Raw genomic sequence first — 72089 nt, forward strand, 5'->3', positions numbered from 1 at the left:
ATATTTAGCAGCTGAAGAAATTTTTCTAATTTTGTATATAAAAAAAATTCTTTCCATGAATGAAACAGATTTATTTTGGCTTTAAATCTCTTTTAGGGTGGTGTGTTGTCCTTGGGCTGTCACAGGCATCTGGAGGAGAGGGAGCTGTGTTGTAGTTATGCGTTTAATGGTACTACGGCCAAGTTATGAGAAGTAGAAAATTGGAAAACTGTCAATTTTATAGAGATCAGTATTTTATGGTGTACGTTGTACAGCAAAATTACATTAATGTGATGTAGCAATGAGAAAATCAGTAAGACCCACGAGGAGGATTCGAACCTGCTCACTTGGTACTCCCAAAAATTCGCCTTTGACCACTACACCACGACATGGTCAGAAGCAATACAACATGGGATTCCTCTGAATCCTCTATGATTCCTAAGGCTTACAACTAGAGTCCAATTAGGGCTTTAAGGTTGGTCCACATAGACCATTAAGCAGAGTGCATGGGGTCATTGCTTAAAATCCTGATTGGGCTTCAGTTGTAAGCCTCAGGAATCCTAGAGGTTTCGGTGGAATCCCATGTTGAGGTGTGGTGGTTTAGGGCCCCACCTTGGGAGTACCAAGTGAGCAAGTTTGAATTCTTCTCGTGGGGTCCAACTGGTTTGCTCATGGTGTATATTAATCTAATATTTACTATTTTTGCAACATATTTAGCAGGGTGCAGTAAGCGGGCAGGGCCAAAAATCATCGCGGTAGGTCAAAAAATATCCCTGGAACGCTATTCCCTCTTGAACTTGGCAACCCCGACAAGCCTTTGCCGTCCCGTACCCTAGACCATTCCCGTTGCAAAGTTGGGCGAAGGAAGCCCAGAAGCATTTGGCCTTCAACCTCAGACAGCAGACATACAAACAGAGAGACAGACAGACAGACAGACAGACAGACAGACAGACACAAACAAACAGGCATTCTCTCCTTCAGATATACATTATAAAGTAAATTCCATTTCTTGACTACCAGCTCCATCTTTCTTCATACAGGGAAGACAACAGCTGTTATGACAATGAACAAAAAACTAGGCTCTCTCAGAGATCACATAATTTCTGCACACAAACAGACCACCAACATATATGACTATACCCACAGCCAACATGGAACCAATAAAAAAAATGCTTCAATGTTTAGACATAGCTAAAGCAACACATATTTAACACACTCATCAATATATAAACAGCCAGATTACTCCTAGGGATTACTCCTTTCTGTCACTTGTGACATATATTGCCAAAGACCATCAGTAATAATGTAGAACACGAGCGCCCCGGCCCCTAGACTTGTTAACACTTCACCTCATCCATCATGGAATATACTGCAAAGCCTAACTTCCATTCACTTTTCCTAAGCTTCTCATAAATATTGACAAAAGCTTCATCGGTCCACATTTTCTAGACACACATACAAGGCCGAACCTCTTCTTCAGAGAATAATATCAATATCTATTAGAACGTACAACTGTTTTTTGAAACCCGTCCACAGACCCAGTCCATTCCACCCAGCTGTTGAACCAAAAACGCCTCCAAATATTATAACATGCTGTTTATTCAAAATAAGAATTTTCTCAAATATATATTAATACTACTTATTATTAGCATACTTTGCTCATTTAGGCATTGTCAACGGATTTGGACACACTCCAGAAGTGGTCTGAAAAATGTCTGCTAGAGTTTAAACCAGCCAAATGCAATGTTATGAGGTCTGGAACAGGAGGGCTAAGACCGATACAGCAGTAGAATATGAAGGAAAGACAAATTCTTCAATCAGAAAACGAGAAAGACCTGTGAGTGGACATAATCCCACATCTAATGCCAGAAGCCCACATTAGCAGAATAACAACAGCTGCATATGGCATATTTGCCAACATCCGTGTATTCTTCAGAAACTTGGACAGAAGAGCTTTCCGAGCTGATAACAGCGAAGGTACGATCCACTCCTGAATATGTCCCCATCATGGATCTTTTACGTAAAAAAGAACAATGAGAAACTAGGAAAGGTCCAAAGATATGCAACGAAACTCGTTACGGAGCTAAGGGGAATGAGCTTTGAGGAAAGACAGAGAGAACTGAACTTTAGGAAAGAGTCATCAGGTTTCTTCAGGACATCAGGACACGAGGGAGTTATAGAGACATCAGGAGGAATATTTTCTTTGTTAGAGCTGTCAGTAATTAGAACAGGTTAGACGCAGAAGTCCTTGAAGCTATATCTGTTCAAAATTTTAAATGTAAATATGATAAAAGTAAAGATCTAAAACGATCTAAGAACGTTCGGCAAGCAGGGCTAGGTGCCTAGCTTGACCCTGCAAGCAAATCCTGGTGAAAACATTTAAATCCCCCCCCCCCCTCACAAATGGCTATTTTTGGCACTGCCCGCCAGCAACACAGCAAAATATTTTAAAAACAAAAATTTCAAATATAATTTTTTCCTTGTAGAAATTTACACCAATATACACTGATCATGGAAAATGTACACAAAATTTCTGCTTTCATTTATTTGCCCATAATCGTTTAGAACAGACGCTCCACCCTCAGCTGTAAGGTTTCTGAAGCCTCAGCCCTGTGGCAAAGTAAATGGGGTAACTCTTTTATTTTTAAGTATTTAACACTGATGCGCTCCAGTTACCGGCGAACACCAACACGCCCGTGGTAGACAATTTTATTTATTATTAGAAGTGGACCCGGCCTTGTCCAGGTCTCTCTCTCTCTTTCTGTCTCTCAACTGTCAATCTCTCTCTCTCTCTCTCTATCTATCCAGCTATCCACACATCCATATATCTATCCAGCTATCCACACATCCATATATCTATCACTACATGCAATTCTGTATATCCATCCATCTATCTATCCATCATTCTTAACACCCATTTATCCATCTATACCTCCCCTATCTGTCAATGCATATATCTGTCAATCTACCTATCAATTTATCCACCTATCCATCAATCAATCTATCAAAATATCCAACCATCACATTTGTCTACCTATCTTTCCATGGATGTATCTATCCCTCTATCCGTCATTCCATCCATCCAATTGTCTATCCATCTACTCATCTATCCATCTATCCATCCGTCTAAGCATCCATCTACTACTGTCTGAATCTGTCTCTGTCTCTGTGTCAGTTTCTCTCTCGGACTTTGTCCTTGTTTTGTGTTTGTCCCTCTGTCTCTGTTAGGTCGTCAGCTGAGCGGTGTGTAATACTAACAAAATTAGTAGATATCCTATTTACTTTGAAATGGGTCCTTATCTTTAAAAAAACTTTGAAGCTGTGGGAGGATAGTCAATTTTATGCCAATATGGTCACTATAATAGCAGGATTACCGAGATCAGTGAATTATGGTGTACTTTAATACAAGAAAAAAATATGATTTTGAAATGTTTGTTTTCAAAATATTTAGCTGTATGGTTGGCAGGCTGTACTGGTGGGGTTCATAATGTGGCCCCGGCACGCTATTCCCTTTTGAATTCTGGGGACCTCGACCAGCCTATGTTCATCCCTCACCCCAGATCATTCCTTCTATCAACTGGTTGAGGCTAGCCTCGAGCGTCTGGCCTCCAACTCTGAACAGACGGACGCTCAAACAGACCTTTCCTCTGATAGTTATTGATAAAAGAGAGACAGAGACAGAAAAACAGATAGAAGCCGCGACAGACAGACAGACAGACAGACAGACAGTAGATTGATGGATGGATAGATGGAGAAACAGACAAATAAATGGAGTAATGTACAGAAGGATGGAAAGATTTATAGATATTTAGATAGATTGAAAGATAATTGATTAGATGATTCGATAAATGATTGAATAGATGGGTAATCGGATGGAAAATAAGATACTTAACCTCATTTTAATTTCAAGAATAGGTTAATTAACAGTCATTGTTTAACATGCATCAAGAGGGCAAAAAGCATACCATTAGGCACAAATAAATTAACTTACTTTCGTAACTATTTGTTCAATGATCAGTTTCAGAATTACACTTTTTTTTACAATACAATGTCAGTGAACTTAACCCAATAGGGAAAATTTGTAGTTGTATGTGAACTTTTACCAGAGGTGGTAAAGTTTCAAGATAACCTGTGCCTCTATGGCCTTTCAGATAGTGTTGAAGAAAGTAGAGAGGTTGACTTTACCTGTACCTCCATGGCCCTCCAGATGGTAGAGAGGTTGAGGATGACTTTACCTGTACCTCCATGGCCCTCCTGATGGTAGAGAGGTTGAGGATGACTTTACCTGTACCTCCATGGCCCTCCAGATGGTAGAGAGGTTGAGGATGACTTTACCTTTTCAAGAGGAAACTAGATTTATTCCTCCAAGGAGTGCCGGACCAACCGGGCTGTGGTGGGTATGTGGGCCTGCGGGCCGCTCCAAGCAACAGCCTGGTGGACCAAACTCTCACAAGTCGAGCCTGGCCTCGGGCTGGGCTTGGGGAGTAGAAGAACTCCCAGAACCCCATCAACCAGGTATCAACCAGGTATCAACCTGTGCTTCCATGGCCCCTCCAGATGGTAGAGAAGTAGGTAGAGAAGTTGAGGATTTCTTTACTTGTGCCACCATAGCCCTTTAGATAGTAGAGAAGTAGGTACAGAAGTTGAGGATGACTTTACCTGTACCTCCATGGCCCTAGGATGACTTTACCTGTGCCTCCATGCCTCTCCAGATACCGAGAATGTCGGTCGTTGGATCGAATATAATTTCATGTGGGAACGAAGTATCATCAGCCGTTCCTGCAACAGACATTTTGTTAAGTTGTGAATACAGTAACAGTTCATTGTAGGTAAGAACACAATACACCAAACCACCGCCGTTCTTCACCACTGCCCGAGCGTCAAGGTGAACCCAGTTATCCGTAGTTGCCTTTCTATTTGGATTTTTTGTTTTGTTTTTTACCTCTTCAAACTCTTTTTGTTTATTAATTCCTCATTACTCTCTGGATCAGTCCACTTTTCTTCTCTAACAATGAATTACTAAGACTCAAACAGTTCTTCATGTGAGAGATGTGTCAAGCTTCTGCCTAGTCTGTTCTCAGCTCCGTTTGTGAGTTTGGTGAAGGTGTTGGCATTTGTGAGTTTGACGAAGGTGTTGGTGTTTGTGAGTTTGTCGAAGGTGTTGGTGTTTGTGAGTTTGACGAGAGTGTAGGCATTTGTAACTTCGATAAAGGTGTTGGTGAGTAGGGAAATTCATAGCTACAACCGTGCGCAAGCACGTGGGCAGGTGAGCGTAAGGCAATCCATCTCAGCTCTGGTGAGTGGTGCTCTGCTCGTGCGGACGTAGTCCTAGTGAGGTTAAGAAGTGGTAGGATAGCGTAGGGTGAGCACCTGTGGTGCACCTGTCAGGATGTGTGTGTATGTGTTGCTCCTGCTCGCACGGTCGTAGTCCCAGTAGTGGTAAGTTGAGTGTAGAAAGTTTAAGTTTGCAAGCGTTAATTTTCAACTCGCACATTTATGCTTAGAGTGAGTTTAAGCATATGTATAGAAGACCTAAGCTTGGCTCAGGTGTAGAGCATGTGGCGTTGCTGTGAGTGAATGGGTTGGGTGCGAGAAAGACATCTTAGCGGGAGGTGAGGCACTCGCTGATTGTCCTTTCTTGCTTGAAGCATGTGAGTGTGTGTGTGTGTGTGTGTGTGTGTGTGTGTGTGTGTGTGTTGTACTTACCTAGTTGTGCTTGCGGGGGTTGAGCTCGGGCTCTTTGGTCCCGCTCCTCAACTATCAATCAAATGGTGTACAGGTTTGTTTCGGACTCCACTGGGCTCTATCATATCTTCACTTGAAACTGTGAATGGAGTCTCCCACCACCTCATCACTTCCAAATGCATTCCATTTATTTACTACTCTGTCACTGAAAAAAATCTTTCTAATGTCTCTGTGGCTCATTTGGGTACTAGGTTTCCACCTATGTCCCCTTGTTTGTGTTCTGCCCGTGGTAAAGACTTTGTCTTTGTCCACCCTGTTAATTCCCCTGAGAATTTTGTAGGTGGTTATTATGTCTCCCTTTAATCTTCTGTTTTCGAGGGACGTGAGATTCAGCTCCTTTAGCCTTTCCTCGTAGCTCATGCCTCTCAGGTTCCGGGACGAGTCTGGTTGCATACAGCTGAATCTTCTCTAACATTGTTTTGTATTTAACTAGATAAGGACTCCAGGCTGCAGCCGCATATTCCAGGATTGGTCTGACATAATGGTATACAGGGTCCAGAACGATTCCTAATACAAGTTTCTAAAGGCAGCTCTTATGTTGGCCAACCTAGCATATGCTGCTGATGATATCCTTTTGATGTGGGCCTCTGGGGACAGGTTCGTGGGATATCAACCCCAAGATTTTTCTCTCTATGTGACGCTTGCAGGATTTCACATCTCAGATGGTACTTTGTGTTCACAATTCTGCTTCCTTTGCCTAATTTCATTACATTACACTTTCCTGAGTTAAACTTTAGGAGTCATTTTCTAGACCATTCCACCAGTTCGTCCAGGTCATCCTGTAGTCTCTGTCTATCTTCATCTGCCTTCACTCTTCTCATAACTTTTGCATCATCAGCAAACATTGAAAGGAATGTGTCTATACCCTCCGGAAGATCGTTTAAATACATTAGAAACAAGATGGGTCCAAGTACAGAGCCCTGTAGGACTCTGCTGGTGACATCTTGGCATTCTGATGTCTCTCCCCTCACAGTTACTCGCCGGTTCCTGTTGGTTAGATACTCTCTTATCGACTGGAACACTTTACCTTTTACTCCTGGCTGTTGTTCCAAATTTTGTAACAGCCTTTCATTGGGTTCTGTGTCAAAGGCTTTCTGACAGTTCAAGAAAATGCAGTCTGCCCACCCTTTTCTTTCTTGCCTAATTTTTGTTTCTTGGTCGTAGAATTTTATTAAACCTGTGAGGCACGATTTACTATTTCTGAACCCATGCTGGTGATGTGTTACAAAGCTATTTCCCTCCAGATGCTCTACGAGCCTTTTCCTCACGATCTTCTCCATCATCTTGCATGGTATGCAAGTTAGGGAAACTGGCCTGTAGTTCAGTGCCTCTTGCCTGTCACCCTTTTTATATAATGGGACTACATTAGCTGCCTTTCCAGCTTTCCTGTAGGTCTCCTGTCTCCAGTGACCTGTTATACACCATAGAGAGTGGCACACTTAGTGCCTCTGCACCTTCCTTTAATATCCACGGTGAGATTCTATCAGGCCCAACAGCCTTTGTTACATTCAGCTCAAACAGATTCCTTTTGACCTCATCACTGGTGAGGTCAAATTCCTACAAGGTTGCTTGGTTTGCCTCCTTCTTATAAGTGTAGGGGCTTCTCGTTGTTCTTTTGTGAAGACCTCCTGGAATATCTTGTTAAGTTCTTAACACACATCCTTGTCGTTCTCTGTGTATCTGTTCTCCCCTTTTCTCAGTTTCATCACTTGTTCATTTACAGCTGTTTTCCTCCTGATGTGGCTGTGGAGCAGTTTTGGTTGGATCTTAGTTTTACTCACAATGTTATTTTCATACTGTCTCTCTGCTTCTCTCCTCACTCTGAGGTACTCATTTCTTGCCCTCTGGTATCTCTCTCTGCTCTCTCGTGTTCTGTTATTCCTTTAGTTTCTACTTGTTATTTTACTCAATTACTTCACTACCTTACATTCCAGGCTGAACCATGGATTCTTCTCTTGCTTTTCGTTTTTCTCCTTTTGATCCGGGATAAACCTATTTTCTGCTTCCTGGCACTTCTGGGTGACACAGTCCATCATATCCTGTACAGTATTTTCTCTGAGTTCTGTTTCCTATGGTGTTCTCCCTAGGATGTTCCTCATCTTGTCGTATTTTCCTCTTCGGTAATTTAGTCTTTTCCCTTCCGATCCCATCCTTGGATAGGTTATCCCTATCTCCATCAGATACTCAAATGTCAGTACTCTGTGGTCACTATGGGGGCTTGAAATTTGACTTCCCTTATTTCTGACTCATTTAAGCATTCAAGTTGAATATTAGATGGAGTGTGGCAGGTTCGTCATCACCGCTCATTCTTGTGGGTTCCCTGATGTGTTGGCTCAGAAAATTCCTTGTTGCCACTTCCAAGAGTTTAGCTCTCCATGTATCTGCACCACCATGTGGGTCCCCATTTTCCCAGACTATCTCTCCATGGTTGAAATCGCCCATGTTTAAATGTCTGGAGCCATTCCTGCAGGCAACTGAAGCTGCTCTCTCTGTTATATTACTAGAGGTACCCGGCCACGCGTTGCTGTGGCTTAGCAACGCATGTGAATTGCTGAGTAACAGCAACCCTCCCCCTGTCTCCCAGTCCTCCCCACCATTCCCTCCTCCATGTCCCCTCGTCCTTCCAACCATTCCTCACTTCTCTGTTCCTTTGTCCTCCCAATCATTCCCCACTACCCCATCCCCTCGTCTTCCCCCAACATTTACTCCCTTCCCCATCCCTATGTCCTTCCCACCATCCACCACTCCACCATCCTCTCGTCCTCCTAACCATTCCCCACTCCACCATCCCCTTGTTCTCTCCACCATCTCCCACTCCCCCTTCCATGACAGGTGCCTGACAGCTGGGTGGACAGCGCTTCAGATTCAGACCCACCCGGCGGAGGTGGAGACATATGGGCAAAATGTTTTCACCATGATGAACCTGTTACCTAGCAGTAAATAGGTACCTGGGAGTTAGACAGGTGCTACGGGCTGCTTCCTGGGGGGTGTGTAACAAAAAGGAGGCCAGGTATCAAGATAACTCAAGTCAAGATATCCCTCTCAAGATAACTCAAGATATTCCCCTCGTCCTCCCAACCATTACCCCCTCCCCAGTCCCCTCATCCTCCCCACCATCCCCAGCTTCCTGTAATAAATAAATAAACTATACTCACGAAATGAACGGTATGGTAAACAAGAATGCTCAATTCCAATTCAATATCACACAAAATAATTAAATGAAAATGAAATAATTCGAAATCTATGAAAATTTAATTTGTCAATGAAATCGGACACATTGAAATGGAATCGGAACATATTTAGTACAGTGTGAGTTGCTCTTACGTGAAGCAGATTGTGCTGGCTTTTTTTAAATCATGTTTTTACCTGTCACAGGTGTGGCATCTATACTTATACTCATGAAATGAATGGCATGGTAAACAACACAGCTAAGTTTCAATGCAATATCACACCAAATAATTAAATCAAAATGAAAATTAATCGAAATGTATGAAAATTTATTTTGTCAATGCAATCAAAGAAACTGAAATGGAATCGTAACATAATTGATAGTAGTGTTTGTGGCTCTTACGTGCAACAGATGGCACTATTTCTTTAAAAAAAAAAAAAAAAATTACCTGTGACAGGTGTGCCATTTTTACGTATACTTATGAAATGAATGGTTTGGTAAACAACACAGCTCAATTCCAATACTATATCATCGGAATTCCAACATCAATGCCATCGGAAACATTGAAATGGAATTCGTACCATATTTAGTATTGTGTTTGAGTGTTGCAATTACGTACAATAGATGGCGCTGTTTTAAAAAAAACATGTTTTTATCTGTCACAGGTGTGGCATCTATATAGTAGGTATATAACAACATGTGCATATTCGAATGGAATGAATTTCAAAGCAATCAGTGAAGAATTTTGGGAGATTACATCGTGTTTTGCTCTTACATCCAACAGATGGCGCTGTTTTAAAAAAAAAACATGTTTTTTTCCTGTCACATGTAAGGCACGTACATAGTACGTATATTAAACACTCGCCTATTCGAATGCAATGTCGAGTCAAAATTTCAAAGCAATCGGTAAAGAGGTTTCGAAGATTTCTCTCACATGAAAAACACAGTTTCCAAAATAATTTTTTTTTTTATCCCTCTCACACCTGACACTTGATACAGTATGTATATAAAAACCTGTTCGGATGCGAATGGAACATTGTGTGAAAATATCAAAGCAATCGGTGAAGAACTTTCGGAGATTATCGATTTTGTACAAACGAACATTTCCATTTTTATTTACATAGATTGGATGAATGTTGTTCCTATCAAACTCCTGTCAGGGTCATCTATCATTTAGTGGAGGGTTGTAAATGACTTCCACTATTATCAGGTTCACCCATTGTCAGAGTCAAAGATTATGTAATCTTTCAATCCGTCACAGCCCGTAATTTCCAACTCATCAAAACTCCAATCCTTCCTTATCAGCAGGGCCACTCCTCCATCTCCTCTCCCTACTAACTTTCCTTGCTATATAATAGTCCTTTGGAAACACAGCATCTGTTATGACTCCTGACAATTTTGTTTCCGTGAGTCATATTACATCTGCGTTTTCTTTCTATGCCCTTTCCGCCAGTTCACTTGCTTTATTGGTAATCCCATTCATGTTTGAGTACATAACCTTTAAGCTCACTTTCCTATATCCATTTTCACTTTCCATCCCCACAAGTGTAGGAAGGTGTTCCATAGGCATTGCTACTTGGGTAGTCTCGTCTTCCTGTGGGTTAGTTTCCAGGGGTTCAGAGGGAGATGGGGTGGGCGATGGAGGGCTGAGGTCTTGCCCAGGCCTGCTTGGGGCAGCAAGAAGCACTGGGGGTAGGGGGCGGGAGTGCTTGGGGTTGGGGGGGTAGGGAGTGCTTGGGGTTGGGGGGGGCAGTGATTGCTCAGGGTAAGGGCACATTCTCCTGTGATGTAGTTGAGAGGTGGGGTGGGGGATGGAGGGCTTAGGTCTTGCCTGGGCCTGCTTGGGGCAGGAAGAAGACAAGGGGATAGGAAGGCAAGGGATACTTGGGGTTAGGGGGGGGGGAGAGGAAGGATTTGGGTGATATGGTGGGCATTATGTATGGCCAACGAAGATTTTATGCTGGAGGTGGAGGGTCCAATGGGGTGGTGGGTTGGGGGTGTTGCAGCCCCCTCTGGGGTTCCTGAATTGGTGAATTGAGGTTTCCCACTCCCCTCTGAGATTGCTGGGTTGGAGTTTGAGGTTCCCTGGCTCCCTTCCTTCTTCTTGTACCTTTTCCTTGCATCTGCTGCCCTTATTATCTCGTCCCTGGTAATGCCCCTCAGAAGTTCTACCTCAGAAGTCCTGCCCTACCTCTCTGTAATTCCATGCATTTTTCAGTTTGCTCTTCTTTACTAGGATGTCCTCTTTGATGGCCTTGTTCCTGAATAGTACCTTGATCAATCGCTTTTTGTTTTTGTTGTATTGGCATTCCAGAAAAACTGCTCTATGTCTTGTATGGCCCATTCCATTCCTATCGCCTTCAGTATCCCTGACACTGCAGCTTTGTCCTTAGTCTTCCATTCTTCCCTAATACCTACCACTACTACAGGTCTTTTCCTTTCCATTAGCTGGCTTGTGTATCTAGTTGCCTCCTGTGAAGTTACTGTTTTCATTACAACTTCCTTAACTTTGGACATGGCATCTGGGTTCTTCAGTATTTCAGCAAAGGTGGCACCCATTGTTAGGGTCCCCTGACATTGCTACATTCCCTGTTACCTGGGGGATGGTTGCCTGGGCCAGAATCTGAGGAGGGGCTGATTTTTTTTTATCTCCTCATGTGCTGCACTTTGTTTCATCTGCATTTTACTTATAGGTTCTCTTAAGTCCTTCAATTCCCCCCCCTGAGTTCCCTCCATGCATGAGCAACCATCTCGTATGACTCGTCCTGTTCCTCTCAGAAGGAACTCTGTGGTCACTGTTTTCTTACCAACCTGCTTGACCTGTGTGTGTGTGTGTGTGAGTGTGTTTGTGTGTAGAGGGTGAGTGTGTGTCTAGTCGGTGAGTGTGTGTGTAGTGGATGTACTTACCTTACCTAATTTACTTACCTAATTGGGCTTGTGGGGGTTAAGCTCTGGCTCTTTGGTCCCGCCTCTCAACGGTCAATCAACTAATGTACAGGTTCCTGAGCCTACTGGGCTCTATCACATCTACACTTGAAGCTGTGTATGGAGTGAGCCTCCACCACACCACTTCCTAATGCATTCCATTTATCTACTATTCTGACACTGAAAAATTCTTTCTAACGTCTCTATAGCTCATTTGGGCACTCAATTTCCACCTGTGTCCCCAACTGCATGTGCCCCATGTGCTAAAATGCCTGTCTTTAACTACCCTATCAATTCTTCTGAGAATCTTGTATGTGGTGATCATGTCCCCCCTAACTCTTCTGTCTCCAAGTGGCGTGAAGTTTAATTCCCGTAGTCTCTCCTAGTAGCTCATACCCCTCAGTTCAGGTACTAGTCTGGTGGCAAACCTTTTAACCTTTTCCAGTTTAGTCTTATGCTTCACTAGATATGGACTCCTTGCTGGAACCACATACTCCAGGATTGGTCTAAAATGTGTGGTATATAATGTTCTGAAAGATTCCTTACACAAGTTTCTGAAGGCCGTTCTTATGTTAGCCAACCTGGCATATGCTGCTGATGTTATCCTCTTGATATAAGCTTCAGAGGACAGGTCTGGCGTGATATCAACCCCCAGGTCTTTCTCTCTCTCTGACTCTAGAAGTATTTCATGATACCTTGACCCTGGTCTCCTGCTCCCTACCCCTATCTTCATTACATTACATTTACTTGGGTTAAACTCTAACAACCATTTGTTCGACCATTCCTTCAGCTTGTCCAGGTCTTCTTGAATACTCAAGCTGTCCTCCTCTTTCTTAATCCTTCTCATAATTTTTGCGTCGTCAGCAAACATTGAGAGGAATGAGTCTATACCCTCTGCGAGATCATTTACTTATATCAGAAACAGAATAGGTCCGAGTACAGAGCCCTGTGGGACTCCACTGGTGACTTCACGCCAATCTTAGGTCTCACCCCTCACTGTAACTCTCTGCTTCCTATTGCTTATGTACTCCCTTATCCACTGCAGTGCCCTACCTGTTACTCCTGCCTGTTTCTCCAGGTTATGCATCAGCCTTTTATGGGGTACCGTGTCAAAGGCTTTCCGACAGTCCAAGAAAATGCAGTCTGCCCGTCCTTCTCTTTCTTGCTTAATCTTTGTCACCTGATCGTAGAATTCTATTAAGCCTGGAAGGCAAGATTTACCCTCCTTGAACCCATGTTGATGGGTTGTCACGAAGTCCCTTTTCTCCAGATGTGTTACTAGGTTTTTTCTCACAATCTTCTCCATCACCTTGCATGGTATACAAGTTAGGGACACTGGCCTGTAGTTCAGTGCCTCTTGTCTGTCACCCTTTTTGTATATTGGTACTACATTAGCAGTCTTCCATATTTCTGGTAGGTATCCCATTTCCAGTGACCTACTATACACTATGGAGAGTGGTAAGCAAAGTGCGCCTGCACATTCTTTCAATACCCATGGTGATATTCCGTCCGGCCCAACAGCTTTTCTCACATCCAGCTCTAATAGGTGCTTCTGGACCTCATCTCGTGTGTGTGTGTGTGTGTGTGTGTTTATACTCACCTATTTGTGTCTACGGAATCGAGTATTAACTCTTGGATCCCGCCTTTCGAGCCATCGGTTGTTTACAGCAATGACCACAGTCCTATTTCCCTATCATACCTAGTTTTAAAATTACGAATACAATTTGCTTCCACAACCTGCACCTTAAGTGATTTCCATTTTTCCAATAGTCTCACACTAAAGGAAAACTTCCGAACATCTCTGTGACTCATCTGAGTTTTCAGCTTCCACGCATGTCCCCTCGTACTGTTACTATTCTGTGTGAACATTTCGTCTATGTCCACTCTGTTAATCCCCCTGAGTATTTTATACGTTCCTATCATATCCCCCGTCTCCCTTCTTTTTTCTAGTTTCATAAGGCTCAGTTCCTTCAGGAGCTCTTCATATACCATCCCTCGTAACGCTGGGACGAGTCTCATTGTAAACTTCTGAACCATTTTCAGTTTCCTTATGTGTTTCTTCAGGTGGGGACTCCATGATGAAGCAGCATACTCTTAGACTGGCCTCACGTATGCAGGGTAAAGCGCCCTAAATGCCTCCTTACATAGGTTTCTGAATGATGTTCTAACTTTTGCCAGTGTAGAGTACGCTTTGTCATTATCCTATTTATATGTGCCTCAGGAGATAGATTAGGTGTTACGTCCACGCCCAGGTTTCTTTCTCGCGTCGTCACATTTAGACAGTTCCCTTTCATTGCGTACTGTTCCTTTGGTCTCTTATCACCTAGTCCCATTCCCATAACTTTACATTTGCTCGTGTTGAACTCCAGTAGCCATTTCTCTGACCATCTCTGCAACCTGTTCAGGTCCTCTTAGAGGATCCTTCAATTCTCATCTGTCACAACTCTTGTCATCAACTTTGCGTCATCCGTGAACATCAACATGTACGACTCTACTCCTGTAAACATGCCATTAACGTATATTAGAAATAGAAATGGTCCCAGCACCGATCCTCGAAGTACTCCACTTGTTACTGTTCGCCAGTCCGACTTCTCATCCCTTACCGTAACTCTCTGGCTCCTTCCTGTTAGGTAGTTCCTTATGCATGCTAGGGCCTTTCCTCTCACCCCTGCCTGCCTCTCGAGTTTGAATAGCAGTCTCATGTGCGGTACTGTATCAAAGGCTTTTTTACAGTCCAGAAATTTGCAGTCTGCCCAACCTTCTCTGTGTTGCCTTAGCCTCTTTATTTTATCATAGAATTCCAAAAGGTTTGTTAGGCAAGATTTCCCTTTCCAAAACCCGTGTTGATATTTGATTTCAAACCTAACGTTCTCTAGGTGTGCAACCAGTCTTAGCCTAATTTTTCTCTCAAGTATTTTACAGGGGATGTTTGTCAGTGATACAGGTCTATAGTTAAGTGCCTCCTCCCAATCACCTTTCTTGAAAATCGGTACAACATTTGCCTTCTTCCAGCAATTGGACAATTCTCCCGACATAAGTGATTCATTAAAGATCCTTGCCAGAGGCATGCTGAGGGCTTGTGCTGCCTATTTTAGTATCCACGGTGATACTTTGTCTGGTTCAACCGCATTAGCTGCAAACAGTATTGTCAGAACTTTCATTACCTCCTCTGCTGTCACCTGTGACAGCAGAGGAGCACACACAGTGTGTGTGTGTGTGTGTGTGTACTAACCTAGTTGTACTCACCTAGTGTTGTGTTTGCGGGGGTTGAGCTCTGGCTCTTTGGTCCCGCCACTCAACCGTCAATCAACAGGTGTACAGATTCCTGAGCCTATTGGGCTCTATCATATCTACACTTGAAACTGTGTATGGAGTCAGCCTCCACCACATCACTTCCTAATGCATTCCATTTGTCAACCACTCTGACACTAAAAAAGTTCTTTCTAATATCTCTGTGGCTCATTTGGGCACTCAGTTTCCACCTCTGCCCCCCTAGTGCGTGTGCCCCTTGTGTTAAATAGCCTGTCTTTATCTACCCTGTCGATTCCCTTGAGAATCTTGAATATGGTGATTATGCCCCCCCCCCCCCAACTCTCCTGTCTTCCAACGAAGTGAGGTTTAATTCCCGTAGTCTCTCCTCGTAGCTCATACCTCTCAGCTCGGGTACTAGTCTGGTGGCAAACCTTTGAACCTTTTCCAGTTTAGTCTTATGCTTGACTAGATATGGACTCCATGCTGGAGCCGCATACTCTAGGATTGGTCGGACATATGTGGTATATAATGTTCTGAAAGATTCCTTACACAAGTTTCTAAAGGCCGATCGTTCCCTGGCATATGCTGCTGATGTTATCCTCTTGATATGAGCTTCAGGGGACAGGTCTGGCGTAATATCAATCCCCAGGTCTTTCTCTCTCTCTGACTCTTGAATTATTTCATCTCCCAAATGATACCTTGTATCTGGTCTCCTGCTTCCTACCCCTATCTTCATTACATTACATTTGCTGGGGTTAAACTCTAATAACCATTTGTTCGACCATTCCTGCAGCTTGTCCAGGTCTTTTTGAAGCCTCAAGCTGTCCTCCTCTGTCTAAATCCGTTTCATAATTTTCGCGTCGTCAGCAAACATTGAGAGGAATGAGTCTATACCCTCTGGAAGATCATTTATGTATATCAGAAACAGGATAGGTCCAAGTACATAGCCCTGTGGGACTCCACTGGTGACTTCACGCCAATCTGAGGTCTCACCCCTCACTGTAACTCTCTGCTTCCTATTGCTTAGGTACTCCTTTATCCACTGGAGCGCCCTACCAGTTACTCCTGCCTATTTCTCCAGCTTATGCATCAACCATTTATGGGGTACTGTGTCAAAGGCTTTTCGACAGTCCAAAAAAATGCAGTCCGCCCATCCTTCTCTTTCTTGCTTAATCTTTGTCACCTGATCGTGTAATTCTATTAAGTCTGTTTATTGTGAAGAGCTTTTATTGTGCAGCTTTTATTGTGAAGAGTTGAGGGAGACAGAAGCGAGCAGAGCGAGTAGCAGGAGGTAGTTTTCCCATAGAAATTTGTGGGAATTTCGAGAGAATGCCTCTTCAAGCAGTGTCTGTGTATGGTAGGACATGTGTGTGAGCGTGAAAGCCGGCTGTATTAATGAGCAAGTACCCTGTGTGTATTTGGTGATTATCATCTCTTAGCCTGGATTTGAGGTCAGGTGTTCCACCCGCATTGTCTCTGTAGCACCTGTCAAGGTGGAGGGAAGTGCGGGCGCGTGAGATTTTCATCCCTAGTGACTTCCTTGTCAATTAAGAGAGGACGTATTTTGGTGAGGGCAGACGTACATGTTTTTGTGTGAAAGTACATACAGGAACACCATGTACATGTATTAGACTGAGGACTGTGTAGGCCGTCCTAGTATTTTTTACCACCTTCTGGTGGGATTGCTTGTGTTATTATTGCCTCATGTTGTGTAATCCTTTCCAGGAGAGGGAGTCCAGTTTCTGGTCATGATGCACGGTAGAGTGTCATTGTGGTAACACCGGGGATTTCCAGGCATTTGATTATTGTGGAGTAATACCATTGTGTGTTTTTATACAAGTGTTGTGTTCCCAGGGCTATGATAAGTATGATTATATATATATTTATGTGGCTGACCTGTTAACGTAATTTGGGTAGATTTGTGGTGAGTAACGTGACTGTCAGGAGTGACAGCTGACAGTTCGGTCGAGTAACGTAACTCACAGGAGTAATTATTGATCCGTGGGATCGCTAATCACTCACCCAAGTTGATCAGAAGTGAGTGATTCTCCTTAGTGTTTCCCATTAGCGTTTGATGATAGCTGAAGGCTACAGGTGGTCAGCAGGTACGATATATATATAATTGTAGTTTCACGAAGCCGAGGGTGTTATTACAGTGATTGAAGTAAGTTGTTATTGCAACCGGGTTGCAACGTGTGGGGCCGTGTTCTGAGAGGTAATTAGAGCACTGAGAAATTGTCATTGCAACCGGGCAGTAAAGTGTTGGGTCGTGTTCTAATATTAGTGAAATTAGAGCACCGTTTATGTTTGTCATTTCAAAGGGGTTGTAACTGTTGGGCCGTGACTGTTACTAGTGTTGATCAATCATCGTGTGTGTTATTGTTGTTCAGTAAATTGTATGGTCCGTGTTCAGGTGGGTTAGAGCACCAAGACGGTTATTTACTGGTGTTCTGCAGTAATTGTAATTGCAACTGGATTGTATCGTAAATCACCATGGGCTGTGATTTATTGTGTCGTGGGTGAAACTCGTCAGTGGGACGAGTACTTGGTGGTATATTTTCCTGTATATTTGGTGATCATCGAAGTCCAGAATTCAGTGAGGTGATTGTGAGTCAATAAATGTATCGTAACCAAGGGAACACCCATTGCTTATAGAGAAATTGTTCTATGACAATTTCAATACCGTAAAATACGTTTGGGTTAATTATTTTCCACGGAACAGTTGTTTTGGTCAGTCAGGGATCCTAGCCAAGCCAGACAAGAATTGTAGGAATTCCGGGATGTCTGAATCTTCCATCTTAGTACTGTCTGTTGCAAATTATCTGTCAGTAGGACAGGCAATTAACGGGTTCCAGAAAGTCAAGGTAATTATTTCCGATCAGGGTTGATGGAATCACACGAAGGCTCCATTGTTTCATTAACGTAATGTTGGTTAATAATATTTGTCAGTGGACAGGTAATTTGACTGACTCGTGGAAGAGTAATGTCATTGTAAAATAACGTCGACGTAGTGATTAATTATCGGTTCGTGGAATCGTGTACTAGTCACCTGAATTCGTCTGGGGTATGGAAGGCCCCAGAGATAATTCATGCCAATGAAGTTATAATTGCTGAGCCAGTGTGAAAGGTGACGTATTTGTGTAATAATTAATTATTCATCTTCGGGATAGTAATTAATTGCTCGAGGGTGATTGCCGTTCTCTTAACTCTTTGGACATTGAGATTGTAGTAAACTATCGAAGGGGCGATAGTAACCAATAACATAACTCGAACTGGAATTAATCAGCTGTCTGGAGTACAGGGATTAATTGGGATTACTCACTGAATGCTCGACGGGTAGAGTGTTTGTGTAATTCAGAGTTACTAGTGACAGTTGTACAGTTTGATATGTCTGTGGGAGACAAGATTAAGTTAACGTAAGTGTTGCTTTGATATTAACGTAATCAATTAGTTATTGATTGTTGATCGTCCTAGTGACGGAGTGTTAACGGGGGAATTTAATTGAGGAGGGTTGCTGGAGTTGCCAGTAACCCCCATTAGTCATTGTCATGCCACTGATAGGCTACTAGTTTGATTGCATTGCAACTACTTTTGCAGGGGAAGGCTGCAAGTAGCGTAAAGTAACTGAGAGGAGGTTATTGGAGGCGTGTCTCCTAACCTACGTTGTTGTTGCTTAGTGATTATAGACTATTTTTTTTTTTTTTTACATGCAAGCATGCAAGGTACAGACAATAAATACAATAAAACATCACAGAAAACCAAAACAAACTTAGAAGCCACCGGCGAGAAGGACCGACAGCACAGGACAATAATTAGCAAAAATGGAGGAACGCATGAGAATCACAGCGTACATCAAGACAAATTATATAACAATAACAATAACAAACAAGCTAATAATGTAAGCAAATAAACAAAACTTAGGAACAATATAAAACAAAACAAACAAGCACCGGCCGGAAGGACCGACAACAAAACACATAATGTATAAAATGAAACATAACAAGACAATGCACACACAAAACAAATCATAAATATAAACAAAAGGAAAACTAAAAAGAAAACACAAGACAACATGGTAATACACGAAGAGAATACACACTCTGCAAAACACCGGCCCCTCCACAAACAAAGGGAGAGGCACTGGCACAGAAGACAGTAGGGAACAGAGAATCAGCGGACATACTTGCCCGGGAACAAGACCCGTGGGAATCGCACATTGAATGCCTCCCAACGTAACCATCCCCAAGGGTCTCGTTCACCCACCGGATGGCCATGTCATCCGGAACCCTAGCAACAAACACCCGTAAGCAGGGGACCCAAATGGTATCACTTCTGACGCGAGTAACTGCCACATTCCCCCATATCATGGGAACACCCCCACAATGAAATTCCCCTGGCTCGTCATTCAGCAGTAACTCAGCAATCACCGACCAGTGACCCGGCGGCATCTCCGACGCCGGCAACACGTCCCCCAGGGCCTCAACACGTACCCCTACAGGAGGGGGCCGGACATATGGCACCACCACCGGGGCACCAGCGGCCACGGGCACACCACCAGACGACTGCAGGGAACCAGGGCGGCGCGCATCCTTCCGTAATGTCACAACCAGGCCACTCCCAGCACCAGCAACCACACCATCCCTGGGAGCGGGAGCCACCTCTTCCCACTACGGAGAGTCCCCAGGCGGAGAAGGAACGGAAGGCATCCCCGAGACCTGGGCACCAGCATCAGCAGGCACATGAACCTCAGCCACTACCAACCATGGAGACAGCGACACACCCGGTTCCACACCGTCAACTCCCAAGGACCAACAGTCACCGAATTCCCCAACATCGGCCCAGGCAGACGATGAACGCCTGGAACGCTTGGGCTCCGGCCGGAGATCGTCAGAGCCGGAAGCGGACCCAGAAACACGGGTCCCACCAGCCGGACGAACCAATGCCCGACGCAGAACGGCAGCAGCCTCTACCACAGTGGGAACCGGCCCACACACAGCAGGAGGCTCCGCAGCCACCCCAGCACCCAGCACATCCGGGACCTGAGGCGAGAGCACAGGGCCAGGCGCAGCAGCCGAAGACGAGTGAGAAGACGGTGGCGCGTCCCAATGATCACCAAGAAGGCCGTCAGGAGCATAGGAGACAGCGACAGGAGCACGTAGACCATCCGATGGCACTGCAAGACCCGGAGGAGAGTCTGCAACAACCGGAGGAACGTCCGGCGATGTAGGGGGAGCCGCATCCGCTAACTGAACGCTCACCTCTTCATCCCCGGAGACCTCCTCCAGAGGGATCGGTGGGAAATCCTCTTCTCGGAACAAGTTGACCGGAGCAACCAGATCCGCAGTGCATTCGGCAGCCTGATGCCCCAACATGCCACACCGGAAACAAGTACGGGGTTGCCGGGCATAATACACCCTCACGTAGTACCCTAAAAGTCGGACAGAGGATGGAATGTCCGACCTCAGGCGCATCCCGAGGGTACGAATGTTCATCTTCACCCCCCGCATATTTTCCAGAAGATAGCTTGTGCATCCTCACATTGACAACGGAGCCAAATCTCTGGAAGAAACGCCGGAGAAGGGACTCAGGGAATTCCATGGGGGCCACATGGACGCTCACATACGTCACAGCACCACTCCGATCAGAAATGGCCACAGAACCAGTGCCATCCAACAACTTCAAGGTACGGCCCTCGTACCGCCGGAGAAATCCACGGTACGCCTCCTCACCAACAAACCTGATGATCACCCGGCGAGCAGTCACCAGCTCAACCCCGTAGACCTCCTCGACCGGGACATGTAGCACGTCACACATGACGTGCTCAACGAGAGGATACCCTGCACGGCAGGTAAACTCCAACCCCACGGAGTTTATCCTCTCGACAGCGGGAAGATGGCCGCTCATCGCAAACGCGCCACGTCAACACCAGTCAGGGACAGTAGGGAGGGTAAGAGACACCCACACCCCCTGCTGGCGAAAAACGGTAACCTCCCCAAACTGCCGGAGCGGTCAGACGACACGTCTTCACCCTACGGCAGCTCAGGTGGGACTCCTCAATGATTATAGACTTAGTATGTTTTGCTTGATTGATTCCTCTGTGATCACTCAATATGTTCAAGTTAGTTCCTTTTGCAGCACTCATTGCTGGTGTCTAGCTGTCAGTGAAAGTGTCACAGGAAGGATTTCGAGTAACGTCATTGATATTTCTTTCGTTGTTGTAGTAGTTAGTACTTTGTTGAATAAACTGTATTGTTATGTTGGACACTGTCTTTTCGTTACACCCCCCACATTTACATTTGACTGATGTACCATTGTTCTGCCACATTCCTGAAAGGACTTTTGCTATTCAATTGAAACTGCTTTTGAGAATTAGAACTGAATTCATAGCACCGCACAACAAAACTAAATGTTGTGAGATCCTGTGACCTACTCGTTAGATTCGCTCCAGCTAATGACGAAGGTCGACGGCCTAAGTGAAGGGCATTTCAAACTTTTGAGGTCTCGGCATTTGCTCGCGCCTAGTCAATTGTTCTTCTATGGTCCCAGAGTGAGGAATGATGTGCTTACAACACTTAGCGGGTCAGCTAAGCAAGTCCTTCCTCGGGAGACCCCTCTAGACTTTCAGTTAAAGTTGACGGATGTAATATTAGAATATCACGACAGGAATAAGGATAAAGAAAATAAATGTATTTCTCAAACCAAAAATAATCCAAACTTTTTCACAGTGAGCACTGGGAATGGTACTCCTGGGAAGTGAAAGGGAAGGTACTCCATTGAATAAGGGAGTACCTAATCAACTGAATCAGCGAGTCACTGTGACAGATGAGGTCTCAGACTGGCGATACATCACTAGTGGAATCCCGCAGGGTTCAGTCCTTAGACCTATACTGTTTCTGATATATGTAAATGTGTCTCTATACCCAGAGGGCATAGAGTCGTTCCTCTCATTGTTTGCTGATGATGCAAAAATTATGAGGAGAATTAAAACAGAGGAAGATAGAAGGGGGCTACAAGATAACCTAGACAGACTGAATGAATGGTCCAGCAAATGGCTATTAAAGTTCAACACGAGTAAATGCAAGGTAATGAAACTAGTGGTGGAAACAGGAAGCCATACACAGGATACAGAAAAGGAGATGAAGTACTTCATGAAACGGACAGAGAGAAAGATCTAGGAGTTCATATTAAATCAAACCAGTCTCCTGAAGCCCATATAAAAAGAATTTTATCTGCGGCATACACAAGGCTGGTTAACATCATAACAGCCTTCAGGAACCTGTGTAAGGAATCATTCAGAAACTTGTATACCACATATGTAAGACCAATCCTGGAGTATGCGGCATGGAGCCCATACCTTGTCAAGCGCAAGATGAAGCTGGAAAAAGTTCAGAAGTATTCCACTAGGCTAGTCCCAGAACTAAGAGGCATGAGTTACGATGAAAGGGTGCGTGAAATTCGCCTCACCATACGGATGACTGAAGAGTAAGGGGAGACATGATCACTACCTACAAAATTCTCAGAGGAATTGACTGGTTAGATAAAAATAAACTGTTTAACACGCGTGGTACGCGAACAAGGGGGACACAGGTGGAAACTGAGTACCCAAATGAGCCACAGGGACGTTAGAAAGAACATTTTCAGTGTCAGAGTAGTTAACAGATGGATGTGATACCCGAGGGCCCAGCACGGTGGCAGGATGACGTACCAAGGACGCCACAAGGATAGTGGATGAGGTAGAGGTCGACGTAGGGTAGACCCAGGTCATCGAGGGACTTCTGCAGGAACCTGCCCACGTCCTTCTCACGGTTACCGTTAGACGGCAGCTGAGGGAAAGGTCATTTACTTGTTTACTGTCTACAGCTACCAGAGAGAGGAGTAGGTACATAGTACTCGACCTGAAACACAGTGTATGGTAGAGAACATAGCTAAATATAACCTGCCTAACACTGTCATTATTTCTAGAAGAGAACACAGCTGAATATAATGATCCAATTAGGCGTCATTATCCCAGATCCTTGCGTTATGTTTCATTGCGCCTCTCTGTTCTTCAGTAAATAATAAAGCAACTATTAGATTAGAGCAGGGGTCTCCAAACTTGTCAATGTAAGGGCCACGTTATATATTTCCCATATTTATGCGGGCCGGAGGAATAAAAAATGAAAAAAAAACAAAAAACAAATCAGTGCCAGTAATTTAATTTCCTCAAATATTAAAGTATAAACATGGAAAAATTAAAACATATCTTTTTGGAAAAAATCAGGGTAAACTAAATAGATTCCTGCCTTTAGTTTTATGCAACCAAATTAGTGTGACGAATGATACTGTCGTTTTGACTTCAAAATTTCATTAAAATCAGGTTCCAGATTAGATGAGCCAATTGTAAGAATTGATTTCAAGTGATCATCAGACAAATTTGCTCGATAGTTAGATTTCACATACTTCATTTTGGAAAAAGTTTGTTCACACAAGTATGTTGAACCAAAAATGGACACAAAACTACAAGCAAACTTTATCAAATTTGGAAACTGATCTGGCTGCAGGCATTTATAAAACTCAATCAGATTTCCTTCTCTATACTTATCTTTCAGTCTGTCATCTGCCTGGAGATCAATAATTTCCATTTGAAATTGAGTTGGAAGATTTTCAGCATTGCAGTCAAATGGATTATGAAAGAGCCTGATTTCATTTGCTTTGGCATCAAGGTCAGCAAATCGCTTCTGAAACTGTTTTTTCAAATCTGAAATTATTTCATTTGCAAATGAAAAAGGAAATTCAGCTTTACTTTCTGCATGAAATTTTTCACAACATGGAAAATGAGCAAAATTCTTAACCTTCACCTGGCCTTCAAGTAGCGTACGATAATTATTTTTTCAAGGCCACCACACAGGGATTTGTTTGGAGGGCCGGATGAAATTATGTGGCGGGCCGGATGTGGCCCGCGGGCCATAGTTTGGAGACCCCTGGATTAGATAATAAACATAGTGGTATGAAAAATACTGAATTTAAATCTTGTAAAATTGTGAATTGAAGAGAAGTTGAACGTTGAGAATTTTAAGGTTTCAAAAAGTTTTAGTCTAGAAATTTACCGGTACGACAAAAATGAAAGGTAGAACACCTCTTCAACGTCTAATTATATCAAGAAAAATAATATATACTGAAACCAAAACAATAATGTGTTTATATTTAATCTCGATATAATAAAAAAAGTTGTACTATACAGAAGTGTTGCATTAATAGTAACTATCATGTGTACAGACGGTATATATTTGAAGAAAAGAAGGGAACTATCAGGGAGAAAGCGCCAAGTCATTACGAAAATAGCACTGGGAAGAGGGTCAGGATAAGGATTTGGGATGGGACAGGGTGGGGGGGGGGGGGGGAAGGAATGGTGCCCAACCACTTAGACAGTCGTGGATTGAACGGCGACCTGCATGAAGCGAGACCCAAAATAAAACTTTAGATTTTGACACAAAATATATGTAAGTTCCTACATATATTTTTCAAATTAAAAATAATAATATTGTTGATATACTATGAAAATATTGTAACATGGAAGGACGCAAAACAGGACCGTGCATTACATGTATATATTAACACAAATTACTAGTGGTACAGGTACCACTGTACCCCTGGTCCTCACAGGTGACACTAGAGGTACAGGTACCACTGTACCCCTGGTCCTCACAGGTGACACTAGAGGTACAGGTACCACTGTACCCCTGGTCATCACAGGTGACACTAGAGGTACAGGTACCACTGTACCCCTGGTCATCACAGGTGACACTAGCGGTACAGGTACCACTGTACCCCTGGTCATCACAGGTGACACTAGAGGTACAGGTACCACTGTACCCCTGGTCATCACAGGTGACACTAGCGGTACAGGTACCACTGTACCCCTGGTCATCACAGGTGACACTAGAGGTACAGGTACCACTGTACCCCTGGTCCTCACAGGTGACACTAGAGGTACAGGTACCACTGTACCCCTGGTCCTCACAGGTGACACTAGAAGTACAGGTACCACTGTACCCCTGGTCATCACAGGTGACACTAGAGGTACAGGTACCACTGTACCCCTGGTCCTCACAGGTGACACTAGTGGTACAGGTACCACTGTACCCCTGGTCATCACAGGTGACACTAGAGGTACAGGTACCACTGTACCCCTGGTCCTCACAGGTGACACTAGAGGTACAGGTACCACTGTACCCCTGGTCATCACAGGTGACACTAGAGGTACAGGTACCACTGTACCCCTGGTCCTCACAGGTGACACTAGAGGTACAGGTACCACTGTACCCCTGGTCCTCACAGGTGACACTAGTGGTACAGGTACCACTGTACCCCTGGTCCTCACAGGTGACACTAGAGGTACAGGTACCACTGTACCCCTGGTCCTCACAGGTGACACTAGAGGTACAGGTACCACTGTACCCCTGGTCCTCACAGGTGACACTAGAACAGGTACCACTGTACCCCCTGGTCCTCACAGGTGACACTAGAGGTACAGGTACCACTGTACCCCCTGGTCCTCACAGGTGACACTAGAGGTACAGGTACCACTGTACCCCCTGGTCCTCACAGGTGACACTAGAGGTACAGATACCACTGTACCCCCTGGTCATCACGGGTGACACTAGAGGTACAGGTACCACTGTACTCCCTGGTCCTCACAGGTGACACTAGAGGTACAGGTACCACTGTACCCCTGGTCCTCACAGGTGACACTAGTGGTACAGGTACCACTGTACCCCTGGTCCTCACAGGTGACACTAGTGGTACTGGTACCACTGTACCCCTGGTCCTCACAGGTGACACTAGAGGTACAGGTACCACTGTACCCCTGGTCATCACGGGTGACACTAGAGGTACAGGTACCACTGTACCCCTGGTCATCACAGGTAACACTAGAGGTACAGGTACCGCTGTACCCCTGGTCCTCACAGGTGACACTAGAGGTACAGGTACCACTGTACCCCTGGTCATCACAGGTGACACTAGAGGTACAGGTACCACTGTACCCCTAGTCATTACAGGTGACACTAGAGGTACAGGTACCACTGTACCCCCTGGTCATCACAGGTGACACTAGAGGTACAGGTACCACTGTACCCCCTGGTCATCACAGGTGACACTAGAGGTACAGGTACCACTGTACCCCTGGTCCTCACAGGTGACACTAGAGGTACAGGTACCACTGTACCCCTGGTCCTCACAGGTGACACTAGAGGTACAGGTACCACTGTACCCCTGGTCCTCACAGGTGACACTAGAGGTACAGGTACCACTGTACCCCTGGTCCTCACAAGTGACACTAGAGGTACAGGTACCACTGTACCCCTGGTCATCACAGGTGACACTAGAGGTACAGGTACCACTGTACCCCTGGTCATCACAGGTGACACTAGAGGTACAGGTACCACTGTACCCCTGGTCATCACAGGTGACACTAGAGGTACAGGTACCACTGTATCCCTAATCACCGCAAGTGGCAGCGGTAGGATATTTGCCTCAGTACCCACCTTCTAAGTGTATTCGTCATAAGTGCCTACCTAATAAGTGCCTTCCTGTGTACGTTAAGTGCTTGCTTGCTAAGTGCCAACTATCACTTAAGCTAGTGTAATGACATTCGGAGGCATATTGATTCACCTGATTTCTCAGACGACTATTGACTGTCACTACGCTCCTGGAAACAACATTTAACTTTACTATCTCTTGCGTAACCACTCAGCAATATAATGACTGGTTATAGACTGTCTTGCGTCATTATTAATTAATCATGTCGAGTACGTGAGTTTATCGCAGCTAGTCTGATAGTCTGAAGCTCCAGTTGAAAATAATTCCAGATAGATTACTTGGGATGTCTCTTGGCAAATCATTAATACTAAATACAGGCACAAGAAATTTTCAAAAACCCCAGAGGAGACTCGGAGCCCTTGGTTCACATCCACCAAGACTACTCAGGTCGACACATCCAACTGAAACTTGTTGGCTAGAATGGCACTGGTGAAGTTTCAGTCCCGTGTGGACCCAGTACCTTGTCAGCAAGTGTTTTGCAGAATACATCCAATGAGGTCATTTATGTTAACTCTGCTTTTTGTAAAGTAACCTGAAACAGTTTAAGAAACTAATCCTCTCCTCGATTCCTTGCACTTCTAATGAGGTTATGATGAGGCCCAGCATTAAAGGCTTTGTTAGAGTTCACATATAGAATGTCACTACTATTTCCGCTGTCTACTGATTGAAATATATTTTATTCACGATTCCTCGCCTCTAATTAATTATTAATTTAATGTGCAAGACAAGGGTTCACTAGGGTCTTTTTCGCAATTTCTAAAAATCCTGCCAAATACTTAATCTGGCCTGGAGACGTGTTGGGCTTAATTTGGTCCTAATTGTTTAATAACATTGTACCTGGTATAGCCACTAAACTAGGCCACTTGTCTTCCTCACCATCTTCACAAGTTTGTTCAACTCCTGCCATAACAAAAAGGTCTTATCATGTAAATACAGAAATAAATTACTCATTATCCGATCCATTTCTTTGTTATAATCAATTACCTGACCTGTCTCATTTTTTCTATTTCCCAGTTCCCACAACTATATTTGTTTTATACATGTGAAAACTTCTGTGAAATTTATCTCTGCCTGCTCTGTTGTACGTATTTCAAAACTTATTCATTTTTTTTTTAAACATTTCTTACTAGTTTGACAATTTCTTGTTCTAAAGAGACTTCACTATTAATAATTAATTGGCATATAACATTTTCTCTTATAAGGTTCTAAATCTCCTGGTTATCCATTTTGGGTCAAGGTTATGTGACATAAACAATGTCAATGTGGACTATGGCTGTCTATTTGGGAGTTACTGAGAATGTTTGTAAATGTTTTATAGTTTGAATGTACATCTCAGTTCTGTGTAATGTCACTCACCACTAGAGTCCCATCACGTCATGTCACCACCTCGTCATGTCACATCACGTCGTGTCACATCACGTCATGTCACACTTCGTGACTTGACGTGGTGTGACATGAATAATTTGCTTCAGCATTCTCTGTTTTATTTGTTCAGTAAATTCTCCCATAAAATTTAGTTAGCAATAACACAAACATTGTTAGGCCTAGTTGCCCTCTATACTTCTGTTTAAGACGTTCACTTAAACAAATATAAATTTGAGAAATAGAAATTCATTGCAATAATTACCTACTAATAATAGTGTTGATATAGTAATGCGTGTATGAACAAAATACTTTAATATAATTCTCACATGCTTCGAAGCTCAAACAAAATAATGCCGTTAAATTACATATAAATCTTGACAAAATGAACGCGGAGCATTCCGAAAACTTTCAAATGAAGACCATTGTTGTTTGTCAGTGATACTACCTTTGTTGTGATGAAGAGTTCCTCCCGCTTAACTTTGCCCTCAGAGATCCACCGCCGCAGGACCTGGCCAATGATGGTCTCGTTGCGGTAGAAAGCAGCTGTGTCGAAGTGTCGGTACCCACACTCCAGCGCTGTTTCTAGTACCGCTGTAACCTCCTCCTCAGACATCTGTCAGGTGATTACAGGAGCTAATCACACTGCAAAATTCTCACTCCACTGGACCATTTAATTACAATGCCAGGTAGAACGGTATAATATGAATGTAAGAACTAATCATCTCTCTCTGGTGATCTGTCATGAGACTGAGACCTGGTTGCTGCAGTGGCATGTTGGAATATTTCTCTATTACAAAAAATACTCATAAACTGGGAATTAACATATATAAGCCGTGCTCTTTTTGGAATAGAGTTGTCAGACTTTGCCTAAAAATCCAAAATGACTATGTCCATAGGTAAGGGCTTTTGCACCGTTAGCTGCATCTTCGCAGGAATTTAAATAAATAAAACGATATTGACATACATGTATACGAATAATTGCTAAGTTATTATGTTGATCTTACTGAAATCACAGGAAGTCTGGAGGCCCCTACTTACGTATGACCCCTTGTTGGTTGTGGGTCATGGGTAAGAACGGGCTGGCTTCAGTAGGGGCCTCCAGACCCAGTGAGATTTCAGTTGTTGTACGGTGGTAGGGTATGAGGCTGGAATGCCTTGATCACTGGTTCGCATCGCTTCACAGCCCCAATGGATTTTCTCAATAATAATAATAATAATAATAATAATAATAATAATAATAATAATAACAATAATAATAATAATATCAATAATAATAATAATAATAATAATAATAATAATAATAATAATAATAATAATAATAATAATAACAATGCACGAGGGAATCACACTAGTCTGATGTAACAATAAGACAATCAATTTGATCAGTGCTGGAGGGTAATGAGAACTGGAGCTGGAGCATATTAAGCTGCAGGAATATGAACTCCAATACCTTTACCAGAGTGCATGGGAGTTAAATAAAAAAAACTGCATTAGCTTCAGCAGGTACCTCAGGCTGCAATTTAGGTTCACTGGAATCCCAGGGAATAAAAGTTATTCCATGTCATGGTCCTGAGGTAAGGTACGTGGCTTGGAAGTATTAAGGCCAAGGGTTCGAATCTTGAACATTGCTACAACTGATTTTCTCATGAATGATAATAATAATAATAATATAGTACTCTTTCAGAGTTTAGCCAGAATGCAATAGTGAGAATTTCCATTGGGGAAATTTCTGATGTTTTCATCAGAAAATTGGATACATTAAATGATCTGATGTTCACATCACTGAAATATAAAAAAACAATAAATAAAAACGAAATGAAAAACAATAACAAAATAAAAAATAAACTATACTGATGAAATGAATGGTATGGTAAACAACACAGCTCAATTCCAATGCAATGTCCCACAAAATAATTAAATAAAAATCAAAATAAATCAAAATCTACGAAAATTCAATTTATCAATGCAATCAGAGAAATGGAATCAAAACATATTTAGTATTGCGTATGTTGCTATTATGTAAAACAGATGGCGCTGTTTAAAAAAAAAAATGTTGTTACCTGTCACAGGGGTGGCAATTATATAGTAGGTATATAAAAACACACGCGTATTCGAATGGAATATTGTGTTAAAATTTAAAAGCAATCAGTGAAGAACTTCTGGAGATAACAACGTGTGTTGCTCTAATGATGTAATGCTCCAACGTGTAATGCTCTAATAAACAACACTGTTTAAAAAAAAACATTTTTTCCAGTCTCATGTGAGGCATGTATATAGTGGGTATATAAAAACACGTGCCTGTTAAAATTTCAAAGCAATCGGTAAATAGGTTCCAAAATTTTCCCTCACATAAAAAACACATGAACAACACAGTTTTTCTAAAAAGCATGTTTATTTTCTGTCACAGATGTAACACCTATATAGCATGTATATAAAAACACTCTCAGATGCGAATGGAACGTTGTGTGAAAATATCTAAGCAATCGGTGAATAACTTTCGGAGATTATTGATTTTGAGAAAACGAACATCTACATTTTTATTTATATAGGCAGTGTGCGTTGGTTCATAAAAAAAAGAATGTTTTTACCTGTCACAGGTATGGCATCCATACTTATACTTATGAAATGAACAGTATGGTAAACAACACAGCTCATTTCCAACGCAATGTCACCGAAAATAATTAAAACAAAATGAAAATAAATTGAAATCTATGAAAATTAAATTCATCAATGCAATTGGAAACAGTGAAATGGAATCATAACATATTTAGTTTAGCGTGTGTTGCTATTTTGTGCAACAGATGATGCTGTACTTAAAAAAAAATGTTTTTACCTGCCACAGGTGTGGCATCTACATAGTATATATATATAAAAACAAGCGCTAATTCGAATGGAACGTTGTCAAGATTTCAAAGCAAAAGGTGAAGAACTTTCAGAGATTACAGAGTGTGTGGCTCTTACGTCCAACAGATAGTGTTGTTTTTCAAAAAATGCATGTTTTTTTCCTGTTCCAGGTGAAGCATGTATATAGTGGGTATATAAAAACATGCACCTATTCCAATGCAACGTGGTGTCAAAATTTCAAAGCAATCGGTAAAGAGGTTTCGAAGAATCCCTCACAAGAAAAATACATGAAAAACACAGTTTTTCAAAAAATCATGTTTTTCCCATCACTGACGTGACATTTATATAGTATGTATATAAAAACCCTCTTTGATGCGAATGGAACGTTATGCAAAAATTTCAAAGCAATCGGGGAAGAACTTTCGGAGATTAGCAATTTTGAACAAATATATATATTTTTATTTATATAGATTGTGTGAAAACAAGATTCACTTACTTTGCCTTTGTGGCCAAGGTATCCTGTACCCAACGCCAACACAGGAATATGTGATCCTGAACTGAGAGGAAGTGTTGGAATTTTCGTCATGGCGGCAGCTGCCCTATGCATCACCCTGGTAACAAATATACAGGCAAGATGTTGATCACTAAACATCACCAATGATCCATTCTAAAATAAATATCATTAAAGTTAAAATTTCAGTTAATTATTCACAAGTGAGAGTGAAACTTCTTACGTGGATGTCAGTTAATATACCATCGAAATCTATAAGATAGGAAATATATCTGCCAGTACAAGGAAGATATCCTGTCCATGCCAGACGCTTGGGGCATGACTTACAATACTCTGTAGTGTTACTTAACTGGTGGGTATTACAGACAATCATAAGGGGCTTGGTGCCTAAATATCTGTGCGTGTGTGTGTATTTATTTACTTACTACTTAGGGGAAACACGCTTGACTTCTAAGGTCAGCTTACAGAGAACGGTGATGAGTACCACTTTTTTTTGGAGTGGTCGCAGTAACGCAGAATGACTTGAAGCTGGCATTAGATTTGCCATCAGAATCCACCCCGCCCAACAACTTGTCAAGCTCCCAGAGGGCATCAACGACCGCCGAATGACACTCCAGCTCCCACTTGAAAGCAATAAGAGTGCAACACTTATCAGTGTGTATACCTCAACCATGACCAACCCAGATGACATCATGGAAATATTCTGTGAGGAACTCTACAACCTCATTGCAGCAGTCCAAAATCAGAGAAGCTTATTATTCTCGAGGACTTCAATGTCAGAGTAGGGACTGACTACCAGACCAGGGAAGGGATCATTGGAAGAAATAACACTGACAAGTGCAACAGCAACGGCCTTATGCTCGTCACGGTGTGTGTTACGCACGACCTCATCATCACCATCACACTGTTTAACCTTCCCAGCCGCAAGAAGACATCATGGAAGCACCCATGATCTCGGCATTGGTATCTGATTGTCATCAATAGGTAGAAAGACAGGCAGCACATGAGAGTGACTAAAGCCCTGTGTGGTGCTGACTGCTGGACTGACCATCATGTCTCTCTCTCATGTCCCTTTCTCTGCTTCATTGTGTCCACATACAAACTTTTCATCATACCCACGAGAAGACACCATAGTCAGAACACTGAATAGAGACCCAGTGTCTCTAAGCTAAAGAGCAGCAAAGTTGCTGAAGGATTCTCTGACGACCTAGAAGGCAGGATGATAGACACCCTAGAATGGCCAGAACAGCATTTAGGTGAGGTGGGCAGTCTTCAGAGATACTGTCTACTGCATCTCCGATTACAGAATGCCCCTACATCATAAGGGAAGAAAGATGCCTTTGCCAGTGCTCAAAGAATAGTGCAAAGGAATCTCCGTGAGATGCAGGACGCATGTTTAGCAAGAAGGCTGATGAAATCCAAGGTTAATGCAAACAGTCCCAACGCTACATATTTCTATCACGTTCTGAAGGTTATTTTTATTTATGTATTTTATTTATATGTACAAGAGACCTTACATTCTTCTAAAGCCACTAACACGCATAGCATTTTGGGTAGGTCCTTAACCTTAATTTTCCATGGAATACTACCTGCCAAATAATTGAACAACTACGTACCCAGTGTTACGGTGGCCTCTTCTGTTTCTCCTGTATGGCTGCTTCAAGAGTCATATCAGCTTTCTTTACTGATTCTCTGAGATGCGGGGAATCTTTTGGTATATGTGGCGACCAGAGCGGCCGCCTGATAAGGGAGAAATTTACATTATAAGTTCGTCGATAAGGGGAAATATTGCCCTGATACAAATGAAACCGTACCCCCCCTACCTGCAGATCCGCCATTTTGTGGAGGACGCCAGCCGACTGCGGATTGGCTAACTTAGGTCACGGGCGACCAATCAGAGCTCGCTGTGACGTCACCGATTGCCCCTGGTGACGCCAGCTGTGTGGTAGCGTCAGAGTTGGTCTGACTGCGAGAGGTGGAGGACGTTTCTCGGTCAGCTCTTAAGGTTTGGAGGCTCTTGGAGCCTTACTCAGTGGATTAAAACTAGCCATTGCAGCCCACCATTGTTATTGAAAACCCTGTGCTTCCGGGAAGCAAGAAGAAACCACGTTCATTGAGCAGAGAAGTGCCAAAACTTGAAGAATCTGTCGGCGACGATACTGGAGGGGCGCCACCTGACGCTTGAAGGTCTGGAAGGTGTGGTGGGCAGGCCTAGCTGTGACCGGGTCACGTTCACTGAGGATTTTGGAGGGATGACACCGTTCCTAGGGCAAGGAGCAACGCCTTGGGGAAGGGACGAGTGTGTGCATACAGTGATTAGCTCAGTACCCACCGGTAAACCAAGACTGGGATATCTGAAACTCTGGGAGTGGTTCAGCGACGACGCCAAGACTTCACGACACCTAAGGACTTGTGGAACGTTCCTGGATCGTCAAGGACCGACTCAGGAAGCGTGGGAACCTCACACCATCGAGGGACAGGCGTCGTGAGTCAGGAATGGAAAAGGTAGATCAATTTCCCTCCCATTACCCCTTGTTTGAGTAGGCTAGATAGGCCACGGTATTTACCTATGTATGTTACAGTATAACATTGATACATTAGTAGTAGGATAGGCTGCAGGGCAGCTTGTGTCCAGGACTGTTGAAGAGGACAGTGTGTGTGGACGACGGGGCAGTTGAAGATGAGGTGACCGACGTTGACGAAGCGGCCCCTCTGTGAGAGAGTGTGTGGCCCCTTTTAAATCTGCCCATTTGAAGGAGTTGTTGGAGGTCGTGAAAGAAGAGTTGCTGACGATCTCCAGATTCTTTATTCTTTTTTCATTTCCCGTATTGATTTTAATTGTATATGTAATAATGTAGCTTATATCAGTAAATTCACATATTTTATCATTGTGTTTAAGTGTGCCTCCGTAATAATTTCTATGAGCATACACGAGGGATATTATAGTCCCACCTAGTGAACATCCCGTTTTCTACAGAAATTCTTAGTGGCTGGAGAATGGTAAAGCAGCACAGACTTTTATGGAAGTGTACCTTGGGCTGTCAAACCAGTCTCAACCCTGTAGGAATAGCAACACTTTGGCAACAAGCAGTATAGAATACACCCACTGAACTGCACTGCTGGGGTGCAGAGATCGCAACCCAGCTAGCGACCTTGTTAAAAGAAGATAGAGAAGGCAGGCGCGAAAGAAATTCCTGCAACTTTTTGTCTGGCAGGCAAGACTCAGAGGAAGTTATTGTTAAAAGGTAAGCCTGGGACTTCCTTCACTTCTCCATGGGTCTAGGCCAGAATTGCTAATAGCAGTTTTCCCGTGGTAGACTGAAGGGCTCCCAGGGTGAATCAGTGGCACCCCTAGTGATGGGGGCAAAGACCTGCGGTGGTGGGTATTACTGGTCCTCCCATGTGGGACCAGGAGACTCTGGTGAGTCCCGAGAGTCGGAAGGGCTGAGTATTCTGCCTTCTGAGCCCCTAGTAGCCGATTGCTAGCAGAGCCCCAGCCCACCCCCAACCCCCCTGTGACACCAGTCGCTGCTGGGTGAACAGAGGCATATAGTTAAGGATTAGCGGCTACACAATCCTCCCTGGCCAGGATACAAACCCAGGCCAAATCACCTGCAAAGTGCACATTAAGTGTGTTACCACTGCGCCATGGAGACTGTCGTTATATATGGACTACAATCGTTTGGCTCCACATCCCTCCTCAGTGCAGATGGGCTTAACTGCTAACAAAGAAGCAGATCTTAGACAGATTGATTGTGTACTCTTTTGATCAGGTCCTTAACTGCCCTGCCGCAATCATCGATGAGGCCATTGCTCGACTACCTTAAGTGGAGATCAACCAGGACCTTAATAAATCTTCCACAGAAGAAGTCAGAAAGGCCATCAAGCAGCTTTCTTGTGGTAAAGCGCCAGGATCAGATGCAATCCCTGCTAAAGTGTACAAAACAGGAGGATCAGCCATGATGCAGAAACTGACAAAGCTCTTCCCGTCCATGTTAAATGAAGGGAAGGTCCCACAACAGTTAAAAGGTGTCAGCATAGTTCACATTTACAAGAGGAGAGGCAACGCCAGTCCTGCGATAATCCCCGAGTATTTCACTTCTGTCCATCGCCAGGAAGTTCCTTGATCGTATCCTACTACACCTTCAGCAGGGTCTCCTCCCAGAAACCCAATACGACTTTCACACTAACGTGGAACTGTCGACATGATATTTGCCTCACGCCAGCTCCAAGAAAAATGTCAGGAGCAACATAGTGATCACTTCGTGACCTTCGTCGACCTGAGCAATGCCCTCGATTCGGTCAGCAGAGATGAAGGTAATGGAGAAGTTTGACAGTGAGCTGTTTCCCTCAGGCGCCTGCAGGCCATTACAATTTGAAGGAAACTGCCATAAGATATTTCCTGTTCGTCGATGACTGAACCATCCACGCCAGCACAGAGCAAATGATGCAGCTCGAAATTGACTGCTTCTCACAAGCCTGCGACAACTTCGGTCTCATCATCAGCACCTAAAAGACTAAAGTCATGTACCAACCCACACCAGGTATACCCTACAATGAACTGCACATCACTGTCAAGAGGAAGAACCTGTTCACCTATCTTAGCACTATACTCTCAAGAAAGGTGAACATAGACGCAGAAGTTAACAAGAGGATCGCCAAGGCCAGCACTGCATTTGGAAGATTCCGTGAGAATGTCTGGGAGCGGAAAGGCTTATCATCCTTACTACGAAACTGAAGGTCTATCATGTAGTGGTACTCACCAGTCTTCTCTACGTCAGTGTGATCTGGACTGTCTACAGTTGACACGCCAAAGAGCTCAATCACTTTCACTTGGGTAGTCTCTGCAGACTCTTCCACATCAGGTGACACGACGAAATCCCAGATAAGGAGATCCTGGAAGGGGCCGGTATTCCCAGTGTCTAACACCCTCCTACAGAAAACTCCGGCTATGATGCGTGAGTTTTCAGGCAATGTTGTTAGAATGTCTGACAGCCAATGGCCGAAACAGCTAATGTATGAGAATAATGCCAGGGCACACGTTTAGTTGGGGAACAGAAGAAATAATTTATGGTTTAATGGTTTCGTCGAAGACATCATAAGAAGGAAAGTGAAACGCCATGCAACCTCTGAAGAGACAACTAACACAACACCTATACCCCCTATTAGACTATTTTACAGGAACTTCTTTTCCACAGCTCATAAAACGGAGGAAAGGGTCCAGAAAGATATTGTTAATAGAAACGTTATTCCTACAGACAAAAATCAGAGGATACAACTGACGATTTACTATAAAACCAGAAAAACGGCCAGCCTACTCATGAGAAACTCTCCAGACACAAAGCAGAACGCTTTAAAAGAGACCAACGTCGTCTATGCCTTCAAATGCCCTCTTGGGGACTGTAAGCTCCAAAAAAAACAATATATAGGCAAGATAACAACATCTCTTTCTAGGCGTTTAACGATGCATAAGCAACAGGGCTCCATTAAGGAACATATAATCTCTTCCCACAACCAAACCATCGCCAGAGAAATCCTAGTAAACAACACAGAAATCATCGATAGATACAGCGATAGCAGACGGCTTGACGTTTGAGAGGCACTGCACATTAAGAAGTCAACACCAGCAATCAACAGCCAATTAATGCACAACTATATTCTACCCACCTCAAGACTCCGCTCCAATATAGAAGCATCAAGAAATATGGACCAATAGGCTTTCTACAATCACTTCCATTTCAATACCCATTGTTTCGTGTTCTGTCTTGTGTTGATGAAATTAATACCCTATTAAATACCACCTCACCCCATCCACCTCACTCAAATGTAGATATAAACAAATCGGAGATATGTAAGTTCTATTCAGTTGTGTATGTGTAAAGTCTTTGAAAATGTAATAAGTTTTACGAAACGCGCTCAAGTGTCGCGTCAGACTAGAAATAAAAATGAATTTTGGAGAATTGATTTTTGAATTACCTCCAACAGTGAAAAGAAATGTACGAAAGATTGAGAAAATTCGTGTTAGAATTATTTATCTTACTTTTTCGGTCATATTTAATAATATATGTCTACAGGAAAGACTGCTACCAAAATATACTAATATATATATATATATATATATATATATATATATATATATATATATATATATATATATATATATATATATATATATATATATATATATATATTATCTCAATTATATATATATATATATATATAATTGAGATTAGGAGTTTAAATGATTAGTCTATTGGTCAAATAATTTGAATGCCAGCCTAAAAATGCCAACGCATTTTATCAAAAGCGATGTGGATTTAGTTATATGTAGGACAGAGATTAGTTAAAATTCAATGAAAGCATGACAGTCATATTCCTTACGGAAATGAAGTAAGCAAACCTTTCTTGACATCACGTCAAATATTTAATATCTTCTCTTTGGCAAGAGGAAGGGTGTTTAGCTGGAAGGCTAAAGCGCCAACCACCTTATTTGCTTTGTGTATCGGATAAGATCTACATTAGATTTTAACTGTAATCTTGTTGATATCCTCCATGCCTGGAGTATCAGGGTGAGAATTCAGGCTGTTGATAAAGGTTTTGTAGTCTTTCGTCGCAGCTCTATCATACATTTCCTTGCCTCATCCAGGACTATCTACAAGAGGTTCTAAGGCCATCTAAACATATGAGTTATATGAATCTTCATATTCGCCAGTCTAATTTTCCAAGTTGTGCTTCGAAGTGAATATTGTTTGGAGTCATTATAATAAACATGTTATTGGGTTACTTGATCTGAGCAGTGGGTCATGTGTCCCTTTGGACTGTTTGATATTACACATAAGTTCAGTATTAAAGTTTCCAACTGGAAAAATACGTTTGGAGTATGGGAGACGTTGAGGCCAATACAGAGGTCAAGAATGCCACTATCGATATGCGACGATTGAAGGTCAAAGCAGATGAGCAGATGTAAAATCTGTTCATCATCGTGACAAGATAATAGTGTCAACAGTCCATTGCCGTTACGATTACCGTATAGCAAGCAGGTTAAAAATATTGAGGGCAGAATTTCCCTAATAAACCTTCACGCCCTTGAGTTCTTGTACGTGTGAGAGGTCGATGAGCGAGGATCCTTTTAACATACAAAATACAAGAATTACTGGAAATATGGGTTAATTATAAAGACGATCCCAGGTGAGAACTCTGCATTCCTGAAGCCAAACATCATCAATGGGGTCTGTTGTCGCTTTGTGGTGTATATACTTATAACACAAATTAATAAATACAGTCATTACTGCAGATTATGAGAGAACGATGATCATAACTCACCTGGTGGTAGAATATAACAAGTTGAGAGACAAGGTGGCACTCTGGCACTCTCCTGGACCTCACACACTCACACCACCTACTGGCCTGAGAGCGCTGTAGCGGCCCGCTGCGGCCCAGGATGCCATCGCATGATTGCTCATCACTATTTCCTCGCTCTTGTTTTTTGCACCATGGTGTTGCGAAGAGACGAATCATCCATCAAATGTCTTTTGTTTGTCCGAATATGTATACCTCACTGAAGTGTGTTTGTATTAATATTTGAGAGTTTATGAATATTGTGTAATCAATGTGCGTGCATGTATGTATAGATATATTTACAGGGTTCAACTTTAGGTATTAAGCTCCGGATTTGCAGTTACTGGTCAGATAATGCAATGATGAGCTTAATGCAGTCTCTCTACAAATGAAAATTTCATTCATTCGAATATATTTGTATTTTTATACTTTGCGAAGTTTGGGATCAAGCTCCAGCTCTTGAGCCCCGCGTCTTAGTTCTCCACCATGAGTTGAGTTATCCTCTGCTAAATCTTCTATCTCTGGGGTTATTGACGGTCATCAAGGGCACCACTATGATCTGAAAAAGCAGAAAATATATTTAATGCTGGACACAGTTCACTAGTAAAGTAAACTAGTGGGTTATGTGTCCCTTTGGACTGTTCGATATTACACGTAAGTTCAGTCTTAAAGTTTCCACCTGGAAAAACACGTTTGGAGTCTGGGAGACGTTGAGGTCAAGAATGCCACTATCGATATGCGACGGTTGAAGGTCATGCAAAATCTGCTCATTATCGTGACAATATAATAGTGTCAACAGCCCATTGCCGTTATGATAACCGTATAGCAAGTTTGATAAGCAATCAAACTTGTCTAGGCCTCGTATAGTGCATACATGTTTTATGTAAGGTACTGTTGACAAGGGCCGGGATTGCTGACTTAGGGCAGTATGGGTTCTACAGTTACTATCCACATTTGTGGCTTTCAATTTGATGTATATAAAGAGAATTAAACGTTAACATTTTAGGGAACAACAATAAATTTTGTTACGTTCTACCAACAGCTGCTGTAAGTGCCTTCAGGTCGGGAGGCTGGACAACGGTCATGAAATATAATTACATAATACGTTAGTTACATAATACATAATAATTTAGTTACATAATACAACGGTATTATGTAACTTAATTATCACAGACGCAACGTACTTAACTAAAGATATTTTTGGTTCAATTCATGAGCGTTTTTTGTGCCTCTGTAACCATTATAAGTATAACCATATGTATAACCACTATAACAATAAGTATAACCATTATAATTAGGAGGGAGTGTGTTGGGGACGGGTAGGTGGGGGTTTCGAAGCATGGACGGACCGTGGATGCGGGTGGGGGTCGCAGCGTGGATGGAGTGTGGAGGGGGGACGGGTGTTGAGGCATGGACGGAGCATGGAGGGAGGTGGGGTGGAGGTCGCAGCGTGGAGGGGTTGGGGAGGAGGCGAGGAAGGTGGGGGTAGGCGTGCCTGGGCAGGAACAAAGTTATGATGACAATATTTTGTGTAGAAATAGGTGCACGAAGGTGTGTTCTTATGTAACAATTAATACCTAATGAACTCTTAATAATATGGGTTTGTAAGACTGAACTTCAGCTCCTGGGCTGAAGCTCCTCTTCATCCCTCGGTCATCTATGGTTAAAAACCTCCGACTCCTCTTAAAGGAAATATGGCGTCCACTCCCTGACCACCGTCCATTATCTGACCCCCGTCCACTCCCTGACCCCCGTCCATTCCCTGACCACCGTCCACTCCCTGACCCCCGTTCACTCTGACCCCGTCCACTCCCTGACCTCTGTCTACTCCCTGACCACGTCCACTCCTTGACCACCGTCCACTCCCTGACCACTGTCCACTCCCTGACCACTGTCCACTCCCTGACCTCCGTCCACTCCCTGACCTCCGTCCACTCCCTGACCCACCTCCACTCCCTGACCACCGTCCACTCCCTGACCACCGTCCACTCCCTGACCTCCGTCCACTCCCTGACCACCGTCCACTCCCTGACCACTGTCCACTCCCTGACCACCGTCCACTCCCTGACCACCGTCCACTCCTTGACCACCGTCCACTCCCTGACCTCCGTCCACTCCCTGACCACCGTCCACTCCCTTACCCCCGTCCACTCCCTGACCCCTGTGACGACTTCGGCGCCATCTACGATCCGGGTGCCGAACTATGCAAGTTGACTCTCCCAGTAATCATAGCTTCCCATCCTTTAGTCTGCCAAGCTGAAGGGTGAATAGGAACCAGAGGCAGGCTAGGGAAGACAGTGAAGTCGGGACAGTGGAAGACAGAGGTCGACGTGGATGGACTAGCCAAATGGGCTGGTCGAGCGTTGTGGACTTTACTCCTGGATGGACTAGCCTAGTGTGCTGGTCGAGCACTGTGGACTTCTGGATGGACTAGCCAAGTGGGTTGGTCTAGCGCTGTGGACTTCTGGATGGACTAGCCAAGTGGGTTGGTCGAGCGCTGTAGGCGTTACTCTTGGATGGAATAGCCAAGTGGGCTGGTCGAGCACTGTGGACTTTACTTTTGGAGGCGCTATCCAGTGGGGCTGGTCGAGTGTTGCAGGTTTTGTTGCTTGGGCGTACCAGCGAGTGCGCAAAGAAGACCTCGGCAGAAGCACTTTGTGATTGTCAACTGTGAAGCAGGCTAGCATAAGGACTAGCAACTCCAATCCTTTTGATCTCTCGTAGCAATATAAATATATATATATATATATATATATATATATATATATATATATATATATATATATATATATATATATATATATATATATATATATATATATATATATATATATTACATAATATATATTTTGGTAGCAGTCTTTCCTGTAGACATATATTATTAAATATGACCGAAAAACTAAGATTAATAATTTTAACACTAATTTTCTCAATGTTTCTTATATTTTTTTTCACTGTTGATGGTAACTGAAAAATCAATTCTCCAAAATTCATTTTTATTTCTAATCTCACGCGACACTTGAGGGCGTTTCGTAAAACTTATTACATTTTCAAAGACTTTAGTTTACACACACACACAACTATAACTGAACAGAGTTTAAACATCTTCGATTTTATACCTGCATTTGGGTGAGGTGATATGTTACAACAGTTTTGGATGAGGTGAAAACAAACTTTCAACACAAAACAGAACACGAAATAATGGGTATAATATTTTGTAAGTTAAAGGGAAGAATGGAAGTAACTGCAAAGGGCCTATTGGCCCATATTTCTTGATGCTTCTATATTGGTGCGGAGTCTTGAAGTGGGTAGAATATAGTTGTGCATTAATTGGCTGTTGATTGCTGGTGTTGACTTCTTAATAAGTAGTGCCTCGCAGATATCTAGCCGCCTGCTATCGCTGTATCTATCGATGATTTCTGTGTTTTTTGTTAATACTTCTCTGGTGATGGTCTGGTTGTGGGAAGAGATTATATGTTCCTTAATGGAGCCCTGTTGCTTATGCATCGTTAATCGCCTGGAAAGAGATGTTGTTGTCTTGCGTATATACTGAATTCTTTGAGGCTTACAGTCCCCAAGTGGGCATTTGAAGGCATAGACGACATTGGTCTCTTTTTAAAGCGTTCTGCTTTGTGTCTGGAGAGTTTCTCATGAGTAGGTTGACTGTTTTCTTGGTTTTATAGTAGATCGTCAATTGTATCTTCTGATTTTTGTCTGTAGGGATAACGTTCCTATTAACAATATCTTTCAGGACCCTTTCCTCCGTTTTATGAGCTGTGGAAAAAAAGTTCCTGTAAAATAGTCTAATAGGGGGTACAGGTGTTGTGTTAGTTGTCTCTTCAGAGGTTGCATGGCGTTTCACCTTCCTTCATATGTCTTCAACGAACGGCTTCTCCTATGGTTTTGTTGAAGACATTGGAGAAGCCCCCCCCCCCAACTCTCTGACCCCCACTCACTCCCTGACTCCCACTCACTTCCTTACCTCCACTCACTCCCAGACCTCAACACACTTCCAATCCCCTGTCCTCTTCCTGACCATCAACCACTCCCTGATCTCCACCCCACACCCTGACTACCACCTACTCCCTGACTCCCACCCACACCTTGACTCCCACTCACCCTCGGACTCCCGCCCCCTCCATCACACTGAAATGTCTGGGAGTAAGGTGTCCAGGAAGAGCCTGAAGATTTAGTACACGAACGCCGACGGAGTTACATATAAAGCAGAGAAAATTAAAGATTGTGTAAGTAAAAATTACCTAGATTTGATTACAATAGTGGAAACAAAAATAAATGGTATGGTCTATTATGCAATATTCTCAGGGGGATTCTAAGTGACAAGGACAGAAAGACAACAAAGCCAAGACGGAGTTGCACTCAGAGTAAAACAGGAGTGGAAATTTTAAGAACTCAAGAATCAGAATGAAAATGTATACACAGACTTCATCATGGGACACTGACAGCAGTTGGAAAATGAATTGTGGTTAGGTTCTGGTGATTTACAACCCCCCACCAAACAACACAAGGCCCAGGCAGGAATATGATGACAACAACAAAGCATACGTAGACACATTAAAGAGAGCAGCAACAGTGGCACACAGAATGAGAGCTAAACTTTTAGTCACGGGGGACAAAATCATGGAGAGGTTGACTGGGATTCCAGAAATCCTCATGGTGAGGAATAAACGTGGGGAGAAAAAAAACGTACGAAGTTGTAGAAGGAAACTTCTTAACCTAACATATAAAGGAGGACACAAGAGAACGGGGAGGAAACACACCAAGCCTTCTGGACTTGATTTTCACCCAGAATGAGGAAACATGGAAAACTTTGAGCATTAAGTACCACTAGGAGAAAGTTACCATTATGTCCTGGTATTCGACTACATGATGAAATTCAGAACAGTGCCCATTAGACAAGGAGTCAGGGAAGGGAGAGGAGACTATTAAAAAGAAGACTACATGAAAGTAAGAGAGTATCTGGGAAATGTGTAATGGAGGAAGAACGGAAGAACCCAGTGGGAAGACGGTCCAGGAAGTGATGGACAAAGTAAAACTGAAGTACAAAGGGGCAGAAGAGAGATTCATACTACCATTAAGGGTAAAAAGTTGGAAAACATATAATAACCCGGAGTTCAATAGGTAGTGCCAGGAAGCAAATACAAAATGCAGGAGGGAGTCGAGGAAATATAGAAAGCAAAGGACAGGTAAACTGGAATAGATGCAACAGTGTAACGTCCGGATTGTAACGTATCGGAAATTGGAGAAGGAAAATAAAATTACTCAAAGAATGAGGTAGGTAATGAGATGGAAGGGAGGAGGAAGAGTGGTTAGGAGAAAGGGAAAATTTTAGAATGAGAGAACATGGGGGGGGGGAAGGAAATAGGTAGAAAGGATGAAAGTGTTAGAAAGTAGGAAAGAATAGTAGAAAGTGCTGCCACCATCCATTCAATAGTTACTTATAAAACAAGGAATGTAACTTGTCTGCAGAATAATATTATCTAATGTTATCACGCATCAACAGAAAACATGTAATCATATAGTCAAGAATTTTAAATCATCTTCAGCAAGTACGCTTCAAAGTGCTCTCCACTCTACCTTTCACTGTCCAAGATCTAGGGATCATAATTAAAGACAATTTAAAAAGTAAGTTAATCATTCATACATTTACTATTAAGGGTATCATAATTCAACCATTTCAGTTGATATTCGAATGTCAACATTAATTCAGAATTAAAGTCAACACATAACAAATTGAGAGCAAATACAGCTGACTGCTCCTGAAATCACCTACCTCTTAAATATGAAAATACAATATGCAGTAACCTTACAAATTCACTCACTAAAGTCTCTGAGTATAAAATAGTAGAGATGGGGGGAGGGGGGAGGGGGGTCCAGCTGAAAAGACAGTCCCCACCCGATCTGCTGGAACCTTTATGGTCAACACATCCTCCTGTTTAGATAGTACCTATTGTGACGATCGTCAATAGTCAGAATGTGTAAATTCTTAACTTTTAGACAGTAGTATACTGACTAGTATTATAGATTGTGTGTTGGTGGTGTTGTCGTGTTGTTCCTCCTTTGCAGACAACCCAACCCACAACTCAGTAGAGTGCTTATACCTCGCTAGGAGATCACACTAGGCGCTTCTGGCTCTTGGAGAGGGGCTCAACGTCACATATTTAGGGGATGCGGCTCCAACACTTAGCCTCGTTGTCACGTGCACACACCCACTTGAGCCGCTGTGACTTCCCACTCTCTCCTTATGTGATATGATCTCCTCAATCCCCTTTAACTTACTAATCTTCCATCCTACCCTGTCCACAGCGGTGGTTCTTGGTTCTCTCTCTCTCTCTCTCTCTCTCTCTCTCTCTCTCTCTCTCTCTCTTCCTTTACTATTTTCTGGGAAGCCTCACTAGGACAAGGACAAACACCAGCAAATTGGAATACATTTACTGGACGAAGCACATACACAATACATACACACATATAATAATAATGAATCCTATACTCTATACTATTACAATCAGGTTGCATTCCAACACCATCAGAACTCTATTATCAGTTTACCAAGTGGTATCCTATCTTCTGATTCACCACCTGATACTATCAACCTCCTCAAGTTGATCAAGTCTACATACACTGTTGCACCATCAGCAAGAGAATATATATATGTATCTATAAATGTGTACAAAGAAAATCAGCATGTGAATGCAATAACATATATCAGTACAAATGTTCCTTGATAAACAACAATGATCAATCGATCACTCTATCAGTCTTAGAACACATGCATCTGTAGGTAATCCAGCCTACGACTGTAACTCTAAACTTCAATATAAAACACTCCTTGACATAAGAATGTAAACACTCACTCACCTCTCACTGCGTCTTGCATGCTAATGACAACCAAACACTATCAACTCCCTACAAGTAATCCACCAGAACGTCCCTTCCACCTCTGGAAGTTCACTACCCTGATATCTTTAGGTTCTTCCGGGCTTAACTACCAGGATCCTCTGCAGCTCTTCCAGGCAGCTACCATGAAGTTTCCTTGAGCAACTACGGTGCTTCACCCTTCTGCTAGGTTCCTACATAGCTCTCTTGGCTGCTACACCATGAAGTTCCCTCGAGTAACTATGGTGCTTCACCACCTCTACAGAAGCACGTGACACTCCTCTTCACTGCTTCTCCTCACAGCTCCAGGTCCTCTGCTCCACTACCTTGGAGTCTCATCAACTACTTCATCTGTGCTGGCTTCGAAGTTCTCAGCAACTTCTTCCCCAAAGACAAACCTGCAACCCATTGACACTCCAATGAAATTGTTTCCCCTTTAACACATAAACAAAAATCACCACACAATATGTTTGCATCAAACCTCTATCTGTCCTCTACATACAGTGAGAGTGGACTCCCCTGTGGGGCGGGTCCATACTCCACCTCGCCCGGCGGCGGTCCTCACTCACGCTGGGAGGGTCGTCCGCGTCAGGAGCCGGGCTCCCTCAGTTGCCTGCCAGCGCTCAGAGGAGACGGATGTCGCTCCGTGTTCCTCCCTCTCCACTCTCTTATTTCAGGTTTTCTGCCTTATTAAGACATGTCTAACTTACCAATAAACATTGCTACTGTCGCTGGGCACACGACCAACTACAAGCAATCACTATGAACTGGCATAAATCGTGCTTACCACAGATTATCTGGTCGAGGGCGCTCCTCCCTCTGACGAAGCTTGGTCAGGGCGCTTCCACGGCCCACAATAATGCCTCTGGGCGGTTTAATAAACACTCCTCATCGCCCAGGACTTGAGACCACACATCCTTAGGCTCGATTCCACAGCTGGTACGTCTGCACACTTCTCTTTGAAATATATCACTAGGGGTTCCTTTCTGACGTGAGCTCAACGGAGCGCGGCTTTCCCTTTCGATGTCTGGCGCTCAAGTGAGGTCAAAGCCCTCCAGAAGCGAGCCTCACACCTCCAGCAAAATGTCCACATCTTCTAACCAGTCATTTATCTGTTTTCTTCTTCACTGCTCATAATCTTAAATTGTTATTTAAATCCTACCAACTATTTTACATATGTGTTATCACCTCTATATTTCCTATACCTTCTAGTTAGGTCAGGCTTGCTGAATAACTTTCAAGGGGGAGACTCGTTTCTCCTGTAGGCTGAGATCATAGCACTAGTAAGTAATTTTTGTTAAATAAATTAACCTAAAACACAAATTTAAATATTCCTAGGCCTAGCACACATATGTATTATATTGGGCTTCAAGATATCGTGTATTAGGCCTTGGGTGGTTAGGATAGTTTGTCAAAGCAACACAAGTTAAAAACAGTTTTCTGGTTTGTACAACTTAATAGTTCAGATTTATACGTTCTAGTTTCGTTGTACGTCGGAATATATACAGATGCATCATTACTATAAGTACTATCAAAACAGGAAGATGGGCTGCTCTGGTGTAGCAAGACTTCTCTCCGTATCTATTTATCTGTGTGTCTCTAACGTACAGTTCCACGGATATTTAAGGGGCCACCAAGGGCTAAGCTCCGTCAACCAGGAGATAGCCTCTGTCTATCTTCCTACAATACCAAGGCAACGACTTGTCTTTAATCTGTTTGATGGAAACAACGGTCAACCGTCTGCAATTATCAGCTTAGCAGAGAGCGAGGTCACAAGAGGCGACCAGACCTGAAGGCATCCTGTTACAAATAACACTTGCAATGTGTGACTTTTGAATGCTGAGGGTCGACCACATGGCGCCGCAAATAGCTTGTGTGACTGACTCTCGGTGTATGTGAAATATTAAGTAAAACCATTTATTGTGTTACAACAGGGCCATGAATGACTACACAAACATAAGAAGATTAGTAGAAAGAAACTATGAAAATTACATTGCCTCCAAAGCAAAAACCAAACAGAAACTACTACATAGAAATATAAAAAGAAAAATGACAGTGAAATACCAAGTGATCAGGTTACGAAAAAAGGGGAAGCCGGCCAGTATTCAGAAAATGATTAAAAAAATTGTGAGGAGGGCTCAATGCCTGCTTCCATGGAGTGTTCACTACTGAACCTGAACAGCTCCCACAGCTCAATGAGGAAGTATCCCCTGATGAGAAACTACTAAATATGGAGGTAACAGCAATGGCAGTAAGAATACAGCTAGCATTACTGGATGTAACTAAAGCTACAGGGCCAGATAGAATATCACCATGGCTGTTAAAAGAAGCAGCACAGGCCCTCAACATACCTCTAGCACTATTCTATAATGAGTCGCTAACACAGGGGGACATGCCCAGCTGCTGAAAGAAGGCAAATGTGGTGTCACTCTAAAAGAAAGCAGATCGAAAAGAGACCCTTAACTACTGACCAGTGTTGCTCACAAGCATCCCTTGGAATGTACTTGAAAGAATTCTAAGGCTAAGAGTTGCACACCTAGGAAGAATTATATTTGTAAGTAAACAACAACCCGGCTTTAGAGAAGGGAAATCATGCTTGACGAACCTCCTGGAATTTTATGATAAAGTAACGAGAATAAGGAAAGACAGTGAAGTATTGCATATTTGTGTGTTATGGACTGTGTTATGGTGCACTGTCCTATATCTTCCCTTATCCAGCGAGAAGAGTCATATTTATACCCCCTGCAGCTTCCCTGAGTTGCAGGGATTCGTTTGACATAGATAACTGCTAGGAAGAGTACTTATTCGGGAATAAAACTGTTATTTTGGTTTTGACTTGAAAAGGGGCTTATGCCCCTAGTGCATACAAAATGACGACGATCTCGACAAAAGGGCTCCAAAAACGTGAAGACCCCAGCAAGCTAGCGATTGGCTGGCTGTGGTCAACTAATGAGCGTAGCTAATGAGAGCCCGCCCCTGGGGACTGTGACGTCACTGGGAGGCCTGCCTCACAACTTGCAGAGCACTGAGTACTCAGAAATTCATAGCGCTTCGTTGAGAGCGGACGTACGCTGGTTGAGCTCTCAAGTTCCGAGGTCCAGGAGCCTCATTCAATGTAGTAACGGATCCTGACACGTTCACAACGACCACAGAAGACTACAACACTTCAGGGAAGTGAGAGGAAGCCAAGTTCCAGCTGTGTTAGGGTGCCGAGGACTGTGAGCTGATAGTCTTAGAGGTGTCGGAAGTAGCTACAGCAGGAGTAGTGAGTGGCTCGCCGTCAGTGGAACGCCGAGGTGCTAAGATCTGCTGTGATTGGATCACACCCACTGGGAACTCAGAAGGGAGAAGTCGCATCCGGATCCATTAGTATTTTTTCTTGGTGAAGAGGCGATTAAGGGAGACGACGTGAGCATTGATAACTCGATCAGCCAGCGACCAGGAACTGCACATATGGGAGTGAGCACAGAGACGACGCATATCTTCACGACACCTAGGAACCTGTAACTCGACCGGAACGCCGGAGAGCGACATGAGGGACCGAGGACCACGACGACCATCGGAGTCCTGGCGTCTGAGGGCAGGGTATGTTAAAAAGGTAGATCATTATTCCCTCCCATTTTCCATTGGTATTAGGCAAGATAGGCCTAGGAATATATACATAGGGCGTTACTTGAGTGTCTATCGATTATTAGTAGGTAGAGTAGGCTGTAGGGCAGCTTGCATATGTTACTGCCTGGGTAAGACATCGAGCGGCGTGAGTGGCCGAACCGTTAGAGAACTATGTGACTGTGGGAAGTGAGGTGGCTCCTGTGTGGAGGGGGGGGGGCTGGTACCCCTTTAAATTCGCCCAGTTGACACGAGTTGCCGGAGGTCACCAGAGAAGCTCTGCTGTCTACTGTTATTATTATGTACTAGCAGTACCTGGCCACGCGTTGCTGTGCTCAGCAATGCTTGTACGTTGCTGAGCGCAGCAACCTTTCCCCTGTCTCCCATTCCTCCCCGCCATTTCTTCCCTTCCCCATCCCAGTGTTCTCCCCACCATCCCCCACTCCACCGTTCCCTCGTCCTCCTAACCACTCCACACTCCACCGTCCCCTCGTTCTCTCCACAATCTCCCACTCCCCCATCCCCTTGTCCCTATTATTCCCCCTTCCCATGTCCCCTCGTCCTCTGCACCATCCCTCACTCTCCTGTCCCCTTGTCCTTCCCACCATTCTCCATTCCCCAATCTCCTCGTCTCCACCATCTCCCCCGTCCCCTCGTTCTCCACACCATTTCCCCCCTCCCCTGTCCTGCAGTCCTCAGTACTATTCTGCACTCCCGTCCCCTCATCCTGCCCACCATTCCCAATTCCCTCGTCCAATGCATTCCCAAATGATCTGATGTTCCAATCTGAAAATTGGGAACATCAAATGATCTGATGTTTCCATCACTGAAATATAAGAAAAACAATTAAAAAACGAAATGAGAAACAATTAAGAAATAAAAAACTTAGCTACTCTCATGAAACGAACTGTATGGTAAACAACAAAGCTCAGTTCCATCGCAATGTCACACAAAATAATTAAATCAAAATTAAAATAAATTTAAATCTATATAAATTCAATTTATCAATGCAATCGGAAACATTGAAATGGAATTCATAACATATTTAGTATAGCGTGCATGTTGCTATTATGTGCAACAGTTGGCGCTGTTTTTAAAAAAAAAACATGTTTTTACCTGTCTCAGAGGTGGCATCTATATAGTAGGTATATAAAAAGATGCGCCTATTCGAATGCAACGTTGAGTCAAAATTTCAAAGCAATCGGTAAAGAGGTTTCGAAGATTTCCCTCACGTGAAAAATACATGAAAAACTTAGTTTTTCAGAAAAAGGATGCCTTTTTACCGTCACAGATGTGACATCTATATAGTATATATATAAAAACCTGGTCGGATGCGAATGAAACATTGTGTGAAAATTTCAAAGCAATCGGTGAAGAACTTTCGGAGATTAACGATTTTGATCAAACGAACATTTTCATTTTTATTTATATACATTACATCATGTCATTATATGCATACTTCACTAATGTTTATATAGTTTTCTCTTCAGTAAATTCTATCAACTTTTGTTATAGCTTTTATGTGTCTCCTCCATCTCATTGATCATTGAGAATAAATGACGTTAGTTTGCACCACACTAGTACTGGCATTAAATAGAAAAGAGACCCTTGGCTGGCAACATGGTTATAGATTTGAAATAAAGGCGTTGCTGGGACGCAGAGAAGATTACTCAGCTGGTGACCAGGAAACCAAGGTGAGTACTAAGGTTACAGCCTGAGGTCCGGCAAAACTTTTGCAGGTGTAGGTGGGCAGGCCTGGTGGGGGCTTGTCATGGGGCATGCAGGTGTAGGTGGGCAGGCCTGGTGGGGGCTTGTCATGGGGCATGCAGGTGTAGGTGGGCAGGCCTGGTGGGGGCTTGTCATGGGGCATGTGTCAGAGACACTTGTCATAGCTGTGTCTCAGAGGCCTGTTAAGAATTTAGTGGTGGTGAACCTTTAAATGTTGTCTAGGGGAATAGATGATTGTACATGAGCCTAGAGCAAATCAAGGAGTAAGGTAAACAGCCTAGAACATAGACACAAATTTTTATGCAAAGACACACAAACATATTCAATAAGGTGATATCCTTACAATACATGGTCATTTAGTATTATTGAAAAGTCCCGAGCGGCTCTAGATACCCTAAGGCTCACCGTCCCAAATCTGGAACCATACACACAGCCACCGCAGCAATCAACCCAGTGACTCATATACTTACACCTCTAGGAAACCTAGACTCACTTATAAAACCTCTCCAAAATCTGTATAACTACTCTACCCTTTCTTGCATCCCTGCTAAAGTACCAAGGAAGGATTATTTGACTGTACAGCCGGAGAAAACCCCTCAAATGGCAGTATCTGTCGTTAGCAATACACTTCCCCCCTCCAGTGAAGATGACGTCCACCTCTCCTGCGTCATCGCTCCTTAATACTCTATGCTTTACATTTACAATCAAACCATCAAACCCTTTATTGACTTTATTCACCATATTCCCCATGCATGCTTTCAGATTGAGTCCATTTTTCCCTCACATAGTTAGGCTATTCCATTTCACATTATTCCTGACAATCTCCAGCTGAGAAGGTACAACTTTGCTGGGCGGAGTATTAATGGTAACTCGCGGCCTCCCTGAAATCAGCTGTAGATATTTTCATATAAAAAATTCTCCACTGTGTCCACCAACATTTTATACTTGAAACTAACCTCCACAGGAAGTAAGGTTCGTAACAGGGGGTGTCGAACATTGCAGGATCGAGCTCGAGCAGTGTGCGCTGGGCCTTCTCCTCTCCACCTTGGGTCCATGGTCAAGTAATGGAGACCGGACTAGTGGCATGACTTGGAGACTTCCCTGGGTGTGGTAAATGGTTCCCTGGTAGAGGGAGCGAAGACCCGTGGCATGGGGTTACAGGATCAGTAGCATGATCCCCCCCCCCCCGCTATTTAACTGTAACCCCAGTAACAAAAGGCCAAAGTGAGTGATGCGTGACAACTGCCATCTCTCTCCTGTTCAAGTCATCATTGAGAATCATACAATCCTGATCTGTCTCAAACCTTCTCATTAGTTTTCCATCATATGAAAACATTGACATCTGTTACGGCCACTGTGGGTCGCAACCGGGTTCTTTGCTGGTGGAACTAAAGTTCTGGTATCCAGCCCCAAGTTAGTAGTGGCTTTCAAGGAGTGAGCTCGGTAATGCAAGTAAAACACAATGGGGGAGGTGCATTGAATACGACACTTCATCAATTATCAATATATTCACATATAATTACTTTCCCATCACCTCATATATAATCCTAAAGGAAGTATTACTACACTTTATATGTACACAAGTGTCTCCCTCATAGGACACTAAACGCTCCTCGATGCTCAATTGATGCAGTCTTGTCAACTACCGTGGTTCCTCAACACACAGTACTGTCCTCAACCAGTACTGGGAAACACCAACGAGTCCACCCTGGCCACGGGCCAGCCAAAACACAGTCTCACTAGGTGCTCTTCGTGCACACCCACAATCACTCTCCAGCCTGGTGCTGGCAGAGAACATCAGCCTCGCTCTGCTGGGCCACTTCACGTATAAATACAAGGGAAGCGAACCCTTGGCAGGAGCTTCTTGCAACTCACTGGTTACACTCCTCTGTAACACATTACTGTCAGTCGCCTCTTCTGTTAGCCAGTCCCGGGTACACCGAATTCTGTCACTGCCACTTCACAGGCAGACTGTAGAACACTACACAGTTCTTCTCTGGCAGCGGCTCACTGCTTCCGTAAAGCAGAATGGAGTAGAGCGCTATTGGCGACCATGGGTAGAATGACTGTGCTCATACCACAGCAGCCCTACGTCGACTCTGTGTATACAGACACGTCATCCGTACACTGGTCTGTACATGGGACACTAGGAAATATCTCTTACGTACTCTAACATAGACATACAACTCCTCCTATAATAGATGGCGCTGATTTTCTAGGCGCCACCTCACCAGAGGTCAGCACCAGCTACCTTTCGAGCTGACTAGGACAGGACTCTAGCGTCTCTTGCTGGTATAATCCTGTCACTACTTGATGGCATCGTCCAATTTGTGGGGGGTTTCGGGAGCGAACTCACAGATGGCATTGACGTCTCTGCTCCATGCTCCGACGATGGAATCTGGTTCGTAACACCTCCCCACCAAAAAGGAATTTGGTTTGGGTTTCCACAAAAGAGAAAACAAACCAAATTAGAACGTTAGTACAAAGCCAAACAGACGCACATAAACAATGGACTGATGAGGCAAGGATGTCCTGTCAGCAAAACTGCCTTAATAGGAAACTCTGGCACAAGGAAAACTCGAAGATCATAGGCAATGACCTGCCTGATGTGACTTCCAGAAACCTTACTGGGATGCCTGTCAGAGGCACAATTGTCTCACGTGTCTTGGGTAAGGATCTACAGAGGCTGGATCTCGAGAGGCTAGAAGTGAATAGACACTTCCCTGTGTCGTGGCACCACTAGTGGCTGATCGCAGAAGGCATTTTTTTCACCGGTTTGTCAGTCCTTCAGGGAGACGGAAATCTGGAATACCGGGGACAGATGAATCGGAGTTACAGTGATAGTCTTTATATGTGTACTTACAGCATAACTGCTAAATAGGCCCACACCTAGTCCCAACACGACTACTTGTACATTGAAGATTGTGTTCGCTCTTCCACTGTCAGGTCGACCAACGTTCCGTTTAATGTTGAATCCAGGCTCAGCAATTACGCGGGGGGTTATCTTGAGATTCTTGAGGTTATCTTGAGATGATTTCGTTTTTTTTTTTTAGTGTTCCCGCGGCCCGGTCCTCGACCAGGCCTCCACCCCCAGGAAGCAGCCCGAGACAGCTGACTAACACCCAGGTTCCTATTTTACTGCTAGGTAACAGGGCCATAGGGTGAAAGAAACTCTGCCCATTGTTTCTCGCCGGCGCCTGGGATCGAACCCAGGACCACAGGATCACAAGTCCAGCGTGCTGTCCGCTCGGGTGTCAACCTGTCGGGAACAGTCACTCATTAAAACATTTCTCCTACTCCTTGTATCATCAATCACCTTCTGGGTCCCTTCTTCGACTGCAATACTCATAGGGCGGGTCTCCAATCCCTGGTGTCTCACCACGATGTTCATAGGAGCCATCATCTGACGGTTCATCCACTGATCTTCACTTAGGACACACAAGAGACTAATACAAAATACTGCTAAGAAACATTTGGCTAACTTAGGAATAATTTTGATGAGCCTGTAATATCCATAGCCGGCTATATCCATTAGCCTGGCTTGCATCAAAGAGGGCACTAGAACCTGCGCACATACCTCTGACGTCAGGGGAATCTCTGGCCGGTTCAGTGAATATAGTACCTCGCCATACCGCAAGTACTTATGTGCCGAAACTCCAGACTCTTGGGTATCCGTGGGTACTTATACATGAGGCCTCTCCTCTTGCTCTGTTGCTTCTGTCACTGTAGCCCCATGTTTCTCGTCGGGAGAAGAGTCAGCAGAATCTGTTGGAATACTCTCAATCTGTTGGGTAGAGGGAGAATTAAACAGGTTATATAATTTCACGTCTGCATGTACCTGGGTATTAATGTTTTCTGCTGCCACCTCAGACCTTATTACTGGATCGTCCACCATCTTGAGATGTTCGTAGTTCAAACCTGTCGCCAAGTCGTTGCCTAGTACTACTTCTATCCCAGCTATGGGCAGGGTATCAACTACTGCCAACGCACGTGTGCCACTGAAGTAGGGCGAATCTAGGTGTACTTGCACTAAGGGGACAACGTACTGCGTGAAAGAAAACCCAACTAGAACAATCTATTGTCTCCCGTCAACACTCATTCCCTCGGGTAACGAGTCTCTCATGATCAGGGACTGGGCTGCTCCACTATCTCTGAGCACTACAACTGATCTACCAGTATGATCACTCATTACATACCCGCCTGAAGTGTGAGGGGCAAACAATCCTGGTGCTTCTCTACTCGTCATTAGAGACTGGGTTCCCACTGGTGGTGTCCTACAACTCATCAGAATTACTTCTCTACGTGGGTCGTTACTTGTCCCTCCTCGGCACCTGGCAGCAACATGCCCTTTCTGCCCGCACGTCCAACACACTACGTTCCTCCTTGGACTACGGTGTGTTGGTCTGTTAGGACTAGTCCTTCGGGGACTACCTGGGGGCGTCTTCAAAGAACTCTGTGGGACGGGTCTTCCTTCTTCCGGTCGAGATTTGCCAAACAGATGTGGGTAACTCTTCGGGACATACCTGTAGAGGATCGATGAGTTAGGATGTACTCCTCAGCCATAGTGGCAGCCGCACTCAAGGTCTCTACCTGCTGTTCCTCTAGGTATATCTTGAGATCTCCAGACAGACATTCTTTGAAGTCCTCCAACAGTATCAGCTGCTCGAGTTGTTCTTTCGTCTTCACCTTTCAAGATGCACACCATCCCTGAAAAAGCCGTTCCTTGATGTTAGCAAACTCTGTGAATGTGTGCTCCAAGGTCTTCTTCAGGTTCCTGAACTTTTGTCTATAGGCCTCAGGCACCAACTGATAAGCCATGAGCACTACCTTCTTCACAGCGTCGTAATCACTGGAATCATCAAGCGACAACGTGGAGTAGGCAATTTGAGCCTTCCTAGTCAAAACGGACTGGATCATGATGGCCCAATTTTCCTATGGCCAATCCAAAGAGGCAGCAACCTTCTCGAAGGCTGCGAAGAACTTTGAAACTTCTTTTTCATTGAATTTTGGGACCATCTTTATATTTCTCACTGGATCGAAACTACTTGATTCCTTTGTTTTCCTCTGACCAACTAATGTAGCACTTCTAACTCGTGGAGTTTTCCTTCTCCTTTTCTTGCCTTTCTCGTTCTTCTCTTTCTCTTCTTTCTTCTATTTCCTTCTCCTTTTCTTGTCTTTCTCGTTCTTCTTTTTCCCTCTCTCTTCTTTCTTCTTTTTCTCGCTCTTCTTTCCTTTCTTGTAATTATAACCGTTTCATTTCCATTTCCTTCTCTTTTATTTCCCGTTCTATTTCTATTTTTTTCCACTCTATCTCACGATTTATTTCTAAGGTACGCATTTTGAGAGTTAGAAAACTTATATTCAGGTCACCCGCCTCACTCTCACCGTCACTGCCACTCATCTTCTTGATCAATGGAAGCCACCACACTATCCATTGTACTCTGTGCCTCACTTTCCTGCTTCTCCCCGACCTTTAAGTGCTTATGAACCTTCGATAAGATTTCAACACGGGAATCACTCTCACGTATGTTGATCTCTAAATAGACACTTACTAGCACAAGTTCCTGCTTTCCCAGATGTTTCAATCAAGGAAGACAGTCCTCCTTGTTCAGAAATTCTTGAACATCGTCTAGATCCTCAATGGTTATTTTTTCTGCCATTTTGTCACCAAGTGGTAAACGAGCACGCAACACACCGCTTTACTTGACACTACGCACTTATAATAACCGAGCACCGCGCTCGCCAATACTGCACTTAATCGCACCGAGCACCACACTCGCCAATACAGCAATTGATCACACCGAGCACCACACTTGCCAATACAGCAATTGATCACACCGAGCACCACACTCGTCAATACAGGAATTGATCACACTGAGCACCACACTCGCCAATACTGCAATTAATCACACTAAGCACTGCACAGGACATGTAACGTCCTGAAAAAAACGAACAGGGGAATTATTCACAGGGGGTTGCACTACGTCACCACCCTTGTCAAACGTACTTGACAAGAGGTCGGATCCCGCTGGGGATGCCAATTATGTTATGGCCACAATGGGTCGCAACCGGGTTCTTTGCTGGTGGAACTAAAGTTCTGGTATCCGGCCCCAAGTTAGTAGTGGCTTTCAAAGAGTGAGCTCGGTAATGCAAGTAAAACACAATGGGGGAGGTGCATTGAATACGACACTTCATCAATTATCAATATATTCACATATAATTACTTTTCCATCACCTCATATATAATCCTAAAGGAAGTATTACTACACTTTATATGTACACAAGTGTCTCTCTCATAGGACACTAATGCTCAATCGATGTAGTCTTGTCAGCTACCGTGTTTCCTCAACACACAGTGCCGTCCTCAACCAGTACTGGGAAACACCGAGTCCACCCTGGCCTCGGGCCAGCCAAAACAGTCTCACTAGGTGCTCTTCGTGCACGCCCACAATCACTCTCCAGCCTGGTGCTGGCAGAGAACATCAGCCTCGCGCTGCTGGGCCTCTTCACGTACAAATACAAGGGTAGCGAACCCTTGGCAGGAGCTTCTTGCAACTCACTGGTTACACTCCTCCGTAACACATTACTGTCAGTCGCCTCTTCTGTTAGCTAGTCCCGGGTACACCGAATTCTGTCACTGCCACTTCACAGGCAGACTGTAGAACACTACACAGTTCTTCTCCGGCGCGGCTCACTGCTTCCGTAAAGCAGAATGGAGTAGAGAGCAATTGGCTGCCCTGGGTAGACTGATTGTCCTCGTACCACAGCAGCCTTATGTCGACTCTGTGGATACAGACATGTCATCAGTACACTGCCCTCCAAAGATACACCGAAATTACGACGTTGGTACAACGTTCGAACAAGTTTTAACACTTCCTAACCAGTTATAACAACCAATATAGCAAGTTGTAACAACGTTCTAATACGTCATAAACACGCTAAGCCAAGATGTAACAACTTGTAAGGTGCCTCAAAGATCGGTGCTGGGACCCATTCTATTCTTCATTTTGGTAAATGACTTGACTGCAGGAGTTGAGTTTTTATATGTCAATGTTTGCAGATAATGGAAAACTAATGAGGAGGGTTGAGAAAAATGGGGATTGTAAGATTCTCCAGGATGACTTGAACAGGTTGCAGAGATGGTCCAATAAATGGCTGCTAGAGTTCAAAACTAATAAGTGCAAGGTGATTGAAATTGGGAAAGGAGCAATTAGACCGAAAGGCCAATATACGATGAAGGGAAACTACCTCAGTGTATTGTCTTAAGAATATGATCTGGGAGTGGACATAACACCAAACCTAACCCCAGAGGTTCATATAAGTAGAATAACGGTAGGTGCATACTCAACTCTGGCAAAAGTCAGAACATCCTTCAGAAACTTGAATAAGGAGACCTTTAGATCACTATACACAGCATATGTGAGGCCAGTCTTGAAGTATGCTGCACCAACATGGAACCCTCATCTAAAAAACACATCAGGAAGCTCGAAAAGGTGCAGAAGTTTACAATGGGACTCGTCTCAGAACTGCGAGGGATGAGGTACGAAGACAGACTAAATTAACTAAACCTCATGACGTAAGAAAGGTGGAACTAGAGGGGGGACATGATAGAGACTTATAAAATACTTTGAGGCCTTGACAAGATGTAAACAGAGGAAATGGTTACAATGAATAACAGTAGAATTAAGAAACATGGATGGAAACTTGAGAGTCAAATGTTACAGAGATGTTAGGAAGTTTTCTTTTAGCGTAAGGGTAGTGAGTAAAATGATTGTTCTAAAGAACCAGGTTAAAGGAGCTAACTCCATTCATAACTTTAAAAGCAGGTATGATTGAGAAATAGGTCAGGAGTCATTGCATTAGACAACCAACGGCTATAAAAGCGGGGTTCAAGAGCTAGAGCTCGATTCTGCATGCACAAATAGATGAGTACAAATAGGTGAGCACACACACCTCCTGTAGGGATCTCACGGCTGAGTGGACAGCGCTCGGGGGGTTCGTAGTCCTAAGGGCCCGTGTTCGATTCCCGGCGGAGGCAGAAACCAATGCGCAGTTTCTTTCACCCTGATGATCCTGTTCACCTCGCAGTAAATAGGTACCTGGAAGTTAGACAGCTGCTACGAGCTGCTTCCTGGGGATGTGTACTCACCTATTTATGCTTGCGGGGGTTGCGCTCTGGCTCTTTGGTCCCACCTCTCAACTGTCAATCAACTAGTGTACAGGTTCCTGAGCCTATTGGGCTCTTATCATATCTACACTTGAAACTGTGTATGGAGTCAGCCTCCACCACCTAACTTTCTAATGCATTCCATTTGTCAACCACTCTGTCACTAAAAATGTTCTTTCTAATGTCTCTTTGGCTGATTTAGGCACTCAATTTCCACCCGTGCTCCCTAGTGTGTGTGCTCCTTGTGTTAAATAGCCTGTCTTTATCTTCCCTATCAATTCCTCTGAGAATTTTGTACGTGGTGATCATGTCCCCCCACCTAACTCTCCTGTCTTTGAACGACGTGAGGTTTAATTCCCGTAGTCTCTCCTCGTAGCTCATACCTCTGATCCCAGGTACTAGCCTGGTGTGTGTGTGTGTGTGTTAGAAATATATGTAATAGATATAATAGAAGAAAAATATATTGGTTAGCAAGGCGGGGTCCAAGATCAAATGGAATAGCTCGATTCTGCAGACTGAAATAGTAAATAAAAAGTAAATACACAATCTCACACATACAGAGATGATCTTTCAAATATGGGGAAATTTCAATAATGAACTGAGAATAATAAGGAAGACAGTAATCAACCTATAGGATGTGCTGGAGGTAGCAATGGAGATAAAAAGCCTGAAAGAAAACTCTATTCAGTAACAGACACCAACCATCCCTCCAGAAGTTGGTAATGTTTCTGTAGAAGGAACTTCTACAGTACAACCCTCATTCACAGACATGCTTAGAAAGAGCCTTGAAGCTATGTCTGCAGTAAAGGAAACTGTCATGAAAGTAGCCACTTCTCAGGAAGCAGCAAGATGTACTAGTCAGATGATAGAGAGGAAAAGAGCAGTAGTCATAGTATTTATAAAACGACAGGAAGGTTCCAGTCAGGTGGAGTGGAGAGATAAGGGAAAAAGCTGCAGAGACAGAGATCTTGAAGGGAGGTACAGATAAAGAGGGCTGAACAATGTATAGAAAAGGTTTTCAGGCTTTGCCAGTGCAACAAGGACAATGACTGGTTGATAAAGGTAGAATTCACGAACGAGAACTCAAAAGAGGTACTTCTAGCAAGGAAGAGTAGACTATTACATGTAATGGAATTCCAAACGGTATTCTTTTAGAAGGATATAACAAGGGACGAGAAAATGAGGGTATCAGATGCAAGGAAGAAGCGCAGGGAGAAAGAGAAGGAAATCAGGGAACAATGGCTCCATTCCCTACACTCTAAGAGGGGAGTGTGGAAACCTCCACAAGCATTTCAGCAGCCCCAGAAAGAGGAATATCACTCCCACCTTCCACCCAATAGAAGTCCAGCCCTCCCCCAAGCCCTCCCAGTCCTCAAGCAAGTCCTCCCAGTTAACTCAAGCAAGTGCAAATTTATGAGGATAGGCGTAGGGAGCAGGAAGCCAAACAGAAGGTACCAGCTTGGAGGGAAAATCCTCCAGGAGTCAGGAAAAGAGAAAAGAGAAAATCATTCAAGAGTCAGAAAAGTCAGGATCAGGTTGATATCACACCAGACCTTTCTCCTGAAGCCCACGTGAAAAGGATAATATCAGCGGCATATGCAAAATTGGCTGAGATAAGAACTGCCTTCAGAAACTTGTATGTCAGAATTCTGAATGATTCCTTACACATTATATGTCAGACCAATATTGGAATATTCATCTCTTGCATGGAGTCCACATCGAGGCAAACAAAGGGTCTGAGGTATACCACCAGGCTAGCCCCCGAGCTGAGACGTATGAGCTACGAGGAAAGATTACTGGAACTTATCCTCGAGACACTGGAAGACAGAAAAGTTATGGGAGACAGGATAACTACCTATATATTTATCAGTGGAATCGAAAGCGTAGAAATTGATGAACTATATAGCACGGGTGGTACGTGTACAACACGACTCAGGTGGAAACCTAGTACCCATATGAGTCACAGGGACGTTAGAAAGAACTTTTTCATTGTCAGAGTAATTAACAGATGAAATGAATTAGGCAGTGATGAGGTGGAGGCAATCTCCATGCACAGTTTCAAATGTAGATATGAGAGAACCCAGTAGGATCAGAACCTGTATACCAGGTGTTTGACAGTTGAGAGGCGGGACTAAAGAGTCAGAGCTCAACCCCCATAAGCACAACTAGGTGAGTACAACTAGGCGAGTACACGCACGCACACACAGTAAAGTGTGTGCGTGTAAATTTTGGGAACACCGATGCAGTCCACACATATCCACGGTCGTCAATCATCATTTTCTCTCTCACTGCTAAATTCGCCTCATAATTCGCTCCGTTCTTACACTCATCATGCTTGCTAACTTATGAAACCTTTTTGAAGCAAATGTATCTAGAGAGAGTTTGAGTACATTTTGGTCATTCTCGTGACCACAGGTGTTGATTTAGAGTCATTAGTTAGGTGTCATGTGATAGATTACTGTGGGGTAACTTAACGAGCTCGCAATTATGATACATGAGTATCTTCAACGATCGGAGATGTGGAACTAGAGACCCGACGAGTGGCGGGTGTTTCTGCCGGGTGCGGCTGCCGGGTGTGTGGCTGCCGGGTGTGTTGCTGCCGGGTGCGGCTGCCGGGTGCGGCTGCCGGGTGTGTGGCTGCCGGGTGAGGCATATGGGTGAGGCATATGGGTGACGTCACAGAGCGTTGTAGCTGTACAGAGAGAATAGATGGTGGCTGGCGAGGGTGATGAATGGCACTGGCGACTAAACCCGGCAGTTTGAGGATTTGATATGAAGGCCTAAAACCGCAGTGGTAAGGGTAGGCGTGCAGGCGTGAGGAGCGGGAATAGGAAGTAACCCAACAGATGAAATGAGACGGGTGGGAGTGGAGGCCAAGCAGTGTAGTGTGAGGGGCGTTGTAGTGGCCCATAAAGGCAGAGAGACAGTGCGAGGAAAAGGAGATATGAGCCATCGGTGCAGTGTGTAGGCTAGCAGATGTACTTCATTTTGTCATTCATAGTACCATCAGGAGAATCAACTAGTTCCAACTTTTACATAGTCTAGAAAATCCTGTTTTTTTTTTTGCATCATTTAATAGAAAGCAAGAGGCCAGGATCTTATGTAAATTCGATTACAAGTTGTGTAGATGGAGAGACGGAGCCTAGCCTGAGAAGACAAGGTCACTGACCCAACCAGATCCAGGAGGGATCAGTTCTCGCTGAGAGGAAACCGGAAGTTAAATAAGACTCTTGGTCTCCGGGATGTAGAGACGGCGATTAGCTGGGCACTGGAGGCGAGACGTGACGTGACGAAGCTGCCTAAGGCAGGAGCGCAAGGGCGTAGTTCCAGGGTGGCACTACACTCTGGCTAGTGTATATATAGATTAGTCGCCCAGCTCGTCACTCCCGAAAGACACGGTCTGACCTGCGAGGTGGACGTCTAGATTGGTAGTAATTGAGGTCGAGGACAGAGGAAACACCGACCAACTACCTCTTAGGAATTCGGAGTGTTGAAGCCGCGAAAAGCAGACAAGAGACACTCTAGAGCACGGTGGTCTACTTGTCATCCAGGAAAGCAGAAATGGGAGGAAGGACATGCGAGTCGCTCCTGGGTTGAACGCTGGTGAGTCGCCAACGTTCTTCTGGTAGCAAGGAAGGTGAGGAGTGGCCACCAGATGCAGCACCCTGCTACTTGGGAGGCTGTAGAAGACCAGTGAAAGCAGTGTGGTGATGACAAGAGTCTGGGAGGCTAGGAAACTCGTCACGTTGGGTAAACTTCAGCAAAAACCAAGTTAGTACTTGTCGGAGTAGGTTTAGAAACAGGGTTTACCCCATTGATACCATCAAGGACGTTGAAAGGGTTCTAAAGAAGGCAAGAGGAGGGCCTGTTCATCATGTAACAACAAAAACAGGAACAACTAATCTAGAGTTTATTAAAGGTAAATAAATATCCCTCCCCATTCCCATTGTGATAGGACGATTACAGAAGAGTTATATATATTTATATCATAGTTTATGCATTAGTATCCTGTGCAAGTATTTAGTTTACCGTCTATGTGTTGACTACGAAGTTTCTGCATTTGTGCTATAGAAAGCTAAAATTTTGTAGTAAAGGGAGCTCTGAGCAGTGTTTACATTTTGACTGAGGGTTGCCAGAATTTAACTCTCATAACATTTTCTTGGCTTCTAGCGAGTGTACAGTTGTTTCAGAAATGTTTGTTTACTTTATTATTGTGTTTGGTTTTCCCACCTTAATTCACTGAACAAATAGTTTGCCTAAGACCATAAGTGAATATGATTAAAATCCAGCTATTCCTGATCTGCGACTCTAGACCATTGAACGATAAAAGATTATCTGGGAGCTGCGGGTTAGCCTGCCAGCTAGGCGACCTCACTGCAGGAGTTATATATGTGTGGGGGTCCAGGCCAGTAGTAGCTAGACCTGAGCAGTGCCACCTGAGAAGAGACTGCAGCACAGGGATCTGCTGGTCTTATCCCACTCCTCACGAGAGACAAGGCTGGGAGTGTGACTGGGCAACCCCTTGTTGACAGAGGCACCATAGAAGGAAAGAAAGTAGCCTTAAACTAATTATTGATAGATTTTACAACTTATTCACTAATATTGCAATGTTGTTGTTAAGCACCAAACCAGTTGTATAGGAGGAAGTGCCTGTGTGGAGGATGATACAACTTGTGAAGCCTGCTTCGGGATGGGTGGAGTGCTGAAAGCAATGTCTGGAATGTTGTGCTTCCTCCCTCTACACCAGTACCGGTACCAGCCATCACCAGGAGTTCCCTTGATGGTTTTATTTGTATTGATCACTTTAAGTGCGCTTAAGTGTTTTGTTTTTTAAGCATTTTCCTTTCATTGATAGGCAATTATATTCAGTATGAGTTCTTTGTTTACCAGCTATTTGATTGTGATTTCTGTTTTTTCTTTTAGATCTGATGATGAATACGAGAAGTATTCGAAACGTTATGCATTTTAAAGTAAAGATTCTGAAACAAGATGTTCAGTATATCCCTGGTTTTCCTATTTATCTTAAATATATATATATATATATATATATATATATATATATATATATATATATATATATATATATATATATATATATATATATATATATATATATATATATATATATATATATATATATATATATATATATATATATATACCACCTCTGGTTGGAAGAAGAGGGACCCTTAGCCTCTTAGGAAACCACACATAATGCATCAGAGAGAATGTTTGGGTCTCCTCCAATACAGTTTCTGTGTGCTTTTCTCCTACCACCCCCTTCCTTGTGTCTTGTTTTTGTGCTTTATTATGTACTAGCAGTACCTGGCCACGCGTTGCTGTGGCTCAGCAATGCTTGTGCGTTGCTGAGCGCAGCAACCTTTCCCCTGTCTCCCATTCCTTCCCGCCATTTCTTCCCTTCCCTATCCCAATGTCCTCCCCACCATCCCCCACTCCACCGTCCCCTCGTCCTCCTAACCACTCCACACTCCACCGTCCCCTCGTCGTCTTCACAATCTCCCACTCCCCCATCCCCTTGTCCTCCCTATTATTCCCCCCTTCCCATGTTCCCTCGTCCTCTGCACCATCTCTCACTCTCCTGTCCCCTTGTCCTTCCCACCATTCTCCATTCCCCAATCTCCTCGTCTCCACCATCCCCATCTCCCCCGTCCCCTCGTTCTCCACACGATTTCGCCCCTCCCCTGTCCTGCAATCCTCAGTACTATTCCGCACTCCCGTCCCCTCATCCTGCCCACCATTCCCAATTCCCTCGTCCAATGCATTCCCAAAGGATCTGATGTTCCAATCAGAAAATTGGGAACATCAAATGATCTGATGTTTCCATCACTGAAATATAAGAAAAACAATTAAAAAACTATATGAGAAACAATTAAAAAAAAAATTAGCTACACTCATGAAATGAACGGTATGGTAAACAACAAAGCTCAGTTCCATCGCAATGTCACACAAAATAATTAATTCAAAATTAAAATAAATTTATATCTCTAAAAATTCAATTAATCAATGCAATCGGAAACATTGAAATGGAATTCATTACATATTTAGTATATCGTGTGTGTTGCAGATATGTGCAACAGATGGCGCTGTTTTTTTTTAATATATGTTTTTACCTGTCACAGGTGTGGCATCTATATAGAAGGTATATAAAAACAGGCACATATTCGAATGGAACGTTATGTCAGAATTTCAAAGCATTCGGTGAAGAACTTTGGGAGCTTATAGCATGTGTTGTTCTTGTGTTCAACAGATGGCACTGTTTTTCCAAAGAAGCATGTTTTTTCCAGTCACAGGTTAGGCATGTATATAGTAGGTATATGAAAACATGCGCCTATTCAAATGCAACGTTGAGTCAAAATTTCAAAGCAATCGGTAAAGAGGTTTTTCAAAAAAACTCTTTATAAATGCAACAAAATTTCTTTACAAAAAGAAAAAAGTTTTTCAAAAAGCATGTTTTTTATGTGACAGACGTGACATCAATACAACATGTATATAAAAATCTGCTCGGATGCAAATGGAACATTGTGTGAAAATTTTAAAGGAATCGGTGCAGAACTTTCGGAGATAAGCCGGTCGGCCGAGTGGACAGCACGCGGGGCTTGTGATCCTGTGGTCCTGGGTTCAATCCCAGGCGCTGGCGAGAAACAATGGGCAGAGTTTCTTTCACCCTATGCCCCTGTTACCTAGCAGTATAATAGGTACCTGGGTGTTAGTCAGCTGTCACGGGCTGCTTCCTGGGGGTGGAGGCCTGGTCGAGGACCGGGCCGCGGGGACACTAAAAAAGCCCCGAAATCATCTCAAGATAACACTCAAGATAAGTGATTTTGAACACACGAACATATACATTTTTATGTATATACAAGTAAGCTCACTTCCAATGCAATTCACACAAAACATTTAAATCAAAATGATAATAAAAAAATCTATTAAAATTCAATTTATCAATGCAATAAGAAACATTGAAATGGAATTGCAACATATTTAGTATAGCATGTGAGTTGCTCTTATATGCAACAGATGGTGCTGTTTTTCAAGAACAGCATAGTTTTACTTGTCACAAGTGTGGCGTCTATACTTATACTTACGAAATGAATGGTATGTAAAAGAGCAAAGCTTAATTCCAACACAATGTCACACAAAATAATTAAAAACAAATAAAAAAAATCGAAATCTATGAAAATAAAATATATCAATGCAATTGGAAACATTGAAATGGAATTCGTGACATATTTAGAATAGCGTTAACAACTAACTGGAAACATTTTATTGAAAATAAAGAAAGTCACTCGGCCTATTAGGCAAATCGGGCCTTGCATAGTAGACCGAGAAGTGCGTTCTGGCTACTAGGTACGACATATATATATATATATATATATATATATATATATATATATATATATATATATATATATATATATATGTATATATATATATATATATATATATATATATATATATATATATATATATATATATATATATATATATATATATATATATATATATATATATATATATATAATTTATGCACGTTTATGGGTAATAGCCTCATATCAACCTCTTATGTTATTTAATTATGTTAATTGATTTATTATGAGCCTACTTAGAAGCTTATGTTAATATTATGTTAGCAGCAAAGTTTCAATTACTGTTAATACTGAGTACTTGGCTGAGGATGACTGAGTAAGGCTACTGTGAATTATAGCAGTGTACTTTTTGCTGCTATATGTTTAATATTTTATGTATGTTAATAGCATTGGTTATTTAATTTGTTTGGATCATAAACATGATCCGGTACGAAGGACTATAAACATATGGGGTAGTTTCCCAGCTGGAATTTATTTGTTTATTTATTTATATTAAATTATTGATTTATTGAACTTTAATTTATTATTATTACTTCAAGGTGGACTGTATTTCAATTAAAAAATTATCCTGCTCTGTATTTACCTATACACAAGTTTAGGAGAGGTGGGATATATATTTTGCCTATTAATTAAATAATTTATATATGTAATAAACTTCTAAATTAATGTTAGTACCACTGCCAAAATGGGTTAATTAAGTGGTAACCATGTCATAGCTGTTAAGTTGATATAGCGTGATAATAGGCACTTAGAATAGTGACTGAGAATAGGGTACTCCCAGTCACGAATGTGGTGCTAATATGGTGTAAGCCCTGATGGACACTGTGAATGCTTCCTGTTGCTCTAGGATGACTCGTAATTTCTTCCTTCCATCGGCTGCACCTGCCAAGTAACTAATAAGTAGTAACCTCTCACTACTAAACACAGCATATAGTTTTTTAGTTTAGCTCATTTATTATGCAGCCCATACCAATCTTGTGGGCGGTAGTGGAAAGGGTTACAGAGGCACATAATGGGCTCAGGGACAGAACTCCACAGTTCATTTAGCTAAGCAAGTTACAATCTTGGTGAGCTAGTATAGCAAGGAAGAAATCTATGTTATGTTAGAGTAACAGCTTACCCATTCCAGGTGTTGGTCAGTCTTCATTACTGGTAAAATTTGTACATAAAATTAATGGTTACCAATTTATACATATGCACAATTAATTTTACCAAGTACAATAGTTCTCAAGGTAACGAAATTGTGGGTTGATCAGAGATTCCGTAGTCCTTATGTCACAAAGTTTGCCGAAAGTGTATAATCTGTTCGGGTCGACTAGACAGGGAGGCTAATCTCTGTATGACCATGCATGTAATGGCATCTTGTTTACAAATACTGGGACACTGGCTCGAACCATGGTCTGCCCTCCTCACCGGCTCCCTCCTCACTACTGAGGGTAGTCTTCAATGAATATTTATTTATTATTTTTATTGTCTAGACAGATTATTAAGATAAAATGTGATTACACTATAATTAGATATAAAATTTAAAGATTATATGTAGTACTTGATAGTACATTGATTCTTATTAATAATTTGATTTCATCCTCACCAGAAATCGATTGATGTTCCAACTATTTTTTAAATAAGTTCTTCTAGAACCTTCTAGATCCGTGAAAAATCTTGCACCTAGTCACATATACACATATGGGCCTTTATGGCGTATGTAATGTTAGTTTTGTAGTGTAGGATTTCCGACACTGCAAGAGTCAAACAGAGAGAACAATCTGTGGGTTGATATCACACCAAACCTGTACCCAGAGTCCACATCAAAAAGACATCATTCAGCGTATGTTACATTGGACAACATGAGAACTACCTTTCGAAACTTATGTAAGGAATCGTTCAGGACCTTGTATATCACTTATGTCTGACCCATCCTGGAATATGCAGCTCCAGCCTAGAGACCATACCTAGTTAAACACAAGACAAAGTAGAGAAGATTCAGAGGTATGCCACCAAACTAGTCCCAGAACTGAGAGGTATACGCTACGTGGAAAGGCTATGAAAGCTAATCCTCTTGTCCCTGGAAGACAGAAGAGTAAGGTAAGAAATGATAACCACTTTCAAAATTGGAATTCTGTGGTAAGCTCATTTAATTAGTTGATAGAATATTTACCAGTGTTTTATCGTGTGCCCAGTGATTGTAGAGAATGTATATGAATATAGGGTAGATATTTCATTAAGACAGTGAGCAGAGATAAGGAGTTAGAAATGAATGGAAATGCTAGAGGCTGGAGCAGCACATGCTTGCTTGCCTGTGGTCATTAAGCAACTGATGGGGCAGGGCCCAGGTGGCCGGCACAGCTTGATTTTGATGTGAACTCGTCCGAAAATGGGGGAGGACCCATTGCGGCAGAGCCGGAGTGTTGAAAGGGATATCGGATATGGAGTTTATTTCTTGTAAATACATTTATTTATATTTTATTAGAAAAGCATGTTTTAAGCAGTGATAATGGAATTACAGGATTGTATGGGGGAAGATAGTGGAGGAGCTTCGCATCTGAAAAAGGTTATATGCTGAACTCCAAGTATATGCTGAACTCCAAATGGGAGCTGAAATGCAAGCATAGAGCAGAACTTCTAGTTGAGGATTGGAACTCCATTGATATAGTGGAACTTCGAGTGAAGGGGAGCTACACGTTTCTTTTGTGAAGCCATTTAGAGGAGCATCCCATTTGGAGAGGGCCTTCATATGCTGCAGATATTGGGAGGAATACAGAAGTTCCAACCTGACTTTGACGACCCAGACAGATGTTCTTGATGGAGGGCGTCAGGAAGTAGAACAGAGAATCATATGGACACATTTAGTAAGAGGAAGTGCTTGATTGCATATTGGCATGAGATGTAGTGTAAGAAGAAAGATTGATTTCTCTTGATTGAGTGATGTTCTGTAATATTAAATATTTTTAGTTGTATTTGTTTTCATGTAATAAATGTTTGTTTGTAGACACCTGGTTTTTGCTCTTGTCCTGTTGAAGCTTCCTGGATAGTGAGAGAGAGGGAGAGGGAGTGAGAGAGAGGGAGAGAGAGAGAGAGAGACAGAGAGACAGAGACAGAGACAGAGATAGAGATAGAGAGAGAGAGAGAGAGAGAGAGAGAGAGAGAGAGAGAGAGAGAGAGAGAGAGAGAGAGAGAGAGAGAGAGAGAGAGAGAGAGAGAGAGAGAGAGAGAGAGAGAGAGAGAGAGAGAGAGAGAGAGAGAGAGAGACAGAGACAGAGAGAGAGACAGACAGAGACAGAGAGAGACAGAGACAGAGAGAGAGACAGACAGAGACAGAGAGAGAGAGAGACAGAGACAGAGAGAGAGACAGACAGACAGAGAGAGAGAGATAGATATAGATGTTGGAAATAACCAACAGTTTTATACATCTTTGTATTTTATACAACCTTTGTATTAACCACAAGTAGTTACTAAAATCACTAACTTGTAGATTTGATCATTATCATGATTTATTTAGACATGTTGCCAGATTCTTCCTAGTGAGAGTGACGACGTGAGGAACGACAGCCAGTAACATGAATTCTCTCCACATTTAGTTGGATTTATAACAAGAGTCCAGTTTATCATTTCCTTTACTAAAAGTAGTTACTTAAAATAAGTTTAATTTAGTAGTAAACTACTACTTACTGGAACTCCCTTATTTAGTTGATATTGAACATTCTAAAGGAAATTACTTTGATGTAAATGATTTTACTTTAAATTTTCTCGATTGGCTGCATCACTTTAATAAGTCAATTTATGTTACGAGAAATTATATTTTATTACAGAAGAATTTAATGTGATATTAATACTCGTCACTACCTCTTCCTTCCTTAGTCAATTGCGATATATACATATCCATTTACGCTCGAGATATCTATCGAGAGCCGCGCATGCGCAATGAGGAAGACGGGAGAGCGTCATTAGACACGAGAGAACGAGAGAGCACGACTCGGACGCCATTGTCAGCTTGTAGCAGAGCTACATTTATTTCCCATTTATCCCATTTTGTATTTATCTACATTTTGATCCCATTTATTTCGCTCCAACGTCCAGTAGAGCGGTGCCACGTTATCTGGCACAATAGCCATGTCCCAGACTAGTATATGAGCAATTCCAAAGTCAACGCCTTTCAAGCAGCAGCTGGAGGACGAAGAATTGCTCAAGTCTCCACATCAACGGACACGCGGCTCGGCAGCTAGGTTTACCTTTTTGTTATTATGTGGCCACAATTAACATTTAGGCTAGTTGTCGTTAGGCCTTAGAACAAACAATTAAATCCTGTACGCGTCTTGAGTAATTTTACAATCTAAATAGATGATTATTTCATTATATCTCTATAGAAGAAATTTACAGTGCTTGAATATAAATTGCACAGATATTGGCTGAAATTTCCTACAGTTATCCTCATGATTTAGGATTTATTTGTAGTTACTTATTATGTAGTTACTTATTATGTAGAAGATTTCTACAATGTAATTGCCTTTCAGTACCAAGGCGACACCAACCGAGGTGCTAGGCTTCCCACTGTTCCGTGCAACAATTTGCCCTATGCAACACGTCGTCGGTGGAGCGTAGCAACTGATTACACCTCACTAGATTTACAGCTAAGCTGTCCCTTTTTTATCTGTAGCAATAACTCTGTAGTTACAGTAGTGATTTCTAAAAGAGATCAATTACACTAACCCATTGATTTACTGATACTGTTCAACATTTCAGTAGTATATTGAGGAGCATTTACCTCCAATTAATATTATATAATCAACCATATTTACTTTCATATTTTATTTACTGTGGTGAAGAACCAGCACCAGAATAATGCTAGGGATGTATTAATCTTTTAGCATGTAACCCCCCAATTTTGTGTAAGTTAATTTGACACCATTTATATCAGAAATACAGTTTCACTAAGATCCATAGGACACTAGTTCTTGGGATCAGTTTTTCCATTGCCTTATTTTGTTTTCCACTTTTTCTCAAAAAGTGTTGGTCCTTCATAGCTATCGAAGTATATATTTAATTATTAGTTATTGGAGTCAGGTTTCCCCCACAATAGAGAGAGAGAGAGACAGACAGACAGAGACAGAGACAGAGACAGACAGAGAGAGAGAGGGAAGGGAGAGAGAGAGAGAGAGGGAGTAGGTGAGGGAGATAGGGGGAGTGGGAGAGGGAGAGAGACAGGGAGAGAAGGGGAGTGGGAGAAGAAGAGGGAGACGGAGACGGAGACACTGTTGCAAAATGGTGGACAGAGGTCACCAACATCACAAAGGGAATTTAGGAGATCATCCCATAATATAGGAGAGTGTAGGGCGAGTCACGGCGGTTAAGTGAGTGTAGACTCATGACAACAAGGCCAGTTTGGAGCCGTTGCCCTGAGTAAAGGTGATCTCCCAACTTATTATGAGCACCCTCGTAGTGCTAAAAAAGCTAGTCGTAAAAAGGGGCCTCGTAGCCTGGTGGATAGCGCGCAGGACTCGTAATTCTGTGGCGCGGGTTCGATTCCCGCACGAGGCAGAAACAAATGGGCAAAGTTTCTTTCACCCTGAATGCCCCTGTTACCCAGCAGTAAATAGGTAC

The 72089-nt window shown here is 43.1% G+C and overlaps 1 protein-coding gene across 1 annotated transcript; it reads right to left on the reverse strand.

The window, feature by feature from the left end:
- Positions 1 to 4654: 4654 nt before the first annotated feature.
- Positions 4655 to 38816, reverse strand: LOC138368479 (aldo-keto reductase AKR2E4-like). Its single transcript, XM_069330997.1, has 5 exons — positions 38694 to 38816; positions 31356 to 31470; positions 28461 to 28628; positions 22776 to 22893; positions 4655 to 4758 (listed from the first exon to the last, which is right to left on the reverse strand). The coding sequence occupies exons 2-5, from the start codon at positions 31464 to 31466 to the stop codon at positions 4655 to 4657; spliced, it is 501 nt and encodes a 166-aa protein (XP_069187098.1). The 5' UTR covers positions 31467 to 31470; positions 38694 to 38816.
- Between the last annotated feature and the right edge of the window lie 33273 nt (positions 38817 to 72089).

This window comes from Procambarus clarkii, chromosome 25 (genome assembly GCF_040958095.1).
Source record: "Procambarus clarkii isolate CNS0578487 chromosome 25, FALCON_Pclarkii_2.0, whole genome shotgun sequence".
Taxonomy (NCBI): Eukaryota; Metazoa; Arthropoda; class Malacostraca; order Decapoda; family Cambaridae; genus Procambarus; species Procambarus clarkii.

What these genes read in the sequence shown, in the direction of transcription:
- LOC138368479 (XM_069330997.1), bottom strand. Translation starts at nt 31,466, where the DNA reads ATGCATAGGGCAGCTGCCGCCATGACGAAAATTCCAACACTTCCTCTC. An exon ending in ACCTTGGCCACAAAGGCAAA is followed by an intron (nt 28,629 to 31,355) that starts GTAAGTGAATCT and finishes ATCACCTGACAG; the next exon opens with ATGTCTGAGGAGGAGGTTAC. An exon ending in CTATCCTTGTGGCGTCCTTG is followed by an intron (nt 4,759 to 22,775) that starts GTACGTCATCCT and finishes TGTCTGTTGCAG; the next exon opens with GAACGGCTGATGATACTTCG.